This window comes from Panicum virgatum, chromosome 2N (assembly GCF_016808335.1).
Source record: "Panicum virgatum strain AP13 chromosome 2N, P.virgatum_v5, whole genome shotgun sequence".
In the NCBI taxonomy this organism is placed as follows: domain Eukaryota; kingdom Viridiplantae; phylum Streptophyta; class Magnoliopsida; order Poales; family Poaceae; genus Panicum; species Panicum virgatum.
Window position 1 is genome coordinate 11202270 of NC_053146.1, and position 71866 is coordinate 11274135.

The following is a 71866-nucleotide window of genomic DNA, read 5'->3' on the forward strand; positions in this document are numbered from 1 at the left end:
GCAGAAACCCTGTAGTTCCAATTTTCTCGCAGTTTAGTCCCTGGACCTTGTTTTAGCCCTAGATTTCGCGTTCTAGCTCCGTTTTAGGTGTTTTTTATGTCCATGCGATCGTTGTAATGCGTAGAATAGTTCTAGTTCAGTTTTGTTTGCTGTTTTTTTGTATTGTTGTACTATTTCTTAGCATTTGTCTTTGTTTGCATGTATGTGTATGTGCTGGACCTTGTTTTGGCGTTGCGATCGTGAGTAGACGTTGATCCTTCGGAGGAGTACCAGGAGCCACCTTCCATGGGGCACTTCGAGCAGCAGGAGCAGTTTGAGGAAGGCAAGTATAACATGAATATTCCTATCACCTTTAAATACAATTTCATACTGCGCAAATATGTCAAAAGTTTATAATATTTCTTGAATATTTCATGTATATTACTTAGCGACTACAAAATATTGTAGAAAATTGCATTTTGACTTTGTGAAATACTTAGAGAATGACTTAGTGAATTACTTGGAGAATGACTTAGTAAATTACTTGGAGAATGACTTAGTGAACTACTTAGTGAAGTACTGTGTGAATTAATAAGTGAATATTTCATTGAATTACTTAGTGACATACTTGGAGAATTACTTAGTCAATATTGATGTGAATTACTTAGAGAATTTTTTAAGGGTTTTATTTGTATTCATATTTTAGTTATGATGGACCCGTGACACGCAGACGCGGAAGACGAACAGTTCCTATTAAATATGATTGTCGAAGGTCAAGGAGATGTCCCTGAACAAGCTGATGATGGCAGCAATACCGACATATATTTGAATATGTCTGGTGATGGAATTGAGCCACCATTTATTCAGGATGACGCTGCAGCTGAACAAAGTGCTAATGTACATATCACAACTATACTTATTTGTAGTGACAATCATATTTTCATCTGAATCTATATGAATACTATGAATGTTTTTTTATAGCCATCTGGATCATAGCCCAACAAAAAAACTGGAAGGGCGGTTCATTATAACGGAAGTTGGTCCAGATGGCGAACCGATCGCTCCAGAAGCTGCCACCAAAAAATTCATAAGACAATCCGGATGTATTGTCAGGGACCACATCCCGATCAGTTTCAGGATATGGAAAGCTTCCAATCCAAGCAAGGAACGGGATGCGGTACCCAAAAGAAAAAAAGAATGGTGCTGGCGGGAGCTTAAGAAAAACTTCACGGTTCCAGCTGAATCCGAAGAGACATGCAAGCGCTGGACCCTAAGTAAGATGGCCGAACAGCTGCAATTATTCAAGAAAATTTTGACGAAGAAATATATCAAGACCGGAACCACACCCGTATTTACCGCGTGAGCTCGAAAAGCTTAGGGGTCACTGGGGTGCATTTGTGGAATACAAGTCTTCAGAGCTTGGGCTTCAGAAGGTGCAGAAGGCCAAAAACAATGCCTCGAAGAAAGTGTACTATCACACTCTAGGCCTAGGAGGCTACAACCTTGCAATACCCAAATGGGAGAAGATGGAGCAGGATCTGCTTGACAGAGACATCCAACCTGCGACCATGAACTGGCCTGAAAGGTCAAGGACCTGGTTTTATGGTCACGGGGGAAGCTTGGACCCATTGACTGGTGACTGCATCTATGGGCCAAACATCCAGCGAGCAGCCCAGAGACTACAGGAGGCCATACAAGCAGCGGCCGAGGGAACATTCCAGCCGGATAGAGAGAGGGACGAGCTGACTTACGCCCTTAGGAATCCAGAGCATCCGGGCCGCACAAGAGGCACAGGCGTGGTTCCGTGGAAGTATGGGTTTAGGGATTACATTGAATCATATAGAAGCCGGCAAAGAAGAAAGAATGATGAGCGGGAGCACTTGCGAAGGCTAGAGGAACGGCTCATGTCGCACGATCAAAGACTAGAGGAAGAGGTTCAACGCTAAGTGGCCATAGCAATGAGACAGCAACAGCAAGCGCAAACGGTGCCTCCAGAGCCTAATGTCGTAGCCGATCATCTGTCTCAGCGGAAAAGCAGCTGCGCTTCCACAGACGTCGCCGTCGTCGAGCCAACGGGGATCCAGGCTGCAGTTGAAGCGGCGGCCCCGCAGCGATTTCCAGCGGATGAGATCACCCAGCGGACACCTTGTGACCTGCAGACTGCCATTAAGAACTTAATGTTCACTGTTGCGTACGGTACCGCCATGCCAACCCAACCAGGCGACGTGTACCACGGGCAGCAAATTCCGCCAGGATACACAAGAGTTGGCATGGAGCAGGTGTGCCAGGGTTGGGAGACGCTCGAGCTTGATATTCCTGTAGGCGATGGGGAGAGGACACTAGCAGAAGCCATTCATGGCTACATCCTATGGGATAAGCGCTACATTGTCCTAAAGTCGGATGATCAAACACCAAGACCGGCATCTCAGCATGCCTCTCCAAGGCCGGCATCTCCGCAAAACTCCCTAAGGGCAGCACTGTCTCGGCAAGGTTCACTGGCACATTCTCCATCATCATCATCTCATATGCCGATGAACACTCAAGCGTCACCGTCGCCTCCATGGTCACCTCCTCCGCCGCCGGCAAAGATGCAAAAACAGCCGCCGACAAAGAAGGTAGCTGCACCGGCTAAGGAGCCTCCAAAGAAGAAGGAAAAGGAGAAGAAAACCAAGGAGGCTCCTATTAAACCCTGGGACATGAGCCTTAAAGAATGCGATCGGATAACTCAAGAAAGAGTTAAAGAGCACTTCAAGCCGATGCCGAAGCCGAAGCCGGAGCCCGAGAAAGTGATAAATCCGATAGATTTGAAATTTTTTAAGGGAATGTGCGAAGCAAATAAGAGAAAATTCATTCCGAGAGATCCCCCTTCAGACTACGAATGCACAATTATCAAAACTACTGAGAAAAAGAAGAGACAATCAAAGTCGTCGTCGTCCGACGTTCCACAGCTCGGAGCCCAAAAGAAACAATCAATAGAACCTCTCGTAGTGGGACAGACGACGCAACAACAAGACTTTGTTACATTTTTGAAAGAATCAAACCTGACGGCGGCTCAGATTGCAGGGGGAGAAGATATTCCAAAGGCCGATGTAGTCGTCAAATGGACGTATGAGCTGGGCAAATCTCTTGTACCCCCGAAGTAGTGTCCGTGCTTCCAACGCAAATGTATAAGCTGCACCAGCACTACATGCGTGCGATGGCCGATTGCATCTTCATGCAGGGCGCGAAGATTAAAGATGACAATTTCTTACGGGGGGAGGCCATTATATGGATAAACTGGGAAGAAATTTACCAACTATTCCATCAGGAGGACCTCGATATCTCTATGGCCGGCTTGTGGGTTCTGTAAGTATTTTACTCTCCTTATATATTGTTTTGCATGATCTCAACATACTGATCCCTTGATTTATTCGGTATCATGTAGAATGGAGATACAAACTTGCAGGAGAAAGGGATACTCTCACCTCGGCTTCATCGACCCAATTACTTGTAATTGGAGGATTCTACGCGACACTTCCGATGAGCTATTCCAAAACTTGTTCAAGTACATAAGCGTTCATCACAACAAGCAAATGATATTGTTTCCTTACAACTTTGCGTGAGTGATTCCTTCCGTCTAACTCTTTCTATTCTGTAATCGAATTGTTTAAATCTTAACTACCAAGAACTGCCTCCGTATAATTTTACAGTGAACACTAGGTCCTAATTGTCATAATTCCCGAGAAGAGCCTACTCGTGGTTATGGACTCATTGAGGAGAAATCCAGAACAATACGAAAATCTTCTTAACATGATGAAAAAGTAATTCTACCACTACTCCGTCGATGACTGATAATTTGAATCACTTTGTTACTTGACTATAATTGTTCTAATCATGCACAGGATTTGGAAACAATTCGGTAAAACTCATTCAGGCAAATTTGACAAGGAATTGAAGATCAAGACAGATTTTGCGGTACACACTTGGATGATTCGTTGCATGATTCATTAGTTTTATTATATATTCATGTAAATACCTGATAATTTCTTCTCTCTTAAAGTGTATGAGGCAGAAACAAGGCACTAATTTATGCGCATACTATGTATACGAGAACATCCATGGTCTGGTAGGTCCTCCAAGGGTCTGGACAGATTTGGAGGAGGAAGTAAGTAAAAAACTTGTTAATATTTGAACTCATATTTTAATTAGTCGGAATTAATTATCCCCTTTTTTCATAGGTCGAGGAGATGCGCGATAAACTCATACCGGATGAAAAGATTATGGCGATTCAAGAACAATTGTCCGGATTTATTGTGGAGCAAGTCCTCGATCCAAAAGGCGAATTCTACTATGATGGACTATGTAATATTGACAATCGCAGCAAATATGATAATATACGCGTATATATGTAATTAAGAACGAATATACCTATGTAAATATATATGTGTGTGTATGTATTAAATTTCTATTTATGAGTATGTATGTATTATATATATAAGCACTCCAATAATATATATGTGTATATATATATTTATATAATATTGGTCCTAGACATTTTCATATGTAAAGGAATTCACATGTATAGATATGTGTATACATATATATATAAGTGAATTAATTTATATATGAAAACTATCTAGGACAAATATTATATAAGTAACTATATATGTATATACATATATTATAGTGGAGATCATACACACTGAATTCCAATACATAAGGTTAATTGAAATGTAAAAGTATAATTGAAATAGAAAAAAATTGAGAAAAAGAAAACAGGAAAAAAAATGGACCTTTTGTGTTACCAACCGGGACAAAAGGTAGATTGACAGACCCGGGACAAAAAGATGGTCTGGCGTTCCTGGTTGGGAAATCGAGACAACAAAAATTTTCCAACCAGGACAAATTATCGTTTCTGTATCAGTGGTACATCCCGGCCTCGTGCCCGCTCGCTGCCTCTCAAGTTTCCGTTTCCTGGAGCCCACCTAAGCTGCCCGGCAGCTTCGCTTCCTTCGCATCGAAGCAGACACAGCTACTGTATGTAATAAACAGATTATTCCATCTTCTTCTTTTTTTCTCTCTCTCCTTTGTTTTTCTCTGAGACAAAAAAAAGGACCGAGTATATAAGGTTGACGGTCCAAAGTATGTTTTCACCATTCATTTTCTAAGCCTCTGCATGCCGCTCAAATTAATTCAAAATGTAGTCGCTTCAAAATATTTACACCATAACAATTCTATTAACACCATTTCCCATGTGAAAGTAAAATATATCCGAGTGGATCCACATCTCTTTTATAGCTTGTAGGCTAAAATGAAGTCTAAACTGAAACATGGCTAATCCAAACTTGCATTCTGCATGTATAAATCCAAACTTGCATTCTGCATGTATAACACATAGCCAGCTCCATGATACAAGTGAGTCGCCATCAAAGTTTTCGAAACTTCGATTGCGGCTCTTAAGAGAGCAAGTATAAATCCATGAAATTTTCATCGGCTTATTGGCAAATATTTTGTTGTGTTGCACATTTATCAATGTAAATATAATTAAAGCTCACGACCAAGATCCTTGAGATAAAACCAACTCCAACACTCCCTCAAATTTGAAAGCACCAAAAGAATTTTGGGGGTTGAAAGCTAGCAACAATCTCGTTGGAATGGTTACTGAACTCTGTTAGCTGTAGCAGGTGGGCTCAAGAAATCATATATATATTGTCGATAATTGGTTTTTTTTTCTTTGCTCGATATAGTACTCCTGGGTATCCAACTTAGGAAAGGAACATCACACTTTTCAAAAAAAGAGTATGTGAATATCTATGAAGAATCCCAACTACCATCTCTCATTGGGATGTCTTTAATATTTCCTTCGCAACAGTAACGATAAAGAATTTGACTGCATGCCCTAAACTAAGCTCATGGTTTCAAAGATTCTATTTGACTTTGTATTCCACTTGTCGGTGTCCTGACCCGGCAGCCCGGCACCAACGATTGATGATGCTGTGTGGTCCCTAACCCTAGATGATTGATGCAAGAGGCAACATAGGAACGCATGGGTTTATCCTGGTTACGGCCACGTGGCCGTACGTCCAGCAAGGGTGTGCGAGTGCACTGTATTATCTTGCACCGGAGTGCTTGTAGTAGGGGGTACAAGCAAGGCGAAAGAGGGAGGGAAGCTCCCAAGTCTCTGCTGAGTGATTGAGGCGAGTGCCAATATCATGCTCTAGGGGCGAGTGTGTGTGTACTGCCGGAGTTGGTTGTGAACGTGTGGGAGAAGAAGCCCGCCTCCTCCTTTTATAGACACAAGGAGGGGCAGCGTACAAGTACGGGGGGTCAGAAGTCATCGCCTTCTCCCCGAATCGGGGGTGAGCAGTGGTCGATCACTGTGGGTAGTACACTGTGGCGCACTGGAGAGTAAGGCGCGGGGCGTGGCAGTTGTCCTGGACGGCTCCCTGGTCTCTCGGAGATCGCGCCGGCATCCTGATGGCTCCTGTGGGCGTCGTGGCGATCGCTGTGGAGGGTACCGTCCTCCACGCTTGGCGTGGCGGCGTGCCGAGGGTTCAGCTGACGGGGGTCTCGCTCTGGCCAAGATCCGTACCCCGTTCGAGGGTCGCGCCCACGCCGGTCAAGGGTCCTGCAGATGAGGAAGTACGAGGAGTTGGCAGCACAGTTTTAGGAGCAGTGCCGGGCACGTCCGCACAGGGCGTCGCAGGTTCCCACAGTGTCGCGACAGTGCCGGGGATGGCGGAACAGTGACCGGAGTTGGCGGACGGGACTCCGATCACAGCTGCTGTGCGGCATGGTGGCCTGACGCCGTCCGACTCCGCACTCCGCGGCAGAGTGGTTGACATTTAATGCCTCTATCAGACGGGCGGGTGATGAGATGGCTTGCTAGTTCCATCTGCTGAAGGGGAGCCTCGAGCAAGGCGGAGTTGGTCCGCTCTCCCGAGGGTAGGGCTCCTACCCTCGAGCGAGGCAGAGATGCGGGGCGCTGTCGAGGGTCTCGGCGGGGAGGCCTCGAGCGAAGCGGAGATTGCTCCGCAGGTTCGAGGGGGGTTCGGATGGGCTGTACCACGGAGCTGGGCTGTTGGCCGAGTAAGGATTGGGCATCTTGAGGACTTGGAGAGGATCTAGGCATTGTGGATCCGATTGTCCAATTGTGTTTGTGTTTTTGAGGGCGGTTTAGTCCCTGGATTAGGGTGTCCCTAATTATGGTACCCGACGGTAGCCCCCGAGCCTTTGTAGGGATGAGCATCAGCCCTGCAGAGGCTTGACTCCTCGGCGTGGCGACTCGGACGCTAACTGTTGGGATTTTGTTCCTCGAATGTGTGAAGTTTCCTCCGTGGGGGCGCGTCAGCGCACCCGCGGGTGTAGCCCCCGAGGCCTTGGAGGAGTGCTAGCACTCGTCCAAGGGCTATAGACGTCGTATTGCCTGGTCGATCGGGCGAGGCAACCGCTCAGCATTCCTTTTAGCCGGCCTCGGCGTTCCTTTCAGCCGGCCTCGGCGTTTTTTAGTGCTGATACGGCGGCCCGCAGCCTTGTTGGGCCCAGCCCAGACGGCTTGTTGAGAGTGCATGGGGTTTTTGTTGACCATGCGACGATTTATTCGAGGGCACGGCCTTAGCCATGGCGTGCGAGGGGCCCCCGAGCCCTGGCCTGCGTGAAGGCATTTAGGGGAACCTTCGACATGATGTTACGACCCTCGTCACCCTTCCGCAGGGAGGAGGGGTGAAGCGCGCCATGATACCCATGCCCGGGCACAAGCCATGGTTGCTTCGGTGAGCTGTTAGCAGGGGGTTCAAGCGGACGTCCGTGCCCCGTTCGATCAGGGTCAGCTCGTGGTCCGTAGACACGTCACGTAAAAGCGCTCGCAAAGGTTCGCTAGGCGGGGCTCGGACCCATTAGATAGGGTCCGAGGGCTCAATGCTCTCCCTCGATGGGATCCCCCAGCTAGACACCCTCGACTGGCCTTGAACACTGCGTAGAACATCTCGAACTCCACGTTCGAGGGTAGCTTGTATGGCACATCCATGCAGTCCCTGACCCTGGTGATCTGGGGCGCCTGTCGAACCCTCGGCGGGCCAGGCTTCGAACCACTGATCAGTAAGGCCTCGGAATAAAGTTCCTTCGACGGTAAGGAACTCCCGGAGGGAATATTCCGTCACAATCCATAAACTGCGCGGAGTAATGGGTCGTGCGCCGATCTCTCGTTGGTCGTGGGTGACGTGGCCCGGCGCGTGCGGTGCGGGCGCGCCTTTTCAGGCGACCGCCTCGGGTAGGCGGAGCGGCGTGGGCGGCGACTGGCCAATGGGATGGCGCTACAGTGCCGCCGCCCGCGTCGGTTACCGCACCGCGACAATTACTGCGCGTGCGCGTGGGGGGCTTCGCAGGCATGGGGCCCGGCTGTCAGCGACCACGAAACCTACCGCATTTAATGCGGCAGATCTGGAGCTGCTGCGGAGGATCTGCCCGGCACAGTGAATAAAAGAGGGAGAGAGGGGATCGATTCGGCTCACCTGGTCATTTGCCTTTGCCTCCTCTACTTCCTCCGCCTCCCCTACATCAGAGCCCAGAGCCAAGAAACGAGAGGAAGAAGAGGAAGAGGAGAAGCGAGTGCACCTTCACCCTGTTCGAGTGTTTCCCCATCTTCCCTTAGTCGAAGAGATGGCGCAGCTAGCTGATTCGGCACCTTGGGGCAAGCCCACTGCCGACGCGGTGGTCTTGGAGTCTCTGGTCACCGAGGTGCTCTTGCCGCCAAACACCGACCCGTCGCGGCCGGTGTGGATCGCCCCGACGGCGGAGGAGAGGGAGCCGAAGCCCCCGAGCGGCTACGTCGTGAGCCTCGCGCGGCTCCACGAGCGGGGATTCGGCGTCCCCGCCGGTCGATTCGTTTGTGCGCTCTGCCACCACTACAAGGAGGAGCGGCACAACTTCGCCCCCAACTCCATCTCGCAGGCGGCGGTCTTCGTCGCCGTTTGTGAGGGCTACTTGGGGGTGGAGGCGCATTGGGAGTTGTGGCAGCACCTATTCTGCGGGGAGCTCTACACCGAGCACGTTCAGGGCCAGCCGAGGAAAGCCGCCCGTGTCGGTGGCCTCACGCTCCAAGTGCGTGAGAGGAGGGGGAACCTGTACATCCCCTGTAAGATGATGACGAACAACGCCGGGTGGATCCGAGGGTGGTTCTACCTGCGCAACGACGACGGGCGGCTTCCGGCGTTCACCGACAAGGTCCTGTGGGAGAAGCTGGATGCGTGGGGGTGGGGGGTGTCGCCCCTCGAGCGCCAGGCCAAGCTCAAGGTGTTCACCGACGTGCTGTGGCACCTGACGGACAAGGGGTTGACGACGGCTGCCGTCATCGCAAATTTTCACCAGCAGAGGGTGCTCCCCCTCATGGAGAGGAAGCTGGCAATCTTCCAGCTGATCCCCGAGGCCGCGGTTGAGGGTTCGCGGATGGCGAATAGGGCGCTTCCCCGCGACGCCGCCACCCAGAGGGCGAAGAGCGCGGTGGCGCACTTCCCCTCCGACCACGAAGACCTCTAGAAGATCAAGATGCGCCCCGAGGAGGGGTACATCAGTGTGGTGAGCCCGGCTTCGATTACTGTTGGTCTCGTGCGGTCCCCTCCCCCCTTTTTCCTTTCTGATCGGGGTCATGTTTGCAGGGGCTAAGCCGTAAAGGCTATGTTTCGAAGCCCCCGCTCCCTGAGGTCCGCGAAGCGAACCGCCTGCGCGCGCAGGAGAAGAAGAAAAAGGACGAGGCGAAGGCGACCGCCCGCAGGAAGAGGCTGAGGAGGGAGGCCCACGAGAAGGAGTGTGTCAGACGGGAGAGGGAGGGCCTCTCACCACCTACCATGCCCGAGTCCACCGAGGACGAAAGCTCCTCGGCCGGCGGGGTGGATTTCTCGGAGTCCGATGACTACGAGGTGGTGACGGCCGGAAGCCCTCCACCGGTCCAGCAATGGGCCGACGTCGAGGCCTCGGTGTCAGTGGCGGGCGAGAGAAGGCTCACGCCGGCGAGGCTCGAGAAGGCGCCCACGACGAGGGCGGACCGGAGGTCGCCCACGCCGACGGCGGGCAGAAGATCGCCCACACCGACGACCGGCTGGATGGTGCCCGAAGCAGCGGGCGGTGGAACACTCATGCCGGTGATGGCAGCGGGCGAGCGGACGTCTGCGTCTGCGATGCCAGCCAGCGGCAGGACATCCGCGGTGAGCGTGGAGACCCTCGGGCAGACAGGCCTGGGGGTACAGGCTGGTTCGAGGGTGATGCCCCTAGGCCAGTCGTCGGGGAGCGGCAGAGTACCGCGGGGCTCGTGGAGCGGCTCGGGCAAGCGCAAGCTCAGCGCCTTATCGGGGTAAGTATTACTAGTCTCACTTTTTGCATTCATCGTTTGATCCCTCGGCCTTTGCTGATCTTGGGTTTCTCCCCTGCTCTGTCCAGCCATAAGGCCGCTACCCGGGACACGGCCCCGCTTGTGCTGTTCGAGGCCCTCAAGTCGGGGGCAAGTGCAACGCCACACTCGGCGTCGCAACCCCCGGCCGGAGGGTCCCAGTCGCTAGAGGCGGCCGCGGCGAAGCTCCGGGAAGCGTTGTCCCGGGGAGCCCAGATGGCTCAGGCACAGAGCAGCGTAGCAGCGGCTGCTCGGTCGGACGCTGAGGAGGTGGCCGGCCGGGGCGGCACGGAGGGTGCCATCCGCCCGGATGCCAGAATTGAGCCCGACTGAGGTGGCGCAGACGACACCGTTCAGCCAGGAGCCGAGGACGATGCTGGCCGAGGCGGCACAGGTGATGCCGCCCAGCCGAAAGCTGGGGATGATGTTGGCCGAAGCGACGCAGATGACGCCACCCGACCAGGAGCTGGAGGAGGAGAGACTGGCGGGGACGTGTCGGAGCGCCCTGCCAGCCAGACAGAGGGGGAGGTCCTCATCCCCGAGCCCACGAGGGCCGGGGACGAGAGTGCCACGGCAGCGGCGATGGCGCAGATGGCGCCTGCGGTGGAGGTGCCGACGGAGGAGACGCCGGCAGCGGCGGTTCCGGCGGGAGTGACGCCAAGGGCGGAGGTGCCAGCGGGGATGGAGACGCCAATGGGGGACCCCTGGGAGGTCGTCGTTGATGCCACCACCGTCGCGTCCGCATCCAAGGGTAACGCCGACACCTGGCGGCCCTGGAGGCCCGTGCGCGAGGGCACTTTGGCGATGGTCCAGCCTGGGATCCCCCGGCCTTCGACCGCAACGAGCGGATGGAAATTGAGGCCTGGGAGGGCTATGACCAGGCCAACTATGACATTGAGCGCGCCCTCGTGTTTGCCCTGGACATCCACCGAGGATTCCATCTTCAATGCGGCAACGTAAGTGTTGTCCTGCAACTTGTCCCTTCATTTTTTTTTGTGATTTCTTGCTCACGCCCTTCCACTTGCAGCGGCTGAAGTGGATGTCGCGTGACAAAAGCGACGAGCTAGCCCACCAGTTCACCAGGGCATACTGGCTCGAAGAAGACAACGCCCGTCTGCTCGCGCAGATAGGTGAAGTCAACGCCCAGGTGTCTGAGCTGGAGGAGCGGGACTACGTGCAGGAGGAGGAGCTCGCCCATGCCCGTCGCAAGCGTGATAGGCAGAGAGCCGCAGCCGAGCACAAGGCCCAGGAGGTCGAGGCGCAAGCGGCCGAGCCGTGGCAGAATGCGGCGGCGCTGAAGCAGAAGGACCAGGCTCTCGAGGCGAAGGAGGCCGAGCTCCAGGGCAAGGAGGCAGCCATCACAACGCTCACCGAGGCCCTTGTGCAGAAGGACGTCATCCTTGTAGCGCAGGAGGTAGCCGCTCGAGACGCAGAGGCAGCTCTCAAGCAGTGGGAGGCCTCCTTGTCCGCGCTCCAGGAGCAGGCGGATGCCGTGCGGGCTCAGCTGGAGAAGGCGCAGGAGCGCATCAAGGGTAGGTAATAGAAATTTACTCGGATTGCTTTTGATTTGCCGAAACTTATCTGTTTTCTTGTTCAGCGTTGAAGAAGGCGGTGCCGGACGAGACCGCGGCGAAGGAAGCCCTCCAGTTTGCACTCACATCAGCGCACGATGAACATGAGGACCTGGGGAGGACCGCCGTGGCCATGTGCCAGGAACTCGAGAGGAAGGGAGGCTCATCCGGTAGCTCAGTGGCCAGCCGTCTGAGGTCCTTGAGCGGCCGGGTGACCGAACGCCTCAAGGATGCCTTCCGCCTCGGGGTCCAGAAAACCCTCGGCGTGGTGTCGACGCACTACGTCATGGACCTCGAGCGGGTGGCGACGGGATACGTCATCACGCCTGGCATCGAGGGAGATGACGCAGTGGTTGCAATGGATCAGGCCGATGCCACCGTCGAGGGTCCCGCCTCCGCCTTGTCCGTGTTTCTCGAGGACGACCTCCTCCCCGACACTGAAGACGACACCGCCGAGGGTCTGCATGAAGGAGGAGGAGACTTGTAAATGTCTTGGGCCGTGGAGCCCGTGTAAATAAGTTAGTATTTTGCTTAACTTATCATTCTTGTGAAAAAAAACTCAGTGATGCAAATCGACAGTATGGCCGCTCGAGGCCTTGTGAATTTCATGCCAGCGTTTTGCTTACTCCATTTCCGTGTTCTCGTATGCGTCTTAGATAGATTTCTGCATGGAATTTCGTGTTCGTAAGTGACTTAGGTATAGGGTGGTAGTGGAGATGCCGTATCTCGGAGGCATAGGCGGTCCTGCGGCTCGGCCGGCTCCGTACCATAGTTGCTTACGCCTTGTGCCCATTTTTATAAGTATACGAGAGACTTAGATACGGAAATTTTTCGAAAAAAACGTTAGCGTTTTTTGGGGACGTTCAGGGGTTCCCCCCGTAGTAGCCCCCGAGGGAGGCTTGGCTTTGCCGAGGGTAAAGCCGAGCCTACCTCAGTGTTCGTGCGTGTCAAGCCCCCGAGGGTTCGGACAATTCCCAAAAAAATAAATAAGTAAAGGATACTCTTTATTGCTTTGGGAAACTCGAAATACAAGTACAAACTATGTACAAATAGCTTGGAAATTTCAAGGATAGAAGTGACGTAGGTGCTGAATGTTCCAAGCGTTGGTGAAGACTTCGCCATTTTCGTTAGCTAGCTTATATGTGCCAGGCTTGAGCACTTCAGCGACGATGTATGGGCCTTCCCACAGCGGTGAGAGCTTGTGGCGTCCTCTATTGTCCTGCTGAAGCCTCAGCACCAAGTCCCCCTTGTTGAGGTCTCGGTGCCGAACTCTTTGTGCTTGATATCTTCGCAGGGATTGCTGACAGCGTGCTGAGTGCAGGAGCGCCACGTCTCTAGCCTCGTCCACTTGGTCTAGTGAGTCCTCGTGAGCTCGATGGTTCTGCTGCTCTTGGTAAGCTTTGAGCCCTGACGACCCGTATTCCAAGTTCGTCAGGAGGATGGCTTCGGCGCCATAGACGAGGAAGAACAGGGTGAAGCCCATGGCTTTGCTCGGGGTCATTCTCAGGCTCCAGATAACCGAGGGTAGCTCCGCGAGCCACCTTTGGCCAAACTTGTTTAGCTTGTTGAAGATTCTTTAATTGAGGCCTTGTAGGATCATGCCATTGGCACGTTCCACTTGGCCATTCATCTGTGGATGCGCCATAGCCGACCAGTCCACGCGTATGTGATAGTTGTCGCAGAACCCCAAGAACTTCTTGCCTATGAACTGGGTGCCATTGTCGGTGATGATCGAGTTTGGAACCCCGAACCTGAAGACTATATCGGTAAAGAATATTACGGCTTGCTCAGATTTGATCTTGCCGATGGGTCGAGCCTCGATCCACTTGGAGAACTTGTTGATTGCCACCAACAAGTGAGTGAAGCCCCCGGGCGCTCTCTGCAGTGGCCCGACGAGGTCCAGTCCCCACACGGCGAAAGGCCATGTAATGGGGATGGTTTGCAGAGTGTGAGCCGGGGATGCGTCTTTCGGGTGTAGAACTGGCAGCCGTCGCAGGTCCGCACGACATCGGTGGCATCGGCGACCGCGGTGGGCCAATATAAGCCCTGCTGGAATGCGTTCCCTACGAGGGTGCGTGGCGCGGCGTGATGGCCACAATTCCTGGCGTGGATGTCCCGGATTAGCTCTTTGCCCTCGGGGATGGGGATGCAACGTTGCAGAACGCCCGAGGGACTGCGTTTGTACAGCTCGTCGTCGATCAAGATGAAAGACTTGGCCCACCTGGCGATACGCCATGCCTGAGCACGGTCCGAGGGTAGGACCCCTCGGATCATCCAGTCGAGGTACTGGGTACACCAGTCTCACGAGGGTGGGGCCTCGTCGATCTCCATTGCTTCAGCCTCATCTGCCGAGGAGGTCTCGGCTTCCATGTCCATGGCCTCGCACTCCTCCGCCGAGGGATCTTCAGCCGATGTCTCGACGGTCGCAGCCCCCGAGGGTTCGCCGGTGGGTTTTGCTCGCCGTTTCTGTCATCGCTCGGCACTTCGTCCACAGCCCCCTCCGCCAGCTCGACCATGAAGCACTCCTGAGTGGGATCGTAATCCCCCTCGCTGGTGTCGTCGGAGCAGGTGAGGCAGTAGTCCGCCGCAGCTTGGAAAGACAGGAAGACGCCAAGGTTGCGGACTCCGGAGTAGTCCCACTCCGGGGCTGCGACATTCTCCACGAAGAGGTACACATCGTCCGCAGACTCGGGGTACGAATCGTCAGGAGTGGATGCGACGAGGTTGCGGATCGAGATGAGGTGATGGCCCGGCAGATCATCGTACGCGCTCATGTTGGTGCTGACCGAAGAGGCGTAAGTCACAGCAGCGGAGCGCATCACGAAGGGAGAGGGCGATGGCATGGTCGCGCCATCCTTGGGAGGCTTCGGGGCTACACTTAGAGGTGGTGAAGCGGCGACGTCCTCCGCCGCGGTGCCGAGCTGCGACACGCCAGCCTCGAACCACGCGGGGGAGCTGAGGCGCGCCGCTCTGCGCCGCTCCATGCGCGCTTATCGTGCGTGCTGGCCTGAGCGCCTCCTACACCGGGGCGGTGGAGTCGAAGTGTCAGGGTTGACTCCGGCCGGGAGAAGCCCCAAGTCGTAGCCGTTGCCGATCGCGACGAAGTCGAGACTCCCGAACCGGAGCACCGTGCCTGCCGGGAGCAGGTATGTCCCGTCTGCCATCTAGGGAACAAGAGGAACAAAGACAAAAGACACGCAACGTGCCCCTACATGGCGAGCCAACTGTCGGTGTCCTGACCCGGCGGCCCGGCACCAACGAGTGATGATGCTGCGTGGCCTCTAACCCTAGATGGTTGATGCAAGAGGCAACACAAGAACGCATGGGTTTATCCTGGTTCCAGCCGCATGGCCGTACGTCTAGCATGGGTGTGCGAGTGCACTGTATTATCTTGCACCGGAGTGCTTGTAGTAGGGGGTACAAGCGAGGCGAGAGAGGGAGGGAAGCTCCCAAGTCTCTGTTGAGTGATTGAGGTGAGTGCCAATATCGTGCTTTGGGGGCGAGTGTGTGTGTACTGCCGGAGTTGGTTGTGAACATGTGGGAGAAGAAGCCTGCCTCCTCCTTTTATAGACACAAAGAGGGGCGGCGTACAAGTACGGGGGTTCAGCTGACGGGGTTCTCGCTCTGGCCAAGATCCGTACCCCGTTCGAGGGTCGCGCCCATGCCGATCAAGGGTCTTGCAGATGAGTAAGTACGAGGAGTTGGCAGCACAGTTTCAGGAGCAGTGCCGAGCACGTGTGCACAGGGCGTCGCAGGTTCCCACAGTGTCGCGACAGTGCCGGGGATGGCGGAACAGTGACCGGAGTTGGCGGACGAGACTCCGGTCACAGCTGCTGTGCGGCATGGTGGCCTGACGCCGTCCGACTCCGCACTCCATGGTAGAGTGGTTGACATTTAATGCCTCTGTCAGACGGGCGGGTGATCAGATGGGTTGCTAGTTCCATCTGCCGAAGGGGAGCCTCGAGCGAGGCGGAGTTGGTCCGCTCTCCCGAGGGTAGGGCTCCTACCCTTGAGCGAGGCGGAGATGCGGGGCGCTATCGAGAGTCTCGGCAGGGAGGCCTCGAGTGAAGCGGAGATTGCTCCGCGGGTTCGAGGGGGGTTCGGATGGGCCGTACCGCGGAGCTGGGCCGTTGGCCGAATAAGGATTGGGCCTCTTGAGGACTTGGAGAGGATCTAGGCGTTGTGGGTCCGATTGTCCAATCGCATTTGTGTTTTTTAGGGCGGTTTTGTCTCTGGATTAGGGTGCCTCTAATTATGGTACCCGACACCACTTGCCGTTAATATTGCTGAATTTTGGACTTCGATGCACTGACAGTTGACACCTCATGTGTTAGGAGTTACTGAACCAATATGGTTACTATGAACTGACAGCCGATCAGCAGATAGACAAATGATGAATCACTGAATACATCGATGGCATCTCTAGCTTGACTGTAGATCTGGACTTGATAACCTTGACTAACATATAGACTGTGTAATATTTTTTAGATAGAGTTATGAAAGGACAAATTAAACTCCCTATCCATTGCATCAGGACAATCAGAATATTCTTACAATTCAAATAGCAATAGCAAATACCTACTCCCTAGAAGAAAACAGTGCCGTAAATAACGATTTGATGACATCCATCAACAAGTAAGCAGTCCAAATAGCAGCATCAGCTAGTAGCCACTAATCAGTCGACTATTTAAACTAAAAGTGAAAAGTCGCAGCAAAGAGCCAAAGAACAGCCTCCAAGAAAGAAAAGATCAACCCCCTTGTGTGTTTTAATGGAGTAAGTAGAAGACAGCCTTTCACTCATTTCTCTATAAAACCTCGCCATCGATCTCACAAATCTAGCAAGCATCATCATCCATTTCAACTCAATCCTCGAGACAAGCACAAATGGAGCTCGCCTCGCCGATCCTCCTCGCCGCTCTCCTCCTCCTTCCTCTCGCCTTCCTCCTCCTGCTCTCCGGCCAAGCCAGCAACGGCAGCAAGAAGGCCGGCCGCCGCCGCCTGCCGCCGGGCCCGGCCGTGGTGCCGGTGCTCGGCAACCTGCTGTGGGTGCGGCATCGGGGGGTCGACATCCTCCACGCCGTCCGCTGCCTCCACGCACGGCACGGCCCGCTGCTGGTGCTCCGCATGGGCTCCCGCCTCGAGGTCACCATCTCCGACCGGCGCCTCGCGCACGCGGCGCTGGTGGAGCGCGGCGCGTCGCTGGCCGACCGCCCGGAGTTCGAGTCCAGGGACCACCTGGGCCTGAATGCCGCCACCATCTCCACCTCCAGCTATGGCCCGCTGTGGCGGCTATTCCGCTGCAACTTCGTCGCCGAGGTCGCGCACCCGGCGCGTCTCCACCTGTTTGCGCCTGTGCGCGCTGCGGTGCTCGCCGAGCTCATGGACAAGTTGCGCCGGCACGAGGAGGACGGCGGCGGCGGAAGCATCGTGCATGGAGACGTTTCAGTACGCCATGTTCTGCCTCCTAGTGGCCATGTGCTTCGGCGAGCGGCTAGACGAGCGCGCCATGCGCGACATCGCCGCCGCACAGCGCGACCTGCTGCTCTACTCCTCCACCAAGGTCAGGGTCTTCTTCTTCCTCCCGGCCGTCACCACGCACCTCTTCCGCGGCCGCCTGCGGGCCATGCTCTGTTGGAGATCCTCCTGAGCTCCGATCGCCGCCGCTCTGCTCGAACAGAGCTCCGCCGAGGGGGGATCAACGGTGAAGTCACCCCTCCGGCTGCTTTCACCCGTGAACTCGGCACGCACCAGGTGCACCTCACCACCCTCTAGCTCCCCGGCCAACCAGCTTCTCGGTTTAGCGCACCGACGCAGCGGAATTTGGATGGCGGGAGGAGGAAGATGAACAGTAGACACGAGAGGAATTCGTGCTCAAACACACGGTGCCGCACACCGCTCTCCAATTCGACTCGCAAGCTTCATCACCGGAGTACAACGGGCATATATAGCCCAAAGGACGCACCCACGATCTACCACCTAGCCTAGAACACCGGCACGGACCGCCAGCCACGCCACGATGCGGATGACGCGCTCTGACGCGCACTCACCGCGTGCTGGAAATGCTCCCGCCCAAGGCGCCCGCTCCAACGGCCGCCATCTTCCTCCGTCTTGATCGCCCGCACGACCCGGTCTTCAACGATCCACGTGATCGGCTCCTGATCACGCCGCCGCCCGATCGCCAGACGATCAGCTCCACCATGGTTCACGCGCACACACACGCTCACCCGCAATCACACGCGCGCCACGGACTGGCTCGTGCACAGCCATCCGTGCACGACGCACGCAAACGCAGCGCGCGCACACGGACTGGACACACGCTCAACGCGCTTGAACACACGCACACTCCGTCGCCATGATCGTGTCAACGGCGATGGGTTTATTCCCACATTCACCCCCTAAACCCAGTGCCCTACGCCGGATCCCAGCGCCACCGACGTCGGACTCTTCAGAAGAGAGCTGCTTCGGTCGACTCGTCGCCGACATCCGCCGTGGCCGCCATGACGACCTCCTTCTTCGGCTTGCGGTAGTCGCGCGCGAAGTGGCCACGGATGCCGCAATTGAAGCATTTGCCAATGCTGGACTTCGCCTTGCGCCGCGCCCGCCATTCCTCCTCCGTGAGCAGAAGCCGTTCGCCGCCTTGACCATCGGACGTTGCCTGTGCTCCCGTCAGCTGAGCCCGCCGCCTTGATCGCTCGTTGAACGCCTTGAGCCGCCCGAGCGCCTCCTCGAATGGCATGGACGCCACGTCGCAAAACTATTTGATGCCAGCCACCACCGGATACAACCGGTCGGGCACGGTGTCGAGCAGCTTCTTGACCAGCGCTGCATCATCGAGCGTCGATCCGAGACTCGCGAAGCTCGCCTTCATTCCGCTGATCTTGCCGGCATAAACGTCCAGCGCGTCGCCGTCCGCCATGATCAGGGAGTCGAATTCTCCTCTCAACGTGGAGAGGCGCGCCGTCCGCACACGATCCGCGCCGACGAATCGCGTCTTCAGTGCCTCCCACACCTCCTGCGCCGTGGCCTTGGTCGACACATGCATCAAGATATCCTACGGTAATGCTTGCAGGAGATGCGCCCGCGCCGTCTTACTCTTCCGTGCGTCCACCTCGGCGCCGCTCGACGTAGACACGACCTCCCAGAGTCCCTGCGCGTCGAGGATGGCCACCATCTTTATCGCCCACGCCGTGTAGCCTGCCGGCGTTAGCACCGGATAGCTCACGGAGCCGGACGTCGCCACCCGCTCGACGATGACCTCGCGCGTCCGCAGCTTCCTCGGTGGAGAATGACCACGCGATCGCTGACGAGGTGGAGTCGCCGAGTTCCGTGGTGAGGACGACATTGCCCCCCTGGAACTAACCGGCTCTGATACCACTTGTTGGAGATCCTCCTGAGCTCCGATCGCCGCCGCTCTGCTCGAACAGAGCTCCGCCGAGGGGGGATCAACGGTGAAGTCACCCCTCCGGCTGCTTTCACCCGTGAACTCGGCACGCACCAGGTGCACCTCACCACCCTCTAGCTCCCCGGCCAACCATCTTCTCGGATTAGCGCACCGACGCAGCGGAATTTGGATGGCGGGAGGAGGAAGATGAACAGTAGACACGAGAGGAATTCGCGCTCAAACGCACGGTGCCGCACACCGCTCTCCAATTCGACTCACAAGCTTCATCACCGGAGTACAACGGGCATATATAGCCCAAAGGACGCACCCACGAACTACCACCTAGCCTAGAACACCGGCACGGACCGCCAGCCTCGCCACGACGCGGATGACGCGCTCTGACGCGCACTCGCCACGTGCTGGAAATGCTCCCGCCCAAGGCGCCCACTCCAACGGCCGCCATCTTCCTCCGTCCTGATCGCCCGCACGACCCGGTCTTCAACGATCCACGTGATCGGCTCCCGATCACGCCGCCGCCCGATCGCCAGACGATCAGCTCCACCACGGTTCACGCGCACAGACACGCTCACCCGCGATCACACGCGCGCCACGGACTGGCTCGTGCACAGCCATCCGTGCACGACGCACGCACACGCAGCGCGCACACACGCACTGGACACAGGCTCAACGCGCTTGAATACACGCACACTCCGTCGCCATGATCGTGTCAACGGCGATGGGTTTATTCCCACATGCTCACCATGCGCCAGCGGCTCAAGGCGATGGGTTTATTCCCACATGCTCACCATGCAGGCGGCCGCACACTGACGGACGACGAGATGGTCGCGCTCTGCTCCGAGTTCCTCAACGGCGGCACGGACAACACGTCCACAGCACTGCAGTGGATCATGGCGGAGCTGGTGAAGAACCCGGCAATCCAGGCTAGGCTCCACGACGAGATCGCCGAGGTCGCCGGCACCGGTGATGATGTGGTCTCGGAGGAGGACATGCCGCGGATGCCGTACCTGCGGGCCGTCATCCTGGAGGGCCTGCGGTGGCACCCGCCGGGGCACATGGTGCTGCCGCACGCGCCGGCGGAGGACATGGAGCTGGGCGGGTACGTCATCCTGCGGGGCGCCACGGTGAACTTCCTGGTGGCGGACATGGGCTTGGACGAACGTATCTGGTCGCGGCCGGCGGAGTTCGCGCTGGAGCGGTTCATGCCGGGCGGCGACGGTGAGGGGACAGACATCACCGGCACGAGGGAGATCATCAGGATGATGCCATTCGGGGCTGGGCGGCGGATCTGCCCGGGGCTCAATGTCGCGACGCTGCACCTCGAGTACTTCGTGGCGAACCTGGTGCGCGCCTTCGAGTGGCGAGCACCGGAGGGCGAGGAGGTGGACGTGGACGTCGAGAAGGCCGAGTTCACCATCGTCATGGCCAAGCCGCTCCGGGCGCGCCTCCTGCCCACAGGCAAAGGGGTCGCTTCTTGAAGTGGTGCATAGTGTGATATGTGTGCTTCACTATATATATATATATATATATATATATATATATATATATATATGGTATTTGTAAGAACCGCCCAATTTGACACCATTTTAGGCAAACCGCCGGTCATTATCATAAAGATGAGAGCTAACACGCGCTCGCCCGAGAGCATGCCACGTGTTAACCCACAACTAAAGACATGAACAACCGACACATCATTCGCCCAAAATAATATCAAATCCGGTAGTCATGGTACATGCTTACCACATGCCCAAGATCGAGTGCACATACCGTTTATGAAAGACACATTACCAAAGAACATAGAGAGCAATTTTAAACATAAAACAATACAATAAATAGATTATTACAAGCTCAACATAGGATGGTCCAAATATGAAAATAAAAGGTTCAACAACATAATTCAAGTTTGGTTCAAATGAAAGAGACATGAATAATAAAGTTTAGTGTTTGTCATGATCTCCCAAGAACCCATCTCGCAGCGGAAACGATAATCGCAACAAAAGTAACGGCATCTTGCTCAAGGGCGCCATCACAACCACAAGGACCTGCTCCTCCCCCATACTAGGATCGGCGGGGTAGAAGTGGCCAAAAACAACCTCCGGCTCACCTGCAACTTAGTTTAAATAGAAAAGCAAGATGAGTACAAAAGGTACTTGCAAGACTTACGCAATTAAATAAGCAAAGATTATGCAAAGGCTCAAGATAAGGCTTTAAGGTTAAATTGTTATTGCATAAGCATGAGCTCTCTAACTAACATTTAGCTCTCTAGCAAAATTAATTAAGTTTGCCCAACCCACCACAAATTTTAGTTGATTAAGACAAGAATAAAATAATTCAACATAAAAGGTGCCATAAACCATTTCCAACATGAACAAAACTTTCTACAAAGAATTCGGTGGACAAAGAGTGTTCTCATATCCGAGAGCGCGGCAATTCGAATTGGTTTAAACCTTGCAAGGGTGTACTTCTTTACCCACACGACGCAAGAACCATGCGGCTCACCCAACCGATCACATTGGATGAGGGGGTACTCGCGTCAACCGTTTCCAACTAGGCTCAACCCTTGAACATCATGCCTAGCTTACGCAAAAAGTTACTTAGGTCCACTGGGGACATTCCCAAGCCTCTCTACATAGCACCATTGGCCACGTATCTAGGACCGTGCATCAAAGACCAAGTCTAAAAGGTAATTGGCTCATCCCTACCATTATTTAGGATATGTGGTAGCACGATAAAAATGCTCAAAGCCAATGTCATCCACGGACGGTCCTTAAACTGTTCAAGCGGACTATGCCCACATGATTACTTTCTCTAGGCCCTACCATTCCGCTCGAACCTCGATGCTTCCATTCCACCATAACCGAGATGTACATGTGCGATCAAAGATAGCCGGTAAGTGTGATGACTCTAAACCATTCTTTCTTTTTCTACAAAGTGGTATAAAATATTCTAAGCGTGGCTAAGCATCTAGTCAAGTGAAGTATTCAATTAACTAACATGTGACAAGGACAAGGGTAAAATAAACTCAAGGAAGGGTAATGCATAAAAGTAGGTACAAGAATGCAATAAATAATATAATAAATATAAGGGTTAATTAGATCCATGCCATTATAATTTTTCGAATTCACTGATATGCCATTACAATTCGTCTATTTCGAACCATGCCATTATAATTTTCCAACTCTTTAAAACATACCATTACTTCCCTTTCGATGTGTTTCTGAAAATTTATGGACCAAAATAACCCCGTGTTCTTCTTCCTCCTCTCATCACCTCTCTCCCCATGGCGTGCGCAAATCCGTCGCCGCTGCCCCCGCTCCGAGGTTCCGAATCACGATGAGGACGAGCATCAGAGCCAGGCCGAGATCTGCCAGCCAGGCTCAAGTTTGTGCAGTCCTCAATCCATCGAGTTCATTTCCAATTGAGAATCGTTGGCACAGGCACTTGCAATGGCGTCCACATCGAGCTTGATGCCTGCGGCGGAGGTGGGGGAGACGGGCGGAAGCGGAAGCGGAAGGGCTGGAGCCTGCGACGGGGGCGGAGGGGCGGCCGTCCAAGCGGCGTACGCGGCGCGAGCATGAGATCTACTCCTACTCGTCCGCGCCGGGTCATCCACCGCCGGTGTGGCGGGCCCACCGCGCGACATGGCCATGCGCGAGGCAGCCGATAGCGCGCTCGCGGTCGCGGCACGCGGGCGCACGCACTAGAGCCGCGCCATCCTCACCTCCAGCCGCCACCGCATCCAGACCGTGCGCCGCACGCGCTTCTGTGCCCCCGCATCCCCATCTTCATGCCACAACGCCGCCACCTTTGCCTCCGCCTCCACCTCGGCGACTAGGGAGGGCGCCAGCACGCCTCCCCTAAGGAGCGCGAGGGTTTTGGGGGCGGCTGGTGCCCGGCGGCCGGAGGCTGCCGTTCCCGAGGCTCCTTGAGGTGTCCATGGAGAGAAAGGCAGGAAGGAGAGAAGCGACGAGAGGAGGAAGATGATATGGGTATTTTGGTCCATAAATTTTTAGAAACAGATCGAAGGGGCACGTAATGGTATGTTTCGAAGAGTTAGAAAATTATAATGGCACGGTTCGAAATAGACGAATTGTAATGGCAGATCAGTGAATTTGGAAAATTATAATGGCATGGATCCAATTAACCCTAGTTAACCCAATAATACCCAAGTGACAGCTAAATTGCATCAATTTTAAATAGGCGTAAGGGATCATGCATAGCTGCTTGCCTTGGTTTTCTTCCGGCTCAACAAGGAACTCAACACCGGGCTCGGGCTCAACGGGTTCGCTCTCCGGCATCTCGGTCACTATAATGCATGAATGAGATGTATATTAGAATGATGCCATAGTTGGTTCATGAATGATATGACATGAAGAAAGAATAGTAACATGCGATGATGCACAACACAAACAACACCAATCATGCACATCTAACACTTAAACAAGAACACCCTAAGCAAGAATTGACAAACGAATTCTTAACAGCAAGCATAAATCATGAAATAATTCAAGTATACAGAGGACATCATAAGAAACTCATTGGAGTTGGATTTGCAGCAAGAACATATTTCTAGAACTACTGATAAATATTAGAAGTTTTAGCTAGTCCAAACAAATTAAATCAGAAAATAAATGCAAACTTCATTAAACAAATCTCATAAAACCACTACATATATTAGATATGAAAATGAATCTAACAGAACTGATTTTGCCATTTTATCTTTTTTCAGTAAGGAGTTATATATTAAACAAGTTTTCAGACAGCAAGCAAGAAAACATGCTAAAACTCTATTAAACTGTAAAGGTGCATGAAAAAAAGTGGCACTACTGGAAAGAGAATTTCATAATAATTCTAACAAAATTCAGTTTGATATTTTTAGAGCAGTAGAGAATTAACTACGCATTTTATTCCCTTTTATAACATTAAAGCATAAATAAATTTTGAATACAGTAACATGCAAACCGATAATTTTCTTGGGTATATCTAAGCAAGAGGAATCCAACAAAACAAGTTTCATAATTTTTGGAGACATATAGAAATTTATACACATTTTAAAACATTTCAGATCTACAAGACATCACACACACGTCAAAAACTGCTAGATCCACCCATCCCCAAGCCACTGGGCACCGACGGGTGGGGCCCAGGGGCCAGGAGGCACCCCTCCAGGGTCAAGGGCGATCCCTTTGCCTGACCATGGCGAAGAAAGGGACGAAGAGCGCGCGCATGGCGTGTTCCAGCTCGGTGCGGATCTCAGCAGAGGTGTGGGCAGCAGGGAACTGCAGCGCAGGTGCGGTGTGGCGAGCTACAGCGGCGTCGTGCGGAGGAGCTCGGCGGGGAAGCCTGCAGGACGAGGGAACGGAGGGGATGAGGCCCGGAACGGGTAGAGGAGGGCAAGGGGAGGCCCGGGGTGCGAGGAATCGAAGGGAAACTCACCGGAGGAGGGGGATTTGGTGGCGGCCGGAATTGGAGAAGAAGCTCTGGGAGGCTGCAATGGACGAATAAGAAACAATTGAGGGCTAGGGTTTAGAGCAGGGGCCGGCTTGGGGATTTAAGGTGAGGGGGAGGTGGGCGAGCGCGGCGGCCAGGCAGAGGTGCGGCCATGCTGGCCGAACCAGCGACTGCCGGCGAGGGGGCATCGCCCCTGCTGCCCAATGGACGCACGAGGAGGAACAGAGGTGGAAGAGGACGCTGACGGGTGGGTCCCGCGAGGGAGGGAAAAGGAAAAATACCGGTTCGATTTCAAAATTTGAAAACAGTGACTTCCTGGGTCCTAAAAATCACGAAATTTTTATTGGAGCTAGATAAAATCACCAAGAACATTTTCCAAAAATAATCACTCAAACATCTTTCGTAAATTGGTCGCAGTAAATTAAACAAAGTAGATGTTTTTAAATCTTCCAAGAATTTTGTGGCTCGGTTCAAAAGTCCTAAAATTTCACAAAAATATTTTAAATTCGACATTTGAAATATATTATTTTAATAATAATTTTGGAGGCACAGTTGTATAGAAAAATTCAAACTTCCTTCACAAGCATGTATTCAAACAAGACACACAATTTAAATAACTCATGCAAATTTATGCACATGATGCTATATTATGCACTAATGATGCTCTTGATTATTTGTTAAGCATGTTTTATAAATTTTGGATCGTGACAATTCTCCCCCCTTAAGAAATCTCGTCCCGAGATTTGGATGGAATAGAAACGATAAAACTCTGGTTGTGTTGAGGTCATATTCACCTAGACAAGATAAACATCCAAGAATTGAGATACAAAAGCTTGGGTGGTGTGGTGGTGTAGAATATTTCTACAGTTGTTTTTGATGGTGATTGTGTACACATATATAAGTGGTGATTAGGTTCTCATAAATGGAGCATGATAGGTAGAGATCTATCTAAATCTTTATAGTAGTGATCGTGTACACATTAATAACTAAGTGTGCATAACAACTCCTACTCATGCTTCTCTAATCACCAAATTAGCAAGGATGTAAGAACATCTTATTCAATCAATCATCATAGTTAATTATTCAAGAAAAGATCAACTAAGAATTTAATTAAAGGGAAACTATTTCACAATTACAGACCATTTTTATTATATACATTTAAACATGAAAACATACAAGTAACACATGTTACCCTTGCTATTCTATACATGGACAGAAAGAATAAAATTAATAACTAACCAGAAAACATATTTTCAGCATTTATTTGCACAAAGGGAACATATAAATAAATCCTAGAGCCATATTATGCAACTAAACTTGCAAAAAAAAATTCATATTCATGCTCTAAATCTAGTAACAGAATTACCAGGAATGATCCAGATTATTTCATCGAGGGAATTATTTTTGAAGAATTTAACTTTCTGGAACAGTAAGATAAATCACCAAAAATAATATACTTGATGATAAATCTCGACTAATTCACTGGAGACATCTGAAAGCATTTAGATTCATCCAAAAATGATAAACTACCATGAACCTAAACATGTGAGGCAGAATAGCATAAGATAGGTAAACTAATATCGCTAAATCAAGCTAAAACAGTAAACATCCAAGAGATAGCAGTTTGATATTATGAAACTAGGAACACAATAGAGCACAACAGAACAAACGACACATTTTTGTGACCTTCCCATGAATTGATATGATTTTCAGGAGATCTAGGTATTTAAAAGAGAGAACTTTTAATTAGCAAAACTTCGAGTTAATTTGCAAAGTTCGTTTATCAGGTTCACAAGATTATCAGAGCCATATCAAGTCTTAAGAATGGCATGGTCCAGCTTACCAACTTGAAGGAATAAATTCCAAAAGAAATCAGCCTTAATTCCATTAATTAGCAACCTAGGGCTCCCTTTTATCCCCTTTGCTATTTCTCCAAATCAGAGATGATCCAAAGGTGAACTAGCCTCAAATTAGCTCAAGAAATATCTTAGGCATACCCTAATGTCCATACCTTACCATGTCTAGTTCCAAAATCAAGCCAAGAAGATGAACTAAGCATGCTGTCCTACCAAAACAGATTTGAGTTCTTTTTCTTTAATCCATGTTCTCACTTCTCCAAACATCATCCAAGCTATACATGAGCATGAATACTTGCACAAATACCAGGGACATCTATTAGATCTGTTGTTCTACACAAACTTGCTAAAAAACAGTACAGATCTCAAAAGGGGTGGCTTAGGGCTAGACAGGATCATGGACATACAAGGTGCACTTCTCTTAATCCTCCCAAAATCCAACACAAATGACCATGTATGAGCAAGAGAAGCTCACCACAGCGTGTACAACTCTACTGCACACGATATGACGCAGGGAGCACAGGAGGTGGGGTTGGCCGGGAACGCATGCGCGAAGATGATGAAGACCGGCGGCGTCGAGCTTCAGTGGCAAGCTGGCGTTCTCGCCATCCTACAAGCAGACCGGGCAGACCATGGTGAGCACCATGATGGCCTCACCGAGGCGGGTTCAACCATGCATAGAAACGACCAAAAAGGAGGTGCGAACAAGGAGTTCACTGGCGTCCAGAAAGATGGCGACCCCGGCGAGCGACGGCCGCCGCGTTCCCTTTTCTCTGGCTTTGTTCTATCGGAACCAAGAGGAGCATGATCATCAGTGAGGCATGGAGAGCCGATTTGTGCCGTTTATTTGCTTAGAAACCGAAGGGAAAGCGGATCTCACCAAGAGGGGCGACGGCGTGACCGGGAGCTTCGGGATAGCAACCATGGCGACCATGGCTGCAGCCTCTTTGGTGCCTTGAGCGACCAACCAAAGGTCTGGGATTGTAGAGGACCTCGAGGAGAATGTGCGGGTGCAATTAATTGAAGATTGATGGCTCGTATAAGGAGGAATCAAAAGAATGGTAAAATGGTTCGAAAATAGACAGCCGTGGCGGTGGCGAGCTTGGGCGCGACTCTCCGATGGGGAAAACGACCGGACAAAGTGGGGAAACGGTGGAGGACTTCTAGGAATTTCTCCCTGCACGAAGAAATCGAAAAGGGGTGGCCTGTGGAGGAGGAATCGAGAGGAAGGGGCAGAGCTCTGCCTTGAGCTGCGCCACGGAGAGATGCACGCATCGCGCTGCATGGATTGATCGCGGACCAGAGGACACGTAGTGGACCACGTCGCCTTGGGGGACCCGCCGCGGGACCGTGTCAGCATGAGGGATACGTAGCCCGGCGCGTGGCGCACCCGGCGACGTACGGCGCCGCCGAGGCTTGGCCTCCTTCGCTCGGAAGGGAACGCGAGCAGAGGAAAAATCCTCCCTGCTCGATCCGTTTTCTGGCTCAGCAAGCTCGGCTCGCTCAGTCGGCTAGGCTTGGGAAAGAAGGGGAGCCGCGGCCAGAGAGACAAGGGAGGGAGTGGCTCAGCTCGTTTCCTGATTAGCTCGGCTCGGCTCCAAGGACGAGCTCGGCTCGCTGGCCACTCTGGCCCAAATGAGAACTTTGTACCTTGTTTAATAATAACAAAACTTTTTTCCAAAATGGAAGAACTTTGGCAGGAATGTCATTCGAAATACAAAGAACCCATTTTATCAATCAAACTCCAATCTGAATTTCCGAACTCAAATTTGAATTTTAACAAAAATAAAAAGGATCGAATTCTAAAGGGACTTTGACCTTCATAAATGGAGCAATTCAACCCGTTTCCAACGAAAGTCGACATGGGACCTATTTAAATTATCAAGAAGCTAATTTGCCACTCATCCTCAATTTGAATTTGAATTCAAATTTGAACTTAGTCCAAAATTATAACATTGGCGTAATAGCTCAATTTAACTAGGAATTTGCTCCCGATTTCAAAATCAAGCCCAAATCCAAACTTTGGAACCTGAGTTTTCACAACGTGCCTCCAAATTTATTTGAAATTTTCCAAGAGCAGTTCTCGGGACACGGGGTGTCACAACCCCCCACCCCAAAAAAAAAAAGAATCTCGTCCCGAGATTCCCGGGGAATATAGAGCAGATAATTTTATCATCTCGGTACAAAATAAAATGCTTTGAGATAATGTTCCAAAAGAAAACTCTCCGACGCTCAAGTGGCTTTTATGCTCAGCATGATTACTCCATTGGATTTTTTTAGAACTTTATTGAGCCATTCCGAGTGACCCACTCTTTTTGATCAGGAATCTTGATGGGCCGCTCAGAATATGTGAGATTGGGTTGTATCTGAACATCACCCAGATCCACTATGTCGACAACTCACTTGTGGCACTTCTTCAGCTATGATACATGGAACACATTGTGAATGCCCTCAAGCTCTGTTGGAGGTTGCAAACGACAAGCTACTGGACCACACTTAATAATGGGGAAGGTCCAATATAGTAAGAATGAGCCTCGTCCAGAATCTGCTTGCGGAGCTCATATTGCTTTGGCACTACCTACCAATCATTAAACCAGAGAACTTCATTCTCATCCAAATCAAAATTTCTTGACTTGGTGATCACCACTGATGAGGACATCACTCCTATGGATATACAAGAGGGGCCTCCGCTGGACATTCAAACCATTCAAGGTCCAATCACAAGAGCTCGCGCGCGACAATTAAATTTAGAGGTGAGCTCGCTCCTAAGTGTTTCTATTAATAATTGTGAGAATGGTTTGCTACCTAATTTTTACAATGTGATTAGGAACCAAGGAGAGGGCCAGGGAACACATGGAGAGGAGCATGGAAGCGTGGAGGAACAGCAAGGGCCGCCAAGCCACATGGAGGCCCAATCCAATTTGACTTCGAGTCCACCTCGGAGTCCAGGAGCAGCCTGACGTAAATTGGATGCCCAGGCCACATCCGAAGTCCGAATTTGACGATCCACATATGGATGGAAAGCTAATTTCATGGAGCTTCTATTGGCGTTGGTTTCAGGCCCAAACTCATTCTGAGTCGTCGGGAATTGTCCAAGAAAGTTGGCGTCTAGAATCTGTCCCGGTGCTGCGACATCGTAATTTGGCCTTTGGGCCGTGTATCTTCGTTGAGCCCATTAGGGGCGCGTCCAGGGGGGAGCCACGCCCCTATCCCCTATATATCAGTAGCCGCCGCCCTCATTAGGGTTCGGGTTTTGCTTTAGATCAATCTGTCTTTGAACAGTCGCCGTCTTTCGGTTTGTAGAACCCCAACTTTCGAGCTTAATCATTCATCTGCAGTTGTCACTTCAATTTGAGTGCTGCGTTTCTTTCGAGTTCTTGCTTGTGTTCTTCGTTTCGCAGGCAGGGATTAGCCTTCTCGGCGAGGTCAACCGGATTGTGACTACGGTTGATAACCAGAGGAGTTGTGGTGCTAAGATTATGGGGTTCGAGTTGCTGACTTGAAGCCAGATCAGTGTGTCGCATTCCGACCAAAACGAGAGTTATCCTTCACCTGACGGAAGATCGGGCACCCCCGTTCATATCAACAACTAGACACTCTGGCAGATATGCTTAACATAAGCATCGTCCTTCTAGGCTTCAATGATTTGGACACGCAAATCAGTGGTAAGGCTGAATTAGCACAATACCTTTGCGGTACTATTTCTAGATTAAGCCCTTTCAGATTAGAACATTGTTGGCGGCAGTTACCGCCAATACTTTACCTTCAGCATACCCGGAAATAAAGAGGAACCCATACAAATTCTGTACACTTTGCTCTCACTAATTGGATTCCACGAGTTTTGGTGAATTTCACATTGCAGGTACAAAACCATACAAAAGACACCAAAACCCCAAGAAATGGAGGACTCTTGGGCAGTGCCAGAAGACGGCCAACCTCGGCCATGCCAGGCCAGGCCCCAGCCAGCTTCGGCCAGGCCTTGGCCAGCCCGGCCAGCCAGAGGTGCCGCAAGCCGGCCAAGTGACCTGGCCCGGGCCCAGGCTCAGCCGAGCCAGCCCAGGGGAGCCGGCCGGCCCCAAGCGCGTGCCGCCCGGCATAGCCCAGGCGCCGGCCGGCACCCCTATGGCGCCGGCCGACACCTCGCGGCGCCGACCGACGCCAAACGTGTGCCCATGTGCGGACCGTGGCGGTTACGAAACCGCCACAACACCCAGGACCACGCCGAGCCATCCGATGGCCATCGTGGCGCCGCCCGGCATGCCCGAGGCGCCGCCCGGCATGGACACGTGCCGGCCGGCGCGTCCTCGGCGCCGCCTTTGCATGGCTGCCCCCCCTGCTCAGCTCAGCTATAAATAGAGGTGCTTAGGGCCTCTCAATTCAATCAAGCAGAGCTGAAGATTCACTCTCCAAGTAGTGTTAGGGAGAGTTTAGAGTAGAGAGTTGGGAGTCGAGTTGAGTCGGGATTTTTCCGAGTTCCGGAGGAGTCGCCGGATCCCTGGTAAAGCCCCTTGTATCTTTTTCCAGTTATTTTCCAATTGTAAGACTCTAGTCTTTTTATCAATATAGTTATCTCCCTTTAATTGAATATAATCGACTATTGCATTGAGGCCATACTACTTTAGTCTACTTGTTTAGAGTAAAGTCTAGTTGACCTTGGCCCCGCATTAGTGTTTGGGCCACCTCGCATAGTTCTCAGGTTCGTTCCGAACCTGAGTCAGAGAGTAGCGGGAAGGCTTCTCCTTAAACCCCTAGTGTACCTTATCTTTACTGTCTCTGACTTGGACTACGGTCTGAGGCTTGCCCTCTGTTGATCGAGAGTCGTAGGCTCATAGTCACAGCATACGGACAAGGTGTCCGGTCTTGGTTATGATCTGAGAGATGCCCACCTCACCGGTCTGGAGGTAGATAGCAGGTGGTGACAGCCCTCTAGCAGGTGGAGGTAGATAGCAGGTACCGTTGGGCCTCTGCCCGACGCGGTGCCCTGGTAAAGATGTCGATACCCTAGGAGAGGAAGATTCCATAGGCACCGGCCATGGTGACAGCACGCCGCTTGTCCTTCCTGATCTTTCTGTCCGCCATACTTCTCTGAGCACTCTATTCAGTATAGGAAGATACCCAGGAACTTAGTCAGCTCGCTGTCCTCCCAACAGCTCACTCTACTCCCCTAGGTAGGGTTATCATTATCCGTAGCATTTGCTACCTTATCCCACAAACCGATCCAGTTACCCCTGTTAAGTTAGTTGCAGTCTTTGCATAACAAACTATCTTATATGTGTTATCTCTGTATCCACATTGCTTCCCCGTGGAAAATCGATACCTTGGAATACTCCTGGGTGAAGTGCTACAGCGGTGTGATCTGTGCGCTTGCAAATCCTATCTAAGAGCAACATAGCAATACACCGTCACAAAGTCATCCTTGCTATCACACCTGAGGAATAGTTTACTATCCTGGATGTGGTGTTAAGGATTGCCAACAAACATAAAGTCTACACATCCTGGCTGCTGGTGCAGTTGCAATGAGATTTGCGACTAAGCGCATCCGCAACCACATTAGCCTTGCCGAGGTGATACTGGACCTCCAGATCATAATCCTTGATCAACTCAAGCCATCTTCTCTAGCGCATGTTCAGATCTGATTGGGTAAAGATATACTTCAGGCTTTTATGATCCTTGAAGATATTGCACTTATTGCCCAGCAGATAATGATGCCAAATCTTCAGAGTATGCACTACGGCAGCTAATTCCAGATCATGAGTAGGATAATTAGGCTCATGTGGCCTGAGCTGACGAGAAGCATATGCAATGACTTGCCGATCTTGCATTAGCATACGACCGAGACCTGTGCCAGATGCATCACAATAAACATCGAATGACTTTTCCAGATCTGGTGTTGCTAAAACTAGAGATGTAATCGGCAACTGCTTCAAAGCTTGAAATGCCGATTCACATTCTGGACTCGAGATGAATTTATTGGCTTTCTTTAGAAGTTCGGTCATCAGCTTCGCTATCTTAGAGAAATTTGGAATGAATCTCCAGTAATAGCCAGCTAGACCAAGAAACTTCTGATCTGACAAACAGATTTTTGGTGCTCCCCAATCGAGAACTTCCTGCACCTTACTGGGATCAACTGAAACTCCCGATACTGAGATGATATGGCCCAAGAAAGGATTTCCTGGAGTTAGAATTCACACTTGCTGAACTTAGTAAAAACTGATGACCACGAAGACGTTGGAGAATAATGCGAAGATACTGCTCATGGTCTTGATCATCACTACTCTGCAATCTCTGGCGGATATGTTTTATCTGAGCATCCTTCGTTTGAGACTCAAGGGGTTGGTATGCAAAGCAGTGGAAAGGTTAAGATGGGCGCCATAACTTGTGAGGTACCATCTCTAAATCGAGCATTCTCATGTCTGGTATGGCTAAAGCTTGAGGAAAAACATTCTTCAGGGTTGCCTAACAAGTAGTCTTAGCAAATCATACCCATGGAACTTAAACATCAGCACGCATCCAGTGGCACAGTCGTATGGCTCGAGTTTCCATACGATGCCCTAGGTCGCCGTACTATAGTTCGAAGGTAGTCACTGCTGTGACTGTAGTCAGCAACTTTTAGTCACTGCTGTGACTGTAGTCAGCAACTTCTTTAGAATGTTATCCACCAAATACTTATTAAGACCATAACGGGTAGAGAAGACTGACTTCAGGGTATCTTCTGCTGAGATATGGATCTAATGATACCCTGAGCAAAGATCTATCTTGGAGAAAACTGTTGCGCTTGCCAATTGATCAAACAGGATATTGATACGGGGCAAGGGATACTTGTTCTTGAGGATTACCGCATTGAGAAGACGGTAATCAACACTTATCCGAAGGGTTGGTCTTGCTTCTAGACAAGGATGGCTGGACAACCTTACAGAGAAGAACTAGGTCGGATAAAGCATTGTCTGACAACTCTTCTAGCTGGATCTCCATTTCGACTAGCTCTTGCGAAGACATAGGACAAGGTCTGAGGATATGGGCGTGGCACCAGGCTAAAGCTCGATACAGAACTCAACGTCATGATCTGGTGGAAGGACTGGTAGGTCATTAGGGAAAACATTTGGGTGTCCGCACACTACTGGGACATCTTCAAGTCTAAGCTATTCAGCTTTGGTGGTCGGAGGATTTAAGGTTCTGGGATTTACGTAGCTGCAAAACATCTACTCCATATCAAGTGGATGGTTCTGGTATTGGTGTCCAAAACAACTTGATATTTTATTAACCATCTCATACCAAGGATAAGCTTGATACCCTGGGTTGGTAACACCATAGGATTGGTCGGGGAGGTCTTCCCCCTAAAAACATCGGTACATCTTCAGCGGTAGTGGACCGAACGGTTTTAGCATGGATACCCAGGGCGGCTTTGTATCGGATTGTCCATCCCATTCCCAGAATGAGATCTATTCCTTGATGAGGCAACACTATAAGACTAGTGTGGGTACCTCCTTCCCCCTAGGACCAAAGGCAGAATCCGAACAAACTGATCACTAACAGAGGTTTCTAACAGATGAACTGATATATAGCAAAACTTCCATCCAAGGTTTCTAACGGCATACCAATTCACATAGCACAACTTCTGCTAGTGAAAGCGTGTGACGCACTGGAGTCAAACCAAGCTTTAAACATGGTGGGTGGCTATGTGGACATAGTAGCCATGATGGTCTCTCTCTGGCAGGATTAACCATGGCTGTTGTATGATTTGCACGGCTAGAATGGCTGGACAATTCCTTATCCAATGTCCCTCCCAACCGAAATTGAGAGACAGCCTGGGATTGCTGTTGACTGAAGACTGAAGAGATCTCCGCCTCTGCTGCTGAGGTGCAGGCGGCCTTTGAGTGTTCTTGCTGAAGTACTGCCTAACTAAGGTCGGATGATTATACCTTTGCGGCTGGAAAGGATGCCTATACTGAGGATGCCTCTGATATCTACCCGCCTGTCTGTCAAGCTACCATATGATCTGATCTGATCTTAGTTAGCTAACCGGCCACGGACTATTATCTACATCAGACTAACTACCAAGGTCACACTGGTCTAGGTCACAAAAGCTAGACTATTTGGTCTCAGACGGTCTACAGGTATATAAGGTACTGGTCAACTTAGGGCTCAGGCTGAGGTTCTGCCATATAAGGAAAAAGCTCTGAAATTTATAAGAAAATAGTTCAATTAAGATTTTCAAAAACCAAAAGTTTTCAGTGCAGCATTGTGACAGAGGAAAGAAAGTCAAATTTTAACTTGTCATTACATTCTGTGTTTCATGCATGCACGGTCCTATCTCGCCCTTACCAAAGGAAAGTTACCCAACTATAGGGGTAATTCGGGACTCATGTGGCAAAAACGACACTCCCCTATACTAACTGGGTACTAAGCGAATGCATACGCAGGCTTAGGATTTCTCCGATTATATAGTTTCATCTGCTACCTCAGGGATCCTATAGTCTAATGCCACACTATTAACCGGATCTATAAGTCAGTGGGCAGACACCGGTAACCCTATCAGAAAGATAGAAGGAGAAGACAAGAATAGCTATGCTGGCTAAACAGTCCACGATGCAAATGCAGCTCTGATACCCGCTGTGGCGGAACCGTCCGACTTATATTGTGGCGGGACCGTCCAACTTACCCAACTCAAATGCACCAGTCCCCTTTGGCTTCCAGTACATTTGAATCACATAAGTCAAGACGTCCATCGAGTAACCCGAAGGCACTCGATTCAAGCCAATACCCAGGATACATTTGCATCATATCTTATTCATTCAAGATTGTGGACAGTAAAGCACAATAAATGATCAACAGAGTACACAGCGGAAATAGTTAAAGATTACCTGTTCAAGTTCAGAATTAACAGCGGAAGTCTTTACAACTTATGAAGGATGAGGAAGATCAAAGGAATGTCAGCATTATTATTAAAAGAACTCTGCAGCAGACTAACGTAGATAGATAGAACAACCAATCTCCTGAGAAACCTTCACATTACCCTGATGTGAGACTTCTCCACAGCAACCTGCAGTCTGAAAAGGGTTGAACAACGAACCCTCAGTACGTGGGCGTACTGGCAAGACTAATTTCCCCTATAAGGATCTCTATCACTGATCCTGACTCCAAGGAAAAGTGCAAGCTTTTGGCTCTGGAGTTCAAAATAAAGCACTATGCACCTAACCAGTCTATTTTCAAGTTTTAGCCAAGTTTTATTCATTAACCGACTCATGTTTGCACCTGAACGTAATTCAAGCAAAGTTATCAAACAATAAGTTTATAAAGGTGCAGTAGAGCTAGTACAATTAAGATCCAATTACCCAAAACCAGATCAGTCTATGACTTCGTGAACAAGTAGTTCTATAACCGAAGAACAACACGGCGGTCCGGATCGAATATCACCATGCATGGGTAAAAACCTGATCACCCACTGTATGTGCCTCTACTTAGCCATACATCCGTCAATGCGAGGTATTCTCAGGACCGATGATGTCATATGCACTGTTCGACCATATACAATAACCTTTCCCGTCGTTACTACTAAGTTTGGACCGGGCAGTCACCCTCGGAGATATCTCGACCTTAACCCGGGCGCGACCCAAGGCATAGTCTCAATCTCTGCCTGCTCCTCCGATCACGTCCAGAGTGACCACATGACGGGCCAAACAAAGCAAACTCAGGTACATCGGCTTATGGTACCCACAAACATTAGGCCTCTCCCGAACAATCCCTTCTTTTAAGTGACGTAGAAACCATATCCAGCTTTGCTTATTTTCTCCCTCCACGAACGCAAATGCCAAAGGCAGAATCTGTTGGTTTGCATCAACTCCTATTGCAGTAAGAATTTGGCCTTCATACTTCCCAGATAGGAAGGTTCCATCGACACAAAGCAGTGGTCGGCAATACTTGAACGACTCAATACATGGGGCTAATGAGAAGAAAGCTCTTCTAAATATTCTTGGTTGACCGGGACCACCATCTATTTCTTTCAAAGCGGTGTACGTGCCCGGGTTCCGTTCCTTCAAAACATCAAGGATAACGGGCAAGTTGCTATATGATGCCTCGTAGTTTCTGTAATGCTTCTGAAGGGCAAGTTGCTTCGCCCTCCATGCTTTCTGATATGTAATTTCATACTTATATTGCCGCTCCACAGCTCTCTGAATAAATGAGCACTCCATGTCTTTCTTGCCAATTATCTCGCTGTACAGATCATTTGCAATCAGAGAGGCTGTCAAGTTATGATGTTTGCTACTAGAATTCTGTAGCGTGCAACTATGTTCCTGCACAATAGAAGCGATCCAGTGCAACTCATTCTTAGGAACAAAAGCACAAACATAAAAGGTGCATCCCGGTGCCTACACTTCACGCTGTACTTCATGTTAGATTTATGGGCTTGGCCCATATAAATAATCCTAATAAATCTCAAAGGCCCAATAGGGCTAAGAGGAGGTACACCATCTATTAGTCCCGTATTGCTAATGGATGAGGGTGTAAAGGGTTTTTCTCCCTTTAAATACGGACCACATCCCTCATGGAAAAAGTGAACCAAAGATCGCTATACGTGGAGTCCCCAAGGTTTGGGAATTCATAAGAAGATCTAATCTGAGTTAAGGTTTTGCTTCCTCTCATTGCTGCGCCGCCACTGTAGTCTTCTCCATCCCGAGCGCCGGCGTGCACCGGCGAACGGGAGAGCAGGTCTCCGAAACCGCTCGCTCTTGTGATCCTGCACCGGGAGAGGGCGAATAAGGTTTTTGGGAAGCGCTAAGCGCGACTGCTCATCTTCTTCGCCACGGCTCGTCCTCCGTCCAAGTCAGGAGCTGCGGCGTACCGTCGTCTGCAACGCCGGTTGCTGCGCTCCGTTCGAAGGACCGTCTTCGTCTCGTCTGCGCCTTTCGTCTTCCCGGCGGCTCCCGCACAGTACGTATTTTGTGATCAGATCTGTTTCATAATCATGTTTTCTGAGATCATGTTTATGATATATGTATTGTCTAGTATGTTAGAGTCATGCATGCTAGGTTTAATTCTCGTCATGATAAATCTAGTTCGGAATTTAAACTTACAGTTGTCTATTTTTGCAACAATCCAAAAACCTTATTAGAGGCAATATGTTGATTTAACAATGACTGGTTTCACTGAGTCACTGAGGCCAGAAAAGTTTACTGGCGTGAACTTTAAGATCTGGAAGTCCAAGGTTCGCCTCTGGTTTACTGCTATGCACATCTGGGACATGAGACTTGGCAAGCCTGAGGGCATACTTACTACTGAAGAGTAAAAGAAGTACAATGAGGCCAATAATCTCTTTGTCAGATGTATCATTAGCAATCTATCAGACGGATTAGTCCGTGTGTACATTGATGAGACAAAGGCGAAGACACTGTGGGATGCTCTGGTTGCAAAGTATGATGCAACAGATGCGGGCAATGAACTGTACCTCATGGAGAGTTTCCTTGACTACAGGATGGTGAATAACCGTTCTATGGTGGAACAGGCGCATGAGGTGCAGTGCATTGTCAAAGATCTTGATCTCCTTAAGTGTCCTATTCCCGACAAGTTTGTGGCTGGATGCATTATTGCAAAGTTGCCTTCCCAGTGGAGGAACTTCGCCACAACTCTGAAACACAAGAGAAAGGAGATATCAGTTGAAAATCTGATAGCGACTCTTGATGTTGAGGAGAAGGCTCGGAAGAAGGACGTGCCTGAGTAAGGAGATCAAGGCCAGTCCAGCGTCAACCTGGTCCAAAAGTTCCCACATGTCAAGGACAAAGGGAATAACAAGCCTAACAAGACCACTACCTTCAAGAAGAAGAAGAACAAGGCTTTGGAAAAGTGCTATGCATGTGGTAAGCTTGGACACTTCTCCAAGGAGTGCCCAGATCGGGCAGACCGCAGGGCCAAGAAAGCAAATGAGTCCAAGGATGTCAACATGGTGACCATAAGCAACACTGGAGATGGGTACGGTAATTTACCTACAGTTCTTTCAGTTTTTCAATCCACGAGTTGGTGGCTTGATACGGGTGCTAATGTTCATGTGTGTGCTGACATCTCTATGTTTTCTTCTTACCAGACCGTCCAGGACTTCTCCGTGCTGATGGGGAACGGTTCACATGCTTCTGTTCATGGTGTTGGCACGGTAGATCTGAAGTTTACTTCGGGAAAGATCGTGCAGTTGAGGAACGTGCAGCATGTGCCCACTATCAACAAGAATCTGGTCAGCGGGTCAGTCCTATGCAAGGATGGGTTTAAGGTAGTGTTAGAGTCCAATAAATTTGTCATGTCGAAATATGGACAATTCGTTGGTAAAGGCTATGATTGTGGAGGCTTGTTCCGCTTTTCTCTTGCTGAATTTTGTAATAAGTTGGTGAACCATATTTGTGGCAACGTTAGCGATGATGTGAGTGTTTGGCATTCATGTTTATGTCATGTTAATTTTGGTTTGATGTCTCGGCTTTCCAGTATGTGTTTAATTCCGAAATTCACCACTGCTAAAGGTTCTAAGTGCCATAGTTGTGTGCAATCAAAGCAACCTCGGAAGCCTCACAAGGCTGCTGAGGAGAGACACTTGGCACCTCTAGAACTCATACATTCTGATCTATGTGAGATGAATGGTGTGTCGACAAAAGGTGGGAAAAGATACTTCATGACGTTAATTGACAATGCGACTAGATTTTGCTATGTTTATTTGTTGCGAACTAAGGACGAAGCGTTAGACTACTTTAAAATCTATAAAGCTGAAGTTGAGAATCAACTAGAGAGAAAGATCAAGCGTCTAAGGTCAGATCGTGGTGGCGAGTATTTTCCCAAAATATTTGATGAATTCTGTGAGGAGCATGGAATTATTCATGAGAGGACGTCTCCCTATTCTCCCGAATCAAACGGGATTGCCGAGAGGAAAAACCGCACGGTGACTGACTTGGTTAACTCCATGTTAGACACAGCTGGTCTTTCTAAGGCATGGTGGGGGGGAGGCTGTATTGACTTCGTGTCATGTCTTGATTAAAGTTCCAAACAAGAATCAAGATCAAACTCCATATGAGATGTGGAATGGGAGAAAACCATCACATTCTTATCTGCGCACGTGGGGGTGCTTAGCGAAAGTTAATGTGCCTATTCCAAAGAAGCGCAAGTTGGGACCTAAGACAGTGTATTGTGTCTTTCTAGGATATGCTCAGAGGAGCATTGCTTATAGATTCTTAGTGGTTAAATCTGAGATACCAGATGTGCATGTTGATACTATTATGGAATCTCGTGATGCAACATTTTTTGAGAATATTTTTCCTATGAAAGATATGCATAGCAATTCTAGATTTCCGACAGAGATAACTCCTCAACCTGCAGTACCTATCGAGTCTTCTGAATAATTCGATGAACATGAGCATGTCCTAGAGAAGGATGACAGTGAAGCTCCTAGAAGGAGCAAGAGACAAAGGATTGTAAAAATCCTTTGGTGACGATTTCACTGTGTACCTTGTGGACAATACTCCCACGTCCATTGCAGAGGCATATGCATCTTCAGATGCAGATGATTGGAAAGAAGCAGTCCAAAGTGAGATGGACTCAATTCTTTCTAATGGAACATGGGAGCTCACTGAACGACCCTATGGTTGCAAGCCAGTAGGATGTAAGTGGATATTCAAGAAGAAGCTTAAGCCTGACGGTACTATTGACAAGTATAAGGCTCGGCTTGTTGCTAAAGGGTACACACAAAAGGAAGGCGAAGACTTCTTTGATACTTATTCATCTGTCGCTAGATTGACCACTATTCGAGTATTAATTTCCTTGGCTGCCTCATATGGTCTTATCATTCATCAGATGGATGTTAAGACAGCTTTCCTAAATGGAGAGTTGGATAAGGAGATCTACATGGATCAGCCTGATGGATTTGTAATGAAAGGTCAAGAAAACAAGGTGTGTAAGCTTTTGAAGTCTTTGTATGGGTTGAAACAAGCACCTAAGCAATGGCATGAGAAGTTCGACAGAACTTTAACTTCTGCGGGCTTTGTCATTAATGAGGCTGATAGATGTGTGTACTATCGCTATGGTGGGGGTGGAGGAGTGATATTATGCTTGTATGTGGACGACATACTGATCTTTGGCACAAACATTGATGTGATCAATGAGGTCAAGTCCTTTCTTTCAAAGAGCTTTGATATGAAGGATCTAGGAGAAGCTGATGTTATCCTTAACATCAAACTTATTAAGGTTGAGAATGAGATTACTCTTTCACAATCCCATTATGTGGAAAAGGTCTTGAGCCGTTTTGACTATATCGACAGCAAGCCTTCTCCAACACCTTATGACCCTAGTGTGATGTTGAGAAAGAACAGGAAAATTGCCAAAGATCAACTGAGATTTTCGCAGATTATTGGTTCACTCATGTACTTAGCTAGCGCAACGAGACCCGACATATCTTTTGCTGTGAGCAAATTGAGCAGGTTCATGTCAAACCCGGGTACTGATCATTGGCATGCACTTGAAAGGGTTATGCGCTATCTAGCAGGTACTATGAGTTATGGGATTCACTATTCTGGGCACCCTGCTGTGCTTGAGGGATATAGTGATTCAAACTGGATATCTGACGCTGATGAGCTATATGCCACGAGTGGGTATGTGTTTACCCTTGGAGGTGGTGCGATATCATGGAGGTCTTGCAAACAGACCATTTTGACGCGGTCAACCATGGAAGCAGAACTTACTGCTTTGGACACAGCCACTGTTGATGCAGAGTGGCTGCGTGAGCTCTTGATGGACTTGCCTGTGGTTGAGAAACCAGTGCCGGCCATCCTTATGAACTGTGACAATCAAACGGTGATAGTCAAAGTGAACAGTGCTAAGGATAATGCAAAGTCATCAAGACATGTTAAAAGACGACTGAAGTCTGTCAGGAAGTTGAGAAACTCCGGAGTGATAAGTGTGACTTATATTCAAACAGACAAAAACCTGGCAGATCCCTTTACAAATGGATTATCACGGAATGTGATAGATAGTGCATCAAGGGAGATGGGTATGAGACCCGTATAAGTTGCCACAGTGGTAACCCAACCTATGTGATCGGAGATCCCGTGAATTAGGACTTGGGGAGAACAAGCTGATGGTGAACTGAGGAGAGTAATGGTTAAACCCTCTCTAAGAAAAGATGCAATACTCTCAGTTGCTGTAGGGCAGGTTGGCTATTTGCCTTAATATGCTTCTGTTGGCTCTAAGGAGCAAAGGTGCTGTCCTACAGAGCATTCTTGAAAGAGCACACCTATATGAGTCTGACTATCTAACATCGCAGTCTGTGAGATTTGGGTGATCTCTAGTAAACTCATGAAGAGACCAGGGAGTACGACGTATATGCTCCACCCGCGGAGAAGGCTACTGGCAGCCATGTACTGGTTATGACTTTGAGTGAAACTTGTTCGCACCAAACTTGCAATTCAAGGCGTAGTCTATTGTTCAAGTTGTGGATAAGTGTAGCTTGGAGCTCTAGGTGAGAGTTCAACTTAACAGTCCTCACTAAAACACTGGTATATCAAACAGTAGTGAGAAACAGGCAAAATCTATAAATGGGTATTTGAAATCTGGTGGGGGATTGTTAGATTTATGGGCTTGGCCCATATAAATAATCCTAATAAATCTCAAAGGGCCATTAGCGCTAAGAGGAGGTACACCATTTATTAGTCCCGTATTGCTAATGGACAAGGGTGTAAGGGGGTTTTCTCCCTTTAAATACGGACCACCTCCCTCATGGAAAAAGTGAACCATAGATCACTATAGGTGGAGTCCCCAAGGTTTGGGAATTCATAAGAAGATTTAATCTGAGTTAAGGTTTTGCCTCCTCTCGTTGCTGCGCCGCCACCATAGTCTTCTCCATCCCGAGCGCCGGCGTGCACCGGCGAATGGGAGAGCAGGTCTCCGGAACCGTTCGCTCTTGTGATCCTGCACCGGAAGAGGGCGAATAATGTTTTTGGAAAGCGCTAAGCGCGACTGCTCATCTTCTTTGCCACGGCTCGTGCTCCGTCCAAGTCAGGAGCTGCGGCGTACCGTCGTCTGCAACGCCGGTTGCTGCGCTCCGTTCGAAAGACTGTCTTCGTCTCGTCTGCGCCTTTCGTCATCCCGGCGGCTCCCGCACAGTACGTATTTTGTGATCAGATATGTTTCATAATCATATTTTCTGAGATCATGTTTATGATATACGTACTGTCTAGTATGTTAGAGTCATGCATGTTAGGTTTAATTCTCGTCATGATAAATCTAGTTCGGAATTTAAACTTATAGTTGTCTATTTTTCCAACACTTCAAAGGGCTAGAGGTCTTAACATATACCTCCCTCAGTGACATTACCGCCCAACGTGAAACAACGTCCTTCAATTCTTGCTTGTTACGAAACGCTTGCTTCACCTGGATCATGGTACAACCAGACTGAAACCGAGACCTCTGCATATCCATGGCTTCCATCATTGCCAAATCGTCCCTGTTCCATTCTTCAGGAATCGGATGATTACCTTGCACATCGTCATCGTCATCCTCATCCTCATCGCCATCCTCGTCCGGAGCATCAGCCAATATTTCTTCCTCTACCATCGCTTCCCGGTCTTCCCTTTCTAGGACTTGCACAATCTCGTCCACTTCTTCACCTGCGTCTGCCTGACCTTCAACATCGTCCGGCCCCCTCCTACAATTACTTCCTTGGCCAATCTGTAGCCCCTCCATGGAAAGGTCAGCAGCAACTGAGTGTGACGACTGACGAGCTACTCTCTCCCAAACATTCGTCCCTACCATACGCCTGGACTAATATAGTCAGGGGAGCATTACTTCTCCGACACCGGTCAACCCACCTCGTCCACTGCTTTGACCGCTCAATAGTTAACAGGTCCCAAATCAAGGGCTCAACACTCTTGCAGAATAAGCAACGCACTATGACTGAATAAATATTTGGGTCCAAACTGAACATGCGCACAAACCATTTTTTCAAATCCCTAATATTTGCACGTTCAGGGTTTTCAAGGGGTACGCTCATCACTCCAAATTGACTCAAATCAACACCAATTGGACCCCGACGGACCTCTCCATTCCCATAATATACCGTTAGCTGATTATTCATAATTGATATGGTTCTTCCCGCCTACGAACAATGTGTGAGACATATTTATTAATTACCCACACTTTAAAACTTTTCATACTCAAATAAATACGAAATAATTAATATTTACGAATTATCCACATATTTTTTATTCCCTACACTTATTTACCTATGTATAATATCTCACAAAATTCAACCTACATCTACCCATCAAACTCTCTTAATCAACATTCTAAAGTAACTAAATCTATTAAAATTTCACTATCTAAATGGATTCCCTATCTAAATAGCTAAATGTAATTTCAAGTTAAAAAAAAACAAACAGCACATACCTGCCGGCCACCGGCCGACAGCCTACGCTGGCCGGCGTCCCGCGCCGCTGGCCGGCCCCTGGCCGCGGCCGTGGCTGCAGCTACCGCTGCCGCCGCCCTTAGGCCTCGCCGTCACCTCCCCTAGGCCTCGCCGCCGCCACCCTTACACCTCGCCGCCGCCCGCCTGCCCAGCGCCAGCGGCCTCGCCGTCGCCTGCCTGCCCAGCTTGCATAAGAGAGAGAGAGAGAGAACGGCAGAGAGAAGGGAGGAAGTCACGGGTGAGTCGTAGTAGAGTAGTAGTCGTCCACTGGGGAGACGACTACAGGTAGTCGTCCTACCGTTGGACGATTACTTTGAAATCGTCTAACAGGAAGACGATTTCTCTGCCACCCCGTCAAATCACTTCGGATTCATCAGTTTTCATCCGAATTCCACAGTTTTCGTCCTCTGGTAGGACGACTTCCTAGTATTCATCCTCTGGTTGGACGACTTATTGGTGTTCGTCCCCCCGCAAGATGATTACTACGTAGTCGTCCTCCCAGCGGACGAAAATGATCTAGTTTTGAAATTTTTGAATTTCAGGTGTCGGTTTTGGAATACTGGGATTTTTTTGTATTAAAAAAATTCCCCAAGGCAGACAAATATACAGAGACCAGAAGGAAAACGACATGTCTTGCTTTTTGATTGCTAGCTAGCTCCATCTATCTTGGAGAACAATAATCCTGCATTATTGGGGATCCGATCAGCATGATGAATTAACAGATGCATGCAAGCTCTAATCCTGTGGAGGTTAAATCCCTTTGGTTATTCAATCTCTGACAAAAAAAAATCATGTTCATTTAATCCCCTGAGATAATAATGCACGTGAGAGAGAGATGGGGGCGAGATTTTACCAATAGGTTTTCGGGGTGAGTGAAATATCAGGGGATTGGCCAAATTAGAGTGGATTCGGCCAGTATTAAATCCCCGAACGGGCAAACCGAAGACAAAATTTTCATCTTGAATCCGGAAAAATCCCACCCAGGGTAAAAATGGATTCAGCCCCAACACCAACCTGGTGGGTTCAAACGAACAAAGCCTCCGAGATCGGGGATGGGGCCCATTGCCATCCCTAACTCTGCTGGCTAGGCCTCCGGTTTTGATTCGGCCCAACGAGTCTTTGACACGGCCCAAAAACGATTCCGTTCAACCTCTATAAAAGTCAGACGATCCCGTTCCCATCGGTCCCATCCATCCACAGCCACCTGGTATTATAAAATGCAACCGTAGACGGACGACGCAGTTGCCTGCGGCGGCGATGACCTAGGTTTCTAGGGCTTGGCGACTTCGGCGGCGATCTGTGCCGACGAAGGTTTTCCACCGACACCAGTCCTCCTCCTCGCGTCCGGTTGAGTCGTCCTCCGCTCAGGCTGACCAAGGGACTGATCTGACTCAGTTTCCCGGCCTTGGCGGGGTATCGGCTTGATTTGCAGGAGTAGGAACAGGGGTGGGATCATGGCGGCAGATAAGAAGAGGTAGAAGAAGATCAAAGAGGGCACTTGTCCTACTTCATCGGCGGGCTCCGAGTCGGAGTGCCGCCGAGACCAATGAGTTGCTTGAGCTGGAACTGCCGCGGCTTGGGCAATGTCGCGACAGTTGGTGAACTTCGCAATCTTGCGAAGAAGTATGCCCCAACCGTGCTAAGTGTTTTAGAAACTCAGATTCACAAGTCATGGGTGGAGTTGTTAAATGGTACTCTAGGGTATGATAATTCCTTTGCTGTCAGTAGTTCAGGTCGCAGTGGTGGCCTTGGTATCTTTTGGAATAATAAAACTAGAGTGGAAATTTTACCGTACTTGCAATATCATATCGATGCAATTGTGACAGATTATGGGAAGGAGCCTTGGAGATTGACATGTGTTTATGGTGATGCTCAAACTATTGAGCGCCATAAGACATGGGACATGCTGAAATTTATCAAAGCCTCGTCGCATCTTCCCTGGATGTGCATGGGTGATTTTAATGAAGTGTTGCTGAGGGAGGAGCACCAGGGGGTGCAAGAGCGCAGCCACGCACAGATTGCGGGCTTCCACGAGGTGGTGGACGTGTGTGGTTTTCATGACCTCAGTTATGAGTGAAGGGGCTGGACCTTTGAAAAGAGAGTTGCAGGTGGCTCGTACTGCCAAGTTCGACTTGATCGAGCTCTGGCCAAGGTGGATTGGTGCTCGTACTTCTCTGAGCCAAGAGTTTCACATCTTACTAGAGCAGCATCGGACCACGGCCCAATACTGCTCCGATGGGAGCAGGATGAGAGTGATCGGCGAAGGAAAAAGAAGAAGATTTTCAGGTACGAGGTGATGTGGGAATCTCATGAAGATTTTATTGCTATGTAGGCTCAAACGTGGCAGGGAGGAGGGAAGGCACATACTCTACAGGAGCTAAACGAGAAAGTGGCACGCTTGTTTGTTGTTCAAATTGAGTTTGAATTTGAACTTTTGAATTTGAATTCATTTTGATTGTGTTTGAATCGGTTTCGAAAATGGAAAGCCTTTTCTTTTTCTCCCTCTAGCTTTCAGCCCAGCCGGCCCATCTCCCTTTCTCCCTCTCCCTTTTTCTTTTCCTCCCTGCGGCCCAAAACCTCGCCTCGGCCGAATCCAGGCCGGCCCGGCCCAGTCCGCCAACCCCCCTCTCCCTTCTTCCCTCTGTCGCTGACGTGCGGGACCCGCTCGTCAGGGCCGTCCCCTTCCTCGTGCCGAGCCGGGACTCGCCTCCGAGTCCGGGTGCCGCACACACCGGTGCGGCCTACTTGGCGCGCACGCCAAGGCCCCTGGCTGCCCCCTATTTAAGGTGCCGCGGACCCCGCCTTGGATCCCTTCGAGCTCGCGCCGCCCTCTCCAGCAAACCCTAGCGCCACCGCAATTAGAGCTCCGCTCGAGCTCGGACTCGATGAGGAGCCGCCGCTCCGCCACCTCCACTCGACACCCGAGCGTCCCCGAATCTCCACCACGGGGTGAGCAACGTCGCGTCTCCTTTTATCCCCTCTCTCGCGTCCTCTCGCCGCCGCAATCGTTCGCCAACGAGTCTCCGCCCCAAGCCGCCATGGTGCGCCCCTCTCCGGTCGCCGTAGCCCCTTCTCGAGCCCCTACTCGTGTTCCCTGTCGCGCGCTCTCGCTCCCAGGCCAAAACCCGAGCTGAACCAAGCCCCAGACCGCCGTTTGGGCGAAGTCCGGCGAGCTCGCCACCGCCCGCCGCCGCGAAAGCCGCCGCCGGCGTCACAACGCCGCCGCCTGATCCGCCCGATCCGTTCTGAGCCGGCCGATCAAGATCGAACGGCCCAGATCCAATCTAGCCCGAGTCAAACCAGCCATATACTGGTCAACCGAGGATCTTTTGCACTTAAACCCCTCTGTTTTCCTAAAATCAACCCACGCTCCGGTGTAGTTCAAAAGTATTTACAAAAGAGCCCTTTTATTTATGTTTTAGACCTTGACCTTTTAGGAAATAGAACCCGCCGTCCAGGAAGTGTAGTTTTGCTTTCTAACCCTCGTGAGTTAGGTTTAATTTCATTTTAGTCCCTGGTTTCTTTAGAGCTAGCCCCTGGAAGTTTAAATCTATCGCAAACAAGTCCTTAGAACCTTGTTTTAGCCATATCTTTCAAGTTTCAACTCCGTTTTCAGCGATTCTTGCACTCACGTGGTCCTTGCAACGTGTGCAATAGCTTTATAACCTTTTTATCCTCTGTGAGCACATTTTGTTGTGTCTTACAAATCTTTTCTGTTAGTCCTTAACTCTTTGGTTAATCGTGACTAATAAATTCCTAAAGCATCGTTTATCCCATAGAATCGCCGTTTTAGTTCCGTTTTCCGCGTTTCTTGCGCTCTCGTAACCATAGCAGCGAGCCCTATCGGTTAGTACGCTCTCTTAAAGCTTTTCTTTTGTTTGGTGTATTGTTCTTAGATGTATCTTGTTGTTTGTTTTGTATGTTTGCCCGATGATTGTTCCGAGTAGAAGGATCATTGTTCGAAGATCGAAGATCAAGTTTTCCAAGTGAGCAAAAGCTGAAGAGCAGTAAGAGTACCTCTTTTGTTGGAGAAAGGCAAGTGACCCTACCCATCTTTCTGTCTATGCTTATTTACAAGAGTATTATGATGATTTAATTGGAACATGGAGAACCACCCAAGAAAACCATACAACCACAATACTACATGGCTCTGGTCTTGGCTGATTAATTAGAGACTCTAGCTTGTGACAATCTTACCGAAAGGGAAAGAGGGGATGCATCGACGAGGTATAGCTCGGTCATCTTGGGGCAATTGGTATTGTTTAATGGTCCTTTGGCAAGGTACCACCTCATTAGGACAGTGTTATGACCGCTTTGCCTTGAAACCTTAGTGGATTGTCATAGGTTAGGGAATCTTTGTAAAGGCCTCGTAGCGTCCCTATGCAATCACACCTTGGAAGTGTGATACTGTGCCTAGCTAGCACATTGCGTGGTTGGGTTCAAAGTTCTTTGGAACTTTTACGCGAATTGTGGTGAAAGTGTACAACCTCTGCAGAGTGTAAAACTGATATATCAGCCGTGCTCACGGTCAAGAGCGGCTTGTACCCTCACATGATTAATAAACTTAAAGATGGATATAAATCATTTTCTGGTTATTTCTTGTGGCCTTGCTGAGTACCAACCATAAGTGTACTCACCCTTGCTTACTGCTGCTCAGAAGGAGAAAGTTGTGGTGAAGTCTTTTGAAGATGTTGCTGAGTTCTAGGCGTACGCAACCCCCAGTCGATTGCCTGTGAAGTTTGGAGCCTTCGTTTCCCGGATAAGCTGTATAACTCTGATAGTCTATTAATTGTTTTAATTCTCTTTTACGTGATACTGTTACTGATTATTCATTTATGATGTCTCTATATGTATGAAACTTGATCATGGCATACATATAGTTATGCATTCGGTTTTCTTCTTAAAACCGGGTGTGACAAAGTTCGATCTATGAAGTTGTAGGACGGCATGTCTGGCTTCTTGCTCCTCCTGATGGAGTTTGTACCAACTATATTTCTTAATTGAAGATGGTACTATCTAAAAAAATCCACAGCCGCCTCTCCCCTCCGCGGCCGCTAGGGTTCGCTACTTTGCTCAATCGCTCTCCTCTCTGCCGCCCGCAGCTGTTTACCTTCCGGCGTCGGGCTCGTCGCCGTCTGGTAAGTGCTTCCCCTCGTCTTTTTTTTTGTTGCTGTTTCGCCCTCCCAATCGAGTGAATCGAGTGGCCAGAGCCCCACGGCACGAGCCCTTGTGCCCTCCCGGGTACTGCCGAATGGCGCCGCCCTCCGGTCATCATCGGTACCTCGAGCGGGGAAACTCGACGTCGGCGTCCCGCCGCATCATCTCCGCCGATCCTCAGTCTTTCGGCCCGCCGCCAGGTCGGATTAGGACCTTCGCTGTGTCAGATTCCCCCTCTCCTCACCTTCTCTTTTCCTCATCGTCTCCGCCCCCGCGAGCTCAGATTAGGCCCATCGACGTCTCCTTTGGCACATCTTATCAGTCGCTAACAGAACGATTTATTCTCTATTTATTGTTTCTTTTTTAAGAAACTACGGTTGAGGGTTACCCACTGAATTCATTCGTTTCTATTAAATGAAATTTATTTATTTTATCTATTATTATGCAGGAGATGATGGCATCCAAAATGCATGATATGCTTTGTCAGTGTTCTCTCTGTTGAAGTCTCGTTTTGATGCTCCACGTATCCTCAGTATGTTCCTACTAATTTTGATGGGTCCAATTCTGCGGAGCTTGTTATTATGCATCTGTGTTTTTCAGTACTATTCTAGACCAGATTTTATCTCCAGGATACTATAGCTGGAACATAAACGTGGTGACAAAAAATTACTAGATTTACCTCTTGTGTACTCCATGATGATCTTTTAGCATTGATATTTTTTTTGGGTAGGCTCCTCACCGCTGTCTTGTCCACCTCATTGTGGAATGGCATAGTAATTCTCAACAGTTTGCACGACAAGTAGCATATCTAGTAATCAATGCTAAATCAGATTTCAATATTTTATCAACAATTACGTAGCATGGAAATACTTTCTTGTTGCCTTCCTTCCTTTGATTACTATTCATTGTGGACAGTTAAGTGGCATGGAACTGAAACCATACTTTGTTGTTGACTTATTTCATTATGGACAGATTTTTCCTTGTTGAGATATTTGCATATTACTAGATTTTGATTATTATTCATGTTATGGTGTCTTTGGGTTTATCTTAGCTCAGCAGGACAAAGACAAAGGATTCATCCTTACACTAGTTTGATGCCAGCTGCCTACATTTACCAATATTTTTAATATGGTTTTTCATTAGTTTCAGTAGACTTCATCAAGTCATGGGCTGTGGCTTCAATCCTCGGATTGTTTGTTTGCATGTGCCGTGCTGCTATGAAGCATTGTTCACCAAACAATGTTTTGGGAATTTCTTCCCGTATCCAGGTTTGTTTTTATTAGTTATATTGTGTATTTCTAAGAATTATGGGCACTTTCCTCGTGGTGTTCACTTCAGTTATGGTCAGGGTAGCTAAATTTTTTATGCTCTAGTAAATGTCGTAGATCTTGTTAGTGAACTTTTGGTGATAATATTGTCAGTGGGTTCCTTTATAGTTTAATAGTTCAACTAATCTGATCTGCATTGTTATGCACAGCTCCTGTTCCCACCCGCAGATGCTGCCTCCAAGCTTTTCATTGGTGACACTGTAATATCTGGTTAGTAATAGAATAGAAGTTCTTTTCTTTGTGCCAAATTACATTTGCGGATTGTTCTTTCTGAAACTTGCAATGGTAAAAGATATTTCCTGATGAAAAGTAACATCAGCTTCACTATGACTTGTGCGTGTCAACTTCATTTGGCATAATCACCTGTATTTATAGTGAGACTTTAGTCAAATTTTCGCATCATTGCAGCTCTTTCTCTTGTTGGTCTAAGAGGACAAAATATTATTTATCAGCATTTTCTTATTTAAAATTTGATGCTTTAAAAAACTAGGGGAGAGATGTTCACCTTATCATTAAGACGTAGGTGGTGATAAACTGAATCCTGGTTGGCTGGGTGACAAACCCACTAGCCAATCTCAGGGACATTCTATCTTTTGTTTATTCTTTAGTATTAGTGCTAGAGAAAAGTGCAGATTTGGAACTAGAACGGTTCCTATTCTTGTTCAGATGCACCCTGCTTGCTTGGCTGTTTTAGTTGCTTGGCTGCTCTATATGGATACATGCCACTCTTTTGCTGTTGCCAGTATGATTTTAAAAAATAAATTTGTGGCCCAAGGGGCCGAGACAGTATGCACCAACAAAAACAAACTATATTTTGAAGTTTGAACTGCCTCTTGGATTAACTATTGTATTCAATTCTGCATATTGGAGCAGTTGCTGCATCATTCAGCACATAATATGGATTTCTGCTTTTTGATTCCAGGAATATGTGTTGCACTTGCCCTCTGTATTGCTGTGCCAAGAGGTAGCAAGAACCGTTTCTTTAATTACGCATTTTTGCGATACACTGTCAGCTTGACGACTGTAATTATCATCATAATGAACTGGTTTCAATCCACACAGGTGAGTTTTTTTTTGAGCAATCCACACAGGTGAGTTATGCTACTTGAGTTGCACCATATATATGTTATCTTGAAAATAAAAACACCTTGTTCTATATGCTGATCTCATCTCTTTTTTTTCAGGGTGGGGGCCAGCCTGCTCTACAATACGTTGCTTCTCGCGTGATTGGTTTTGTTGCTGTTCACTGTTTGTGGAATGTAGAAGTAAAACAGGTAAGGTCGATCGGTAAATCTTCGCCATATTGTTGTTCGTACTGTAGATATGCCTATTGCCAGTCCCAATTGTGTGGTGATTGATGACATTCTGTAGTGACATATCCTATTTGCTAATATATCTCTTTTTTCCCCCTCGCTTGAGGGTGACAACAATCAGCCGATGAGTGAAGTGTGGGACTCCAACATGTATGGAATCAAAGTTCATGGATGGTTTCTTAACGTTGCCAACAAGGATGGTGACGCAGGTGATGATGGTGACGGAGGTGATGATGATGGTGATGGAGGTGAGGATGATGGTTACAGAGGTGAGGATGGTGACGGAGGTGAGGATGATGCTACATTTGCCTCGGAGGATTACGTTGATGAAATGGACTCATGTGCACGTGGGGTACAATTGTTGTCCATTCGTGCAAAATTCCGTATCATCGGTACCAATGCTTATGACTGGAACCAATGTGCGCGCGTCTATGCGGCGCAAATTGGGGAAGTACAACAGGTATACACTAGCTACCGTATGTTATATATCTACTACATGCTTTATGCCTCTTTACATTCTTTATATATTGTAATAAATTAAAACCCATCACATTCATGCTTTCATGTGTAGGAAGGAATGGATTTGGTACTCACTGGACCATATAGGATGCTACAGGCTTACAGCATCTTTGGCTTGGAGGTTTTCTCATATGACATTGAGGGGGCTTCTACCGATGATAAAGGGGTATTGTACCGGTCGTATCTACAAAGGCTGGGATGTTACGGAGCCTGATGAAGTTGAGGAATTCACACAAACCATCTATGCAGGCCTTGGCCGCAAGATGGAGATCACATACTTGGTGATTCCGGAAGCCGTTGAGACCCATTTTGAGGTCAGGTTGAACCTCAAAGACCTCGGTTCGAGAAGCCATGATGTGTATGGTAGCATCAAGGCAAGTGCCATTGACTATGGTGGCAAAAGTGTCCCTCTCTTCAGTTATGAACGAGGGAGTAGCTTGTCCCTGCCCTGGGGCTCCACGAGCATTCTTCCACTGGGACCACACATGATTGCATTGCCATTTCGTCAAGAATTCAAACTCCACGTAGAGGTGGACCTAAGAGTAATCACAACCTGTGACAGCCTAGAAGAGGATAAGAATTTGAAATTCTGTCTAGACTACAGTCGGAGAATTATGAGTGAAGAACGTCGAGAGCCTTACCTAAGAATTAGGAGTCAAAAAAGAGAGGTCGATGGTGATGAAGTTGAAGTGGACGTCATCTGGCACCTGGATAGAGTCATGTAGAGAAGGATCTAGAAGAAAAAAAAGTGGATGTGCCATATCTGGAACTTTGTGTATGTTTGCCAGATCATATTATTATCTATTTTCTTATGTTTGATCTATTCATGCCGTTTTATTTGAACTGAAGTATTCATGTTGGGTGAGTGGGAACAAGAATAATAGAAAAGTGTCTTTCGTATTCGTTAGTGAACATTTATACTCGGCAATGTACAGTGATTAATTCTAGTAAGCCTTGCAATTAATTTTATAAGCACGAAGCGCGCAAATAAACAGGACCAGTAGGCTTGCAATTAATCAATGTGCAGCGATGGCGGCGGTCTGACGTGCATGGGAACCGAATACCTCGATTTTAGCATCATCTATCTTCCTGATGTGTGTTGACGCCTTTCGGGATCAACACACGAACACACTCGAACGTGCGGCGCGAGGAGGTCACTGCAGCGCCTCCTGCATGGAGCGGTCAGACCGGTTCCTTGGAGCGGTCTGACCGGTCGCCGCCGGCAGAATCGGTGACAAAGCCTACGAACATTAGCCCAGGAAGACCCGTCGGGGCAGACGCACGCAGGGTTGTTCTATGGTCGACAGGCCATCTAGAACGCCCTCAATCGATGTAGAGACGAAGGAGGAACAGCAAGTAGTAGATTGGAAAAGTTAGGGTAAGAGAAAATAAAAAGATAAAAATTGTATTATTTGATCGATTGGATACCCTCAATCAGCCGTGACCCTTTATATTTATAGGGTGGGGTGGACTTATCCCGCAAGGAATCCTATTACAGATCTAAATCTACAAAAAGTTCTAGTTGTACTCGGATTCCAGTTAGACCGGTCTGACCGGTCGGCGCTTTGCCGGACCTGAAATAGGTTCGACCGGCCAGACCGCTTATGGGCACCAGTCAGACCGGTCGGCCAATTTTGGTCGTTAACATTTGCCCCTCTATTTTTTGGTAATGCTTGCATGCCAAAAAACAAGCCTCTAGAGCAAAATTGTCTCAAGACGATGATAAAAATACATCGGCCATTTTTTGTTCTAAAGACGATAAATTATATCGGCCGTATCTCGCTTCTTCTTCAAGCTGATGATGAAACAACTTGCTTAGGCCTCCATACCTGCTTCATGGTCGCCGACCTTGCTGGTACAACCTCCGCTTGCTGTTCCATGGATTTCTTCTTGCGCATCCGTTGCAGCCTCCTCTTTTGAGTGTGAGATAAGCCTGAGGGATACCACCTCGGTTGTAAATACTTGTCATCTTGCTTCATGTCTTTCTCACCCTCCTTGCTGCAATCATGTTTGGTTTTGACCAGATTATTGTTAGCAACAATCGGTCTTTGAGAGGCACCGTAACTTGGATATGTAGAAGAATATTGAATAAAGTATGGATGCATATACATTCTACTATAATCCAAAGGTTTGTAATAGTAAGGATACGACCAGAACCATGGAGCAACCGGCCCACCAAATGAATATGGCGCAAAAGCATTATTACCTTGTTGCACATGAGAAGCCGATTGCTCACGATGCTCCGATGATGGATTTGTACCTTTATCTTGATCTGATCGCTTCTTTTGTTTCTGAGTAGCTCCTTTCTCTTCATACTTGGCCAAGAATTGTTTAAAACTCGGCCTTTTCTTTTTGGTGTTTCTAGAATTTTTTCCAGCAGCTCTCAGAATGACAGGTCAAACCGGTCTCCAGACCGGTCAGACCGGTCTGTGCAGACCCGTCCTTTCTTCGCTGCTCGTGCCCCCAGAGCACTGATCCTCCTGAGGAAACGGTCAGACCGGTTTGCACAGACCTGGCGCCCTTCTTCTGATCTTGCCCTCTGAGTGTTGAATTTTTTGATGAAGCTTCGAGAGACTTCTTCTTCTGTTCAGATCTTGGTTCACCAATGACCACATTCTTCCCCTTTGTTGATTCGGCTTGACTTGGCCGAATTAGAACCTTCGTATTCTATAAATCAACAGTATGCACAGGGAAAGAATTGTTATCAATTTGCATTTGTGGAACAACCAATCGTCCTTCATTAACGGCCGATTGAATTTGTCTTCTAAACACATTGCAATCATTGGTTGCATGAGAGAATGAATTGTGCCACTTGCAATAAGCACACCGCTTTAATTCCTCAAGCGGCGGAATAGTATGAGATAATTTGATGTGTCCTAATTTATTTAATTCATCAAATATGCGATCACATTTGGATACATCAAAAGGAAACTTAATATTATCTTGCCGATTTTTCTGAATCGGCTTGAGAGAACCGCAAGTGCAAGATTTATTATTAGAAGGCCAAGCAAATTCAGTAGCATAAACATTATTGTCTTCATCGTCCGAACAGTTTGATTCACAACTAAGAACATAAACAGGACGATTAGACTTTCCATTGGATTTTTGCAAAGCTTCTTTGGTTCGGCTTTCATTAGCCAGAGTCTTTTGCAAAACTTGACTAACATCTAGAAATTCTTGTCCATCTAGCTTTTCTTTATGAAAATCGAGTAAACCAGTAAAAACTAGATCAGCCAAGTTTCTATCAGAAATTGTCAAACTATAGCATCGGTTTCTAATGTCTCTAAATCTTCTAATATATTCAGCAACACCTTCATGTATCTTTTGCTTAACCAATGTAAGATGTGACAATTTTAATTCAGTTTCACCATTAAAGAAATAATCATGGAATTTTTGCTCTAAATCGGCCCATTTGTGAACTGAATTGGTGGCAATGAAATAAACCAAGTAAATGCAAAACCCAATAGAGATAAAGGAAACAATCTCAACTTGTAAATATCACTAGTACTAATTTCACTACATTGTATAATGAATTGACCGATATGCTCCAATGTAGTTCTATCATTACTAGTGAACTTAACAAATTCAGGAATTTTAAAACCCTGTGGATATGCAACATGCTCATATTATTCAAGGTATGGTCTTTTATAGGATCGGCATCTTCCTTTTGGATCTATACCAAAAATTTGTTTAAAGATTTTAATTACTTCATCTTTAATGCTGCCAGATCCAAAATCATCGGCCATAGGCCGATTAGGTGTACCATAATGTTGAACAAAATTCGGCCGCGTAGAATGCTGCAACGAACTTGCTGCCCCTTGTGGTACATTTGCATGAGGTGCTAAATTATACTTAATTCGGTTGCGTTGGTTAGCCGAATTAATTACTAAAGCATTATTAGTTTGACTTTTGCAATTAGCCGAATCATTCATTGTCTTATCGGTATTAGATTCAGATGTATTATTATCACTACCGATAGGCTTCATACCAAGATGTGATTCGATCCGGCTAAAGCGATCATCAAATATATTATGAATATTTTGACCAATAAATTTCAACTTATTATTAACATGAGAAGAAACAGCATCATCTATAGCATTAGCTATTTCTGAAGTAAGAGCAGGTTGTTCGTTCTCATCGAATTGTACCTCAAACTGTGAAGCATCGAAGGCGGCATCCGGTGTGACCTTCCCTTGATGGTCGATGGAGAAGTGCGAGATGTACTGCTTCATGGCTTCTTCCTCCAGCTTCTGGATCTCCTTCTCCTTCTCCTCTCTGATCTTTTTCTGGATGTCATCAAGAGCCTTCTGATGTTCGGCGAAATTTGTTGAACAGTCGGCCTTTTGATGTTGGCGGCATCAACATCACTAGGTTTAGGAATTTTACCAGCCATGGCAGCCGATTGATTCTATCCCCAGCGGAGTCGCCAAAAACTATGTTGACACCTTTCGGGATCAACACACGAACGCACTCGAACGTGCGGCGCGAGGAGGAGCTCGCTGCAGCGCCTCCTGCGTGGTCCGGTCAGACCGGTTTTTGGAGCGGTCAGACCGGTCGCCGCCGGCAGAATTGGTGACAAAACCTACGAACGTTAGCCCGGGAAGACCCGTCGGGGCAGGCGCACGCAGGGTTGTTCTATGGTCGGCAGGCCACCTAGAACGCCCTCAATCGACGTAGAGACGAAGGAGGAACAGGAAGTAGTAGATTGGAAAAGTTAGGGCAAGAGATAATAAAAAGATAAAAATTATATTGTTTGATCGATTGGATACCCTCAATCGGCCGCGACCCTTTATATTTATAGGGTGTGGTGGACTTATCCTGCAAGGAATCCTATTACATATCTAAATCTACAAAAAGTTTTAGTTGTACTCGGATTCCAGTTAGACCGGTCTGACCGGTCAGACCCACCAGTCAGACCGATCGGCGCTTTGCCGGACCTGAAATTGGTCCGACCAGTCAGACCACTTATGGGCACCGGTCAGACTGGTCGGCCAATTTTGATCGTCAACAATGTGCATGGTACCATTACTCAGCAGTCCAGAGTCCTTAATTAATGGCTATGTTGCTCTTCCAATTCATCTCCAGTATAGTATACTGGTACAGATGCCCCTCGCCTCCACAATCAGTAATTCATCAGCGCAGGCTGCAATCAGGCAACGTTGTTAGAGATGGTGGTGGCTAATGTAAGTTCCTAAATTAAGCTCATGGTTGGACAGCATATATATACCGCTGCATTTTGCTTTGGGAGCTAATTTAGCGACTATCCATATGCTCACGTCGCTCTGATTTCCTTTTCGCTAATCTGGCCCAAACTCTGATTTCCTTGGCAGGTAGTAGATCGACCGTTCAGTTCTACTAGTACACTTTTATCAAGCCAAAATGCTTAGCCACCAAACACTTAATCTCATGCACGCCTGTAGATAGCTCTGTGATCAGCGAGCTTTCCCTAGCAGTTCAACCTTTACATACATTTTTTCATCATATCCTCGGACTAGCTAGTTTTCAAAATCAGTTCCTGGCCCACAAATTATATTAGGTTCCTTGTAACAGGTTGGAGTACCTTTCAATATTTAACCATTGGATTCCAACCAATGAACGGCTGTCAATCTTTCCAATTCCTCCTTATCGTATCAAGCAGAATCATGTCGAAATTGTTAAAGGAAAATAAAGCAGAAAAAATATCTGGTATACATTTTATTTTATCCAATGATGAGACCCATCACGTAGAGAAATTCTAATAATAAATTTGGCCAAGTCAATGCGTACGTCTAGTAATGTCCAATCTATATACCTGTAGAAGTTAAAGGAAAGGAAAAAAATACCAGCATTTTAAGTAAAAAAAAGACACAATATTTAAGGAAATAAATAGTTCTAGTTAAGAGGGGAAGATAGACAAATACTTGAAGCAAGCTAACCACTCGGACATATCGACGCTGGGTTGTGTTAGAAATCGGTTCACTCATAGGCACACACGAGCACACTCAAGAACTAGATATAACGGATACTAAGAACACGAGCACACAGGGACAGAGAGGAGGGAGGGAGAGCTCTTCTCTTCTCTTATTCTCTTCTCATTTGTGTGTACATGAGGGGTGCCCTCCTCCTGTATTTATAGGAGATGAGGATCACACATATTTACATGTGACATAAATTTATCTCTTACATATATACGCTTATCACACACACACACACAGATATATATATATATACACACACCTCTGACATATATTTATATGTCACATGAATAAAACTGAGTCCATATCTAGATCCAAGCATATTGGATTATTTTCTCCACCGAATGACTGCACTCGGGAGTGAGATCCTCTTCACTTCAAAGACACTACAAGGCACCGGAGCTTCAAACTGCCTGGGGTGGCTGGCTCAGCCTTGTCGAATTCACGGGAAGAGACAAAATCAAATAACCATAAAACTCTACATCTCCGCTTCGACTGGAACAAGAACAACTTTTTTTTTTTGGTTTTGATTCCGCAACTCACGGCCGACTGTCTCATTCATATCTCCTGTTTCTGTCTTCTCTCAGAAACACGTTGAATGGAATTTTGAGAAGTCGAGGGGAAGAGAAAAACGAAACAAAACGAGAAGCAGCCCTCAATAATAGTTGAGGGGCTGACTTTTCAAAAAAATAAATCCCGATCCGCGAACTTTTCAGCAACCAGCTCACACGTCTCGCTCCTCTCGTGGAAAATGTTGTGGAATGAAAGAATGAGAGTGAATGATTGTCGTGTTGATTGATGGTTTGGACCACAGTATTTATATGTACAAAAAAGAAAGGGTGTCTGTTCACGAAGGGACAGGCCCCTTCGTGAATGGCCCCTTCGTGAGATTCGTAACTGTCTAGTGATGTAATAAATCTAATAATAAATTGATCACTAATCCTATTTTTCTTCGTAACACTCCTCCTTGATCAATTTGTTCTTCTTGTAATATTGTAATCAATTTGATCTTCTTGTGGTCTTGTAATCCTCATTCATTGTTTGATTGTATGGAAAAACTCCTCTAAAAACCCCGTGGGAAAAATCTGAGGACAAACCTATTTGTGCATGAATATGTCATTGGAAAAACTCTTTAAAACCCTTTTGGGAAAATAGGAGAAAATACTGATATGACATATATGTGCTGATACTCCATTAAAACTCCTTTAAAACCTAGTGGGAAAAATATAAGGACAAAATGATATGGAATATCATTGATTACAAACTTATATGAGAAAAATCTCAAAAAGGAAAACTCATTAGTAAGTTCGAATGCATTATGATCTTTGGATCATATCTGAACTAATTCTCCCCCAAAACCCTATAGAAAAATATGAGGAGATATTATATCTTGAATATCTTCATAAAAACTCTAGTGAGAAAACAGAAGATATGATATATATATATAATATGTCTCGAATATCCCTTTAAAAACCCCGGTGGGGAAAATTAGAGATATGACATAAAATATTGCCTCATTAAAAAGCTATATATGAGAAAAACCTTGATAGGAAAAACTCATTTAGGAAAAGAGTACAATTATATAATCTGATGATTATGGTTGCTTGTATGATTATGATTCAGAGAGAATCTCCCCCTGAGCCTTGCAAATCTCATGATTTGGTTTGCAAGGTTTCTATTTCGCCATAAAATAGTTTAGGAGCAATGTATTTTATGATTTTGCCCTTTATATATCATGCATTCTTTTGTACAAATGCAAAGTGAATTATCTTCATAGATAATTATTGGTTTCACAATTGAACCAATGCTACATGACTGTTGTATGTGGTTGATCATTCTGTGAAACCATATGATTCACGTGAAGCTTCATATAATGTAATTATTTCAGAATGATTCGTGGATGTAACTACAAGAGTCAATTTTGATGACTTTCAAGATGTAGTTGTTCCACCATGTAAAGTTATAAAACTTGTTTAGGGTCTAATATTATGGGGATCATGATTCTAGCCAGTGTTAGTGTAACCAACAATAGTTTTGTCTTAGCTAAAGCTAAGATCAAATGTGCCTTGAAAATATCTGAAGATATTTTTAATTCACGTCCATGGCATTTTGTTGGAGATCTGTTATGTCTGAGCTAATATTTACAAGCTTAATTATCATTTATAGATAATATGGAATGATTCGATGAATCTTAAATTTAACATTCATAGAAGTCATGTATTAATGTGATGCTTCAGAATGATGGACCAAAGTTTCTCGTTGGAATCTATTTTGAAGATTCATATAAAACTTTAGTACTTTGATAACAGTTTATATTCTGGCAAAATAGGGATTAGTTAGCCAGTATCTCGATATCCCACTTTTGATGTGTTCTGAATTGATAATAACAAATCAAGATATTTTTATGCCATTTTGATATCTGCGGATATCTGATTTGACTCCGACTTGTATGATATTGTTGGAGTTGCGCTAATTTGAACTAGCTATATATCTACAAAAGCAATATCAGGCCTATTGTAATTTGTATGACACAAAAGCTCTTTGTCACTTAGTTTCTCATCCCAGGGTCTAAATGGGTATTGATCCATTTTTAGGGATGGAATGAACACAAGTGTTGATGGATATGATTGTCCAATATTAATTGAATATTGGTAAACTGATATATGTGCTTAAGTTGAAAACTTAAACATCCTTTGGTTTTACCCAATTTTCATCTCGAATTCCGTCATAATGAATGCTTGTTGTTTGAGTACTGAGATGATGAAAATTCCATTTGGAATTTATTTATGGATACATATATGCATTCATCGTAATTAGAGTAGTCCTTTTTGTGGAATATACTCATATAGCCAATTGTACCACAATCAAACTTGACTATCTCAAGTTATAGAGTGACTTGTGCATAATTATATGTTGCGATTTTTTGTTTTGGATTTAGCATACAAAATCCTCTAGGGACATATAAATCCAATTTTATCAAATTCAATTGATCTGCCAAAAATTGAATATGGAAACGTAATTCTCACATATACCTTGATGGTATGTTCCTCAGTCTCTGCGTGAAACCATGTGCTACAAGCACTCGTTGTCTCACCACCTTACTTTCTTGAAGAAAAGCATTATGATATGTAGATAAGACTTTCTTATTTAAAAATGAGAGCACTTCTCCTTAATTGCCACCTTTTGCTTTGACCCAATTTGAGTGTTAACACTCTGCCTAGGACTTTTTTGGTCTAGATCCAGTTAAAGGTGTATAGAAATTTTTAATAGGAGTATATTGTTGACGGTCACTCACGACCAATTTTGACCATCAACTCCTGCACAAAAAGGGATCACAAAGTGGAATAAATGCTAGCATAGGATTATTTATTAACAAATTCCACATGTGGTGCTTGAGAATGTGTGCAGGTGGTTTTGGGCTAATTTTGCAGGTTTTAAGCACACTTTTGCCCGACATAAATCGCAGAAATTATCAGAGCACTGATTCAGGCTCAAATGGACCAAGTGTAGCCCAAGAACCAAAGCAATTCTAGTTAAGACAGGCCGTGCCACAACTTTTGAACAAGAGGAAGCCCAGACAAGCCCAACCCCCAGCAGTTGGGGGTGGTTGGAGCTGTGGGCAGGCCGGCCGACCATCTGGTCGGCCGACCAGGCCCATGGGCCCCACCGCCTCAATTTTGCCACGTGGTGCTTCCTCACTGGCTCCCAAGGTCGGTTCTGCATGGAAGAGCTGCATTCTCGAGGTGGCTCCCTCCTATAAATACAAGGGGAGGGGATAGAGAAAGAACACACACATCACACCCTCTCAACTCACCTTTCTCCCTTGGAGCTTGAGGCCTTCATCCTAGAAGCTTAGGTAGACTAGGAGGTGTAGAAGAAGAGGAGGAGAGTGAGGAGGAGTCGGGGGAAGTGCCGAGTCTGTCGGCACTTTTCTCCGCTTGTACCTCGACAGATGCTTATTCGGTTGTAAGTGTTCGAGACTTTCTTTGTTTATTTATTTGGAATTAGAGTTTAGATCGCAAGTTATCATATCTGTCTTATATTAGATGATGTGTATGCTAGCGAGTGGCATTTGATCTTAGCTTAAGACCCCGGATAGAAAAGGGTAGTCTTGGCCAGGGCTAAGGTTAGTAGGGAAAGGCGTAAACGTGGTGTCTAGGCTGGACTATTGTTGTCAGTCGAAACCCACCGGCGAGCAGCGACGGGTAACACGAAGAGCCGGGAGGTTGCTGGGGCGCTGGCAGGCACTGCTCCCTCGTCGACGGCCCGCAATTCCGTCACGTGCCCGGAGGATGTGTGAAAGTCGGGCGTGCCACCTGACCTATACCCGATCAGGAGGGTGCAAACGTGCTCCGAACAGTTTCCTGCATACAAAGACACGTGTAAACATAAGTCCGAGCCGTGGTCGGCTCCTCGGGACGACTCTTGCATTGGCTTTAAAGAGCCGATCGAGTCCCGGTGTCAGATGGGATCTGATTGTATCCAGATATGATGAATGAAGCAAATAACTATAAAACTGCTTCAATTAAATCTAATTGATCTAATCCACGATGGTAACAGCTTCACTGCTAGATCGGAACATCCTACACGTGACTAGGCCTAATGAACACAACAGACAACTAAACCACAACCCAAAACAGAGGCCTAAGAACTAGCAAGAGCCGATTCCCGGAACAATCCCTATCTGGGCTAAGATAAAGCATCTATTACACCACCGGATCATCCCATCCGTTTGCAAGGCCTAACTTAGCAGATATTACGCCAACTCTTAAGATAAGAGCAAACCATAACAGATCAGATCTACTAGACATAAAAGAAGCAGGGTGTTGCCTCTGTGCAACTAATTCTATGCGACAAGAACTAGCATGAGATTGAAACGTGACTGCACAGAGACAACATGATATTCGTAGATGATAAGCAATGAAGCACAACAGATCTTCTAAAAGCCATGCTACGAACATCAAGATAACTAGCATTACTCGCCATCAAAAACGCTTCAGTACGAGTAATACCAAGGTAAAAGCATGAACAATACTGCCATGATCGCAAGAAGCGATCAAGGCAGCATGGCGCTTACTTGGATGAAACCCTAAGATTAGGGGTGGCGATGCGCCGAGAGTTGTTGTTTGCGAGTCGTGATGACGCTCTCCTTTACAAATGTCATAGGGTACATATTTATAGTCCGGAGACTTTTTGCCGTGCAAGGCAACCTCTAAACTTTCCTAAACGAAGACTATAGATAGATTACAACTCAATAAAGACTCGAAGATTAGATAACATGATCTGGACTCTTCCCTCCACCGGTCCAGATCTTCATGAAGCTTCCAAATATCAGCCGTAACATGCCGTATAATTGTGGCAGATTCTGGTCATCCTATTGTTTCGGCAGTTCCCGTCAACTCCGAGCGAATCTGGATGTGATTCCAGTTGTATTGGAAAGCTTATCTCCTTAGCTTTCCATGCATATCTAGAACGTCCAAAACGGAGTCCATATGTGGCCTGGGCGTCCATTTTTGTGCGGCCTCTTCCTGCAGTCCGAACCAGCCTCGCGAATAAACTGGGCTTCAACATGGATTAGGCCCGTGACTCCATCTCAGCTTGACCCTTGAGTGCCCAATTATCATTGTATTTGGCCAAACTTATGATATAAGCCTGGCTAAGTGGACTCTTTTACCGTGGGCTTCTTCTGACATTTGGCCTACCAATCCTGGTCAAATTCTGGCGATAACACATGCCCCCAAGTTTGGCCAAATATGATAGAATCTTCTAAGCGCCAGCCGTAAACCAAACATCATCTCCTCAAATTGTCTTCTCATGCCACTGATGATCTTGCCCCCCGAGCCAATAGATCGGCTATTAGCCATCTGACTTTGTGACCCATTGCTTGAACCGGCCTCATGCCTTCCTCCACCAATCTCAATGTTGTTGCAGACCGGTCCTAGTTTTCATATTCCATGGATGGCACTGACTTATGTGATCATCCTCGTGCTTCATCAGCTCATCATCAACACATACGGCCTCTCCTGCAAAACAATCACTTGCCGAACCAACGCTACAAAGATCTTTGTGAATCGGCTAAAAGCTGATGAATCATATTCGGTTAGCCAAATAGTCCACATAAACCAAACCATCATCATTGATAAAAAATTCTTCCCCCAAAAAAAATATGATATGTTATGCAAAGAGTGAGTGTGAGCTTCCAGGTATGTCTCAAAGCATTTACAAGTGCTAGCATGTATATACAGTGAGGGTATAGCATAAAGACACCGCATTGAAAAGCTCAAAACAATATATCTATATTAGAACATGAGCAAGCAATTTTTAGGATTTTCAAAATAAAATGCATCACCACTTAGCCCAACCAACTAGTACATTAAAGCATGACAAGCAAAAACCAGCAAGTACCTACACCAGTGAGCTCTCACCGATACAAGGATCTTTTAACAAGCTTGATTACTCATACCCTCAGGTCTTGCAGGTTAAAATATATTGCATTTAAAACTCAAACAAGCCTTTTGTTCTGTGCCAGGGGTTATTTGCTTATCAGGCCACTTCTTACCAACCAATGCTAAGCCTAGGTCTGTTGAACCATCAGAAGCTTAAAGCAAGGTTTTGGTCATTCACAGCCTAGTCCAAGTTCATGCTAAAGTGCAATAGCAAGCAGTCCCGAACTAGATCAGTGAGACAAAACAAACCCACCTGGATCTTTTCATTATAGCACAGCATGGACATCATTCAGATTTTAATGTAATTTAGCACAAGATTATCATATAAGCATTGAAACTCGAGCTGCATAAATGATTCCAAGAAAAGGATATAGCTACCAGGCATGTACAAGATAGTAAAAGCAAAGTCAGCCTACACATACTAGTAGCCAAGTAAAGCGGTGACCATATTTCAGATTTTCAAAAGAATAAAAGCCATGCTCGGTATCAGATATTCAACATATTCAAATTAGCCTAACCACACATGGTCACCAGCATCCACACCTCAAAATATATACACGAAACACAAGTAGAAGCCACTAAGCATACAAGGAAGCTAGTGCAAGTGATAAATGCATATACTGTATGATGATGCAATGGTGGGTTTGAATATTACCAATCAAATTGGTTGTTGACAAGCCGATGGTTAAAATCCCGCCTGGTCCGTACTTGCCATAATGCATTCTCATCACAACTATCGGCTGTTAGAAAGCCGAACATCTGTAGCCTAAAGTCCAATCAGCACATCTGTTGTCGTAGAGAGCTCTTCAAATGCTTTGTCGACGTGGATGAAGTAACCGATGTTGATCGCATCGAAGGAGCACAAGAGCTGAATCAGCCGGCTGATGTGACGAATGCCCTGACCCCGTAGGAGCTGAATACGCCGATGTCGATGGTATCGCAGGAACGGGAATAGCCGATGACGATGACGATGCAGAAGTACTGTTGACTGGATCGATCGACTAATGTATCAGACACTCCCACGCCCACATGGGAGCAGAAGTAGCCGATGTCGATGGCCGGAACTGTGAAGGAGCGGAAGTGGCCGATGGCGAAGAAGCTGTAGGAGCACCGGCGATAGTTCTTCATCCGGACGAAAATTTTTGTATGGGTATCCATATTTCATCACCAAATCGTGCCAAAATGTATTTATTCTGTGAGGCCAGTGGATAAGACCAGCCTCAATCCGTTTTTTGTCGCTTTGATCTGATCACAGGCTTCCAGCGTGATCCCTGAGATCGGCTCTTGCCCTTCCGCGTCCCGGGCGTTCATGTCTGCGAGCGAGACTTCGCTGGAATCGTCTGCATGGACCACTTCTACTTCATCGCCATCCCATTGGACCAGATACTGATGCATTGTGGAAGGGATACAGCAGTTGGCATGAATCCAATCCCTCCCAAGCAGTACTGTGTATGTACTCTTGCTGTTGACGATGAAGAATGATTTTGGCTCAGTCTTGCGACCCACTTTTAGCTCCACATTTAGGACTCCCATCGCCTCTGATGGCTGTCCATTGAAGTCATTAAGCATCACATTGGTCTTGATCAGATCGGCAGAAGAACGACCCAATCGGCGCAGCACAGAGTATGGCATCAGGTTGACTGCGGCACCAGTGTCGACCAACATCCTGTTCACAGGCTTGCCATTGATGAAGCCCTTGAGATACAATCCCTTCAGGTGTTTGTAGCTTTTCTCCTCGGGCTTCTCGAAGATGATCGGCTGTGGGCCGAGATCCAGCTGCGCGATGACTAATTCCTCCGATTGAGGTGCCCAAAACTCCGATGGGAGCACAAACACCTTGTTCACATCAGCCGATGGCTTCTCATCGGGTCTTGGCTGCTTGGGGCGCCACTCCCTCCTTGAAGAGCACCTTTCCACCCTTTGCGGGCGCCTGACTTGCTCTGCGAGATCCGGACATGCTTTCCTTAGCACGTCATGGTACTTTGCTTCCGCCTCTTCGAGATTGCGTAGGCGCTGCACTCTGCGCTTCTGTGATCGGCTGAGCCCATCAGGACACCACCGTGGGCGATGGTACCTGTCTTCTTCCTCTGGCTCGGAATCACCCCTGGATGGGCGCCTCATGTGGTCATCCTGACGTGTTCCGGGCCCCAAGCGCCGGAACACCGATGTCTCGTCCTGCTGGCGTCCTCGAGGCCTGCACTCCAAGCAATCATCTATAGTAGGCAATCGGCTCATGCCGGAATTCCAGCAATACCTGAAGAACGGGCAGTGCCAGTGGTCGCGTATAGCCTGGCATCTCCCCAGTGTCCTCCCTGTGCGGTGTTCATACTCGTCCTCCTCCGATTCGTATCGGCGGCGCAACTTGTACTGGTACTGGTACTTTTCCAGAAGCCGATTAGAAGCTGGAAGCTGGTCGCGGATGTGACGCACTTGCTCTTCAGTTACATGTCATTGTTCCGACTTGCGTTCATCCTGCGGCCGTTTGCCTGAAGCGGCCTCTTTCTTCTGCCTGTCATGGCGGCGCATGGGTCCCACCATGTTGATCTGGAACACCAAATCCTGGCCCTTGAATCCGAGATCTGACAGCTCCACCATGTTAGCTTGCGGGAAAGGCTTTGTGTCAACCTTCATCGTGTGTTGAGCAAGGATCAATCGGCCTTGCTCGATAGCTGATTGGATCTGACGATGCAGCTCCTTGCATTCACCCGTGGCATGAGTGAACGAGTGGTGCCACTTGAAGTACAACCTCCCCTGCAGCTCTTGTGCCGTCGGTAGCTTGTGATTTTCTGGGAGCTTCGGCTATTTCTCTTTGAGAAGCAGATCAAATATCTGCTCTGCTTTAGTCACATCGAAGTCGAAGCCCTTCACAAGTCCCTGCTGTTTGACCCACTTGCACGGGATAGGGTTTGCCCCCCGAGTCCACTCTGCCACGGCCACTTCTTGCTCTTCACCAGAGTCGTCAGATTCTTCTGCCTGGGCCATGTTTACATGGCGCTTGAACTTGTCCTGGTACAGCTCAGGATGATAATGCTCGTATGCCGTAAGCTTCTGCACTAGGTGCGCCAGAGATGTGAACTCCAACTGAAAAGCCGCATCCTTGATCGGCTTAGCAAGCCCGAGGACAGCCAGATCGACTGCCTCCTTCTCTGTGATGCGCGACGAGTAGCATCGGTTCTTGACTTCTCTGAAGCGCTATATATACTCCGACACAGTCTCCCCTCGCTTTTGCCTGACCTGGGCGAGGTCGGCAATTCCAGCTTCAGCAACCTCCGAATGGTACTAGGTATGGAATTGATCTTCAAGCTGCCTCCAAGTCCGAATCGAATCCGGAGCCAGTGATGCATACCATCCAAAAGCTGGGCCTGTAAGGGATTGGCCGAAGAACCGGACCCTCAACGGATCCGACACTGAGATCATCCCAAGCTGCGTTAAGTATCGGCTCACATGCTCGATGGAGCTAGCTCCCTCTGACCCGTTGAACTTGGTGAACTCAGGAAGCCGATACTTGGGTGGCAGTGGGATCAAGTCATAGTCGCTCGGGTACGGCTTGGAATAGCCGATCGTTTTCCTCTTGGGCAGGATGCCGAACTGGTCCCTCAGTATTGCACTGACCTGCTCCACACTAAGAACTCCTGGGGCCGATGGCTCAGCACTCGGCCCAGTAGCATACTTTGCCAGCCACGCTTGTTTCTCCGCGTCTGCTCCAGAAGCTCCTGGGTTTACCATCTGCACCGAGCGTGTTGGACTGACGCTGTCAGGGATGTAGACGCACGTGTAGCCGTGCGGGATCTCCTTGGGTGGCTCGGTGAGGAACTGGCCTTCTCCAGGATCGCCGCCGATCTTATGGACGACGTAGATCGTCGAGTTTTGTGGTCTTGGGGCCGCAAACGAGAACGGCAGCACCGATCTCGAATGCAGCGTAGCTTCCTCTATGTGACTCCCCAGGGTCGGCCCCGATGGAGAGTACTGGTTCTTGATTATCTCCTGGATGATGCGATGCGCCATGCGCTCAAGCTCGTTCATCAGGCTCTGAGAGTGCCGATGAAGTGCATGGGCCACCATGTAGTTCATCTCTTGACGCAGGGCCCTGGTGTGCTCCTCTGATGGTACAGACAAGTCCACATTGTCGAGAGCGCCTTCAGGCGAGAACCCCTTCCACCTGATGCCATGGTTGCGGGTCCTCTCAAAAGAGCCGATGAGATCGGCTTCCAGCAGAGCTTCGATCTCATCATACTTCTTCTTGTGTTCAGGAGAGAGCTCTTCATACGTGACGGGCTTGGGAACGGGTTCTTGCTCTTGAGCCCCAGTCATCTCTACGGTGGGCGTTGCTATTGACAAGGGTCCCACCGAGCGTGCCAGAATGTGTTGTCAGTCGAAACCCACCGGCGAGCAGCGACGGGCAACACGAAGAGCCGGGAGGTTGCTGGGGCGCTGGCAGGCACTGCTCCCTCGTCGACGGCCCGCAATTCCGTCACGCGCCCGGAGGATGTGTGAAAGCCGGGCGTGCCACCTGACCTATACCGGATCAAAAGGTTGCAAACGTGCTCCAAACAGTTTCCTGCATACAAAGACACGTGTAAACATAAGTCTGAGCCGTGGTCGCCTCCCCGGGACGACTCTTGCATCGGCTTTAAAGAGCCGATCGAGTCCCGGTGTCAGATGGGATCTGATTGTATCCATATATGATGAATAAAGCAAATAACTATAAAACTGCTTCAATTAAATCTAATTGATCTAATCCACGATGGTAACAGCTTCACTGCTAGATCGGAACATCCTACACGTGACTAGACCTAATGAACACAACAGACAACTAAACCACAACCCAAAACAGAGGCCTAAGAACTAGCAAGAGCCGATTCCCGAAACAATCCCTATCTGGGCTAAGATAAAGCATCTATGACACCACCGGATCATCCCATCCGTTTACAAGGCCTAACTTAGCAGATATTACGCCAACTCTTAAGATAAGAGCAAACCATAACAGATCAGATCTACTAGACATAAAAGAAGCAGGGTGTTGCCTCTGTGCAACTAATTCTATGCGACAAGAACTAGCATGAGATTGAAACGTGACTGCACAGAGACAACATGATATTCGTAGATGATAAGCAATGAAGCACAACAGATCTTCTAAAAGCCATGCTACGAACATCAAGATAACTAGCATTACTCGCCATCAAAAACGCTTCAGTACGAGTAATACAAAGGTAAAAGCAAGAACAATACTGCCCTGATCGCAAGAAGCGATCAGGGCAGCATGGCGCTTACTTGGATGAAACCCTAAGATTAGGGGTGGCAATGCGCCGAGAGTTGTTGTTTGCGAGTCGTGATGACGCTCTCCTTTACAAATGTCATAGGGTACATATTTATAGTCCGGAGACTTCTTGCCGTGCAAGGCAACCTCTAAACTCTTTCCTAAACGAAGACTAGAGATAGATTACAACTCAATAAAGACTCGAAGATTAGATAACATGATCTGGACTCTTCCCTCCACCGGTCCAGATCTTCATGAAGCTTCCAAATATCAGCCGAAACATGCCGTATAATTGTGGCAGATTCTGGTCATCCTATTGTTTCGGCAGTTCCCGTCAACTCCGAGCGAATCTGGACGTGATTATAGTTGTATTGGAAAGCTTATCTCCTTAGCTTTCCATGAATATCTAGAACGTCCAAAACGAAGTCCATATGTGGTCTGGGCGTCCATTTTTGTGCGGCCTCTTCCTGCAGTCCGAACCAGCCTCGCGAATAAACTGGGCTTCAACATGGATTAGGCCCGTGACTCCATCTCAGCTTGACCCTTGAGTGCCCAATTATCATTGTATTTGGCCAAACTTATGATATAAGCCTGGCTAAGTGGACTCCTTTACCGTGGGCTTCTTCTGACATTTGGCCTACCAATCCTGGTCAAATTCTGGCTGTAATCCATGTTGAAGCCCAGTTTATTCGCGAGGCTGGTTCGGACTGCAGGAAGAGGCCGCACAAAAATGAACGCCCAGGCCACATATGGACACCGTTTTGGACGTTCTAGATATGCATGGAAAGCTAAGGAGATAAGCTTTCCAATACAACTAGAATCACGTCCAGATTCGCTCGGAGTTGACGGGAACTGCCGAAACAATAGGATGACCAGAATCTGCCACAATTATACGGCATGTTTCGGCTGATATTTGGAAGCTTCATGAAGATCTGGACCGGTGGAGGGAAGAGTCCAGATCATGTTATCTAATCTTCGAGTCTTTATTGAGTTGTAATCTATCTCTAGTCTTCATTTAGGAAAGAGTTTAGAGGTTGCCTTGCATGGCAAGAAGTCTCCGGACTATAAATATGTACCCTATGACATTTATAAAGGAGAGCGTCATCACGTCTCGCAAACAACAACTCTCGGCGCATCGCCACCCCTAATCCTAGGGTTTCATCCAAGTAAGTGCCATGCTGCCCTAATCGCTTCTTGCGATCAGGGCAGTATTGTTCTTGCTTTTACCTTGGTATTACTCGTACTGAAGCGTTTTTTATGGCGAGTAATGCTAGTTATCTTGATGTTCGTAGCATGGCTTTTAGAAGATCTGTTGTGCTTCATTGCTTATCATCTACGAATATCATGTTGTCTCTATGCAGTCATGTTTCTATCTTATGCTAATTCTTGTCGCATAGAATTAGTTACACAGAGACAACACCCTGCTTCTTTTAAGTTTAACAGATCTGATCTATTATGGTTTGCTCTTATTCTTAAGAGCTGGCATAATATCTGCTAGGTTAGGCCTTGCAAACGAATTGGATGATCCGGTGGTGTAATAGATGCTCTATCTTAGCCTTGATAGGGATTGTTCCGGGAATCGGCTCTTGCTAGTTCTTAGGCCTCTGTTTTGGGTTATGGTTTAGTTGTCTGTTATGTTCGCTAGGCCTAGTCACGTGTAGGACGTTCCGATCTAGCAGTGAAGCTGTTACCATCGTAGATTAGATTAGTTAGATTTAATTGAAACAGTTTCATAGTTATTTGCTTTATTTATCATATCTGGATACAATCAGATCCTATCTGACACCGGGACTCGATCGGCCCTTTAAAGCCGATGCAAGAGTCGTCCCGGGGAGCCGACCACGGCTCGGA

General features: G+C 48.0%; 1 protein-coding gene, 2 long non-coding RNA genes and 1 pseudogene across 13 annotated transcripts; 3 read left to right on the forward strand and 1 right to left on the reverse strand.

Moving 5' to 3' along the window:
• The first annotated feature begins 16794 nt into the window (after positions 1 to 16794).
• On the forward strand, positions 16795 to 20787 carry LOC120662388 (annotated as a pseudogene).
• Positions 20788 to 23345: 2558 nt separating this feature from the next.
• On the reverse strand, positions 23346 to 28043 carry LOC120658064. 2 transcript variants are annotated; one of them, XR_005668493.1, is made up of 3 exons: positions 27497 to 28043; positions 27092 to 27226; positions 23346 to 23615 (listed from the first exon to the last, which is right to left on the reverse strand). It is a non-coding gene; the product is annotated as an uncharacterized LOC120658064 (long non-coding RNA). The 2 variants fall into 2 exon arrangements; XR_005668494.1 differs by having other exon boundaries at positions 27092 to 27400.
• Positions 28044 to 37602: 9559 nt separating this feature from the next.
• Positions 37603 to 39041, forward strand: LOC120658065. The gene is made up of 2 exons (XR_005668496.1): positions 37603 to 38580; positions 38693 to 39041. It is a non-coding gene; the product is annotated as an uncharacterized LOC120658065 (long non-coding RNA).
• Positions 39042 to 49023: 9982 nt separating this feature from the next.
• Positions 49024 to 53258, forward strand: LOC120658066. 10 transcript variants are annotated; one of them, XM_039936275.1, is made up of 9 exons: positions 49025 to 49179; positions 49647 to 49730; positions 50342 to 50466; positions 50676 to 50736; positions 51449 to 51490; positions 51589 to 51617; positions 51711 to 51800; positions 51946 to 52299; positions 52411 to 53258. In XM_039936275.1, exons 3-9 carry the CDS (start codon positions 50401 to 50403, stop codon positions 52570 to 52572), a joined length of 804 nt encoding a protein of 267 aa, XP_039792209.1. In that variant the 5' UTR covers positions 49025 to 49179; positions 49647 to 49730; positions 50342 to 50400; the 3' UTR covers positions 52573 to 53258. The 10 variants fall into 10 exon arrangements, 9 of the variants coding, with proteins under 9 accessions (XP_039792209.1, XP_039792202.1, XP_039792204.1 ...); XM_039936276.1 differs by having other exon boundaries at positions 49026 to 49179; positions 51961 to 52299; positions 52411 to 53206; XM_039936269.1 differs by lacking the exon at positions 51589 to 51617 and adding an exon at positions 49250 to 49398 and having other exon boundaries at positions 49035 to 49179; positions 51449 to 51588.
• The last annotated feature ends 18608 nt before the right edge of the window (positions 53259 to 71866 follow it).

Bases quoted from the DNA above. Each gene is read 5' to 3' on its own strand.
- LOC120658066 (XM_039936268.1), top strand. From the start codon at position 50,401: ATGTGCCGTGCTGCTATGAAGCATTGTTCACCAAACAATGTTTTGGGA. The intron at 50,467-50,675 runs GTTTGTTTTTAT...TGTTATGCACAG, and splicing joins GAATTTCTTCCCGTATCCAG to CTCCTGTTCCCACCCGCAGA. The intron at 50,737-51,448 runs GTTAGTAATAGA...TTTTGATTCCAG, and splicing joins TGGTGACACTGTAATATCTG to GAATATGTGTTGCACTTGCC.